The sequence below is a fragment of the Bidens hawaiensis genome, unplaced genomic scaffold, assembly GCF_021521415.1.
Source record: "Bidens hawaiensis isolate Kalapana, Puna unplaced genomic scaffold, B.hawaiensis_p1.1 tig00002236_1, whole genome shotgun sequence".
In the NCBI taxonomy this organism is placed as follows: Eukaryota; Viridiplantae; Streptophyta; class Magnoliopsida; order Asterales; family Asteraceae; genus Bidens; species Bidens hawaiensis.
This window is the reverse complement of record NW_027491119.1, coordinates 3,123,772-3,195,860: the sequence shown is the minus strand read 5'-3', so window position 1 is coordinate 3,195,860 and position 72,089 is coordinate 3,123,772. Positions and strand designations below refer to the sequence as shown.

At 33.7% G+C, this 72,089-nt stretch overlaps 4 protein-coding genes, 2 non-coding genes and 2 pseudogenes across 8 annotated transcripts; 6 read left to right on the top strand and 2 right to left on the bottom strand.

Annotated features, from left to right (window-relative positions):
* The first annotated feature begins 8,514 nt into the window (after positions 1-8,514).
* On the top strand, positions 8,515-10,196 carry LOC143613010 (gibberellin 20-oxidase-like protein; annotated as a pseudogene). Its single transcript, XR_013150040.1, has 2 exons — positions 8,515-8,895; positions 9,397-10,196. The product of XR_013150040.1 is annotated as a gibberellin 20-oxidase-like protein (transcript).
* Positions 10,197-13,622: 3,426 nt separating this feature from the next.
* LOC143613016 (beta-amylase 2, chloroplastic-like) lies at positions 13,623-19,193 on the top strand. Its single transcript, XM_077086851.1, has 9 exons — positions 13,623-13,868; positions 15,786-15,857; positions 15,953-16,156; positions 16,232-16,426; positions 16,517-16,681; positions 17,735-17,995; positions 18,080-18,298; positions 18,859-19,078; positions 19,148-19,193. Exons 1-9 carry the CDS (start codon positions 13,638-13,640, stop codon positions 19,168-19,170), a joined length of 1,590 nt encoding a protein of 529 aa, XP_076942966.1. The 5' UTR covers positions 13,623-13,637; the 3' UTR covers positions 19,171-19,193.
* Positions 19,194-25,975: 6,782 nt separating this feature from the next.
* On the top strand, positions 25,976-28,692 carry LOC143611391 (beta-amylase 2, chloroplastic-like). The gene is made up of 7 exons (XM_077085603.1): positions 25,976-26,059; positions 26,319-26,438; positions 27,051-27,089; positions 27,171-27,374; positions 27,465-27,659; positions 27,733-28,371; positions 28,456-28,692. Exons 1-7 carry the CDS (start codon positions 25,976-25,978, stop codon positions 28,690-28,692), a joined length of 1,518 nt encoding a protein of 505 aa, XP_076941718.1.
* A 6,803-nt stretch (positions 28,693-35,495) lies between these two features.
* On the top strand, positions 35,496-40,160 carry LOC143612994 (beta-amylase 7-like). Its single transcript, XM_077086836.1, has 11 exons — positions 35,496-35,528; positions 36,851-37,395; positions 37,575-37,862; positions 37,959-38,033; positions 38,139-38,342; positions 38,440-38,634; positions 38,729-38,893; positions 38,959-39,219; positions 39,301-39,519; positions 39,631-39,850; positions 39,930-40,160. Exons 2-11 carry the CDS (start codon positions 36,952-36,954, stop codon positions 39,956-39,958), a joined length of 2,100 nt encoding a protein of 699 aa, XP_076942951.1. The 5' UTR covers positions 35,496-35,528; positions 36,851-36,951; the 3' UTR covers positions 39,959-40,160.
* Positions 40,161-40,351: 191 nt separating this feature from the next.
* LOC143612513 (uncharacterized) lies at positions 40,352-42,429 on the bottom strand. The gene is made up of 5 exons (XM_077086483.1): positions 41,575-42,429; positions 41,378-41,436; positions 41,145-41,273; positions 40,921-41,056; positions 40,352-40,764 (listed from the first exon to the last, which is right to left on the bottom strand). The coding sequence occupies exons 1-5, from the start codon at positions 42,277-42,279 to the stop codon at positions 40,597-40,599; spliced, it is 1,197 nt and encodes a 398-aa protein (XP_076942598.1). The 5' UTR covers positions 42,280-42,429; the 3' UTR covers positions 40,352-40,596.
* A 2,593-nt stretch (positions 42,430-45,022) lies between these two features.
* Positions 45,023-45,094, top strand: TRNAC-GCA (transfer RNA cysteine (anticodon GCA)). Its single transcript has one exon. It is a non-coding gene; the product is annotated as a tRNA-Cys (tRNA).
* Positions 45,095-60,741: 15,647 nt separating this feature from the next.
* On the top strand, positions 60,742-60,813 carry TRNAC-GCA (transfer RNA cysteine (anticodon GCA)). Its single transcript has one exon. It is a non-coding gene; the product is annotated as a tRNA-Cys (tRNA).
* Positions 60,814-61,879: 1,066 nt separating this feature from the next.
* On the bottom strand, positions 61,880-65,667 carry LOC143611382 (acyl-CoA hydrolase 2-like; annotated as a pseudogene). Its single transcript, XR_013149760.1, has 16 exons — positions 65,649-65,667; positions 65,470-65,562; positions 65,296-65,363; positions 65,075-65,177; positions 64,472-64,509; positions 64,265-64,390; positions 64,013-64,178; positions 63,833-63,945; positions 63,690-63,752; positions 63,061-63,116; positions 62,879-62,983; positions 62,733-62,789; positions 62,498-62,599; positions 62,293-62,341; positions 62,142-62,210; positions 61,880-61,988 (listed from the first exon to the last, which is right to left on the bottom strand). The product of XR_013149760.1 is annotated as an acyl-CoA hydrolase 2-like (transcript).
* Positions 65,668-72,089: the final 6,422 nt, after the last annotated feature.

Below are 72,089 nucleotides of genomic sequence, written 5' to 3'. Positions count from 1 at the left end.
GGATTTTACTGGGCATGATTGATTGATTGATTATTTGTGTTTGATATGAATTTATGGAAGTTATTCAAACCATTATATAAAATGCTTTATTCAAATTATTATATGGTTTTTTGTTTTTGAATTTACACCATTATTTTTTTAGGGTGTTATATATACGAAGGCATGAAGCTCCTAGCAAATTTTATTTTTTCGAGAGAAATGCGGTTTTTGTTCCTGTGATTTGTTCAAGTTTGCCATTTTAGTTCAAAAGTTTAAAGCTTGCTATTTTTGTCCCTAAGATTTCATTTATGTTGCAATTTTCATCCATAAGGTTTGGCTTTCATTGTGATTTTCATCCCCATGGTTTGTTAAAATCTGCTATTTCAGTCTAAAATATGTTAACGAACGAAAAGGACGAAAATTGCAATAAAAATGAAACCTTAGGGGCGAAAATAGCAAATTTTAAACTTTTGGACTGAAATGACAAATTTGAACAAACCAAAAGGACAAAAACCGTAGTTCACTCTTTATTTTCAGTTATGTGACTCATAAGTTATGCGATGCATTGTAGGTGCTTAATGTGTGGCCTAACTTCTATTGTATAGTTGTCTTGTTATTGCGGTTAGAAGTGAGCGGAAAAAGCCAATTAACTGAAAGCCGACGTAACCAAACCGAATAACCATTTGACATAGGGTTTTTTTTTGGGTTAGAAAAAGTAACCCAATAACCGGCCATTTTAAAGTTCAGGCTGGCTGGGGTCGGATTATTTGGTTTTAAGGTTTAGATGTAAAATGAAAAATAAAATGATTTTTTTTTAACTAAATATCATCAAAATTCATCATGCTACTAAAAATCTATCCTCGAAATTCAAACATCATTTGATAATATGATGCAATAATGTTTACAAGTCCCAAAACTTAACATTCCAAATACCAAAGACTCTAAAGTCTAAACCATAACGGATCTGAAAAAAGACTATAAATGTAATGTTTCTTTTAGGGTTTCAGGTTTTTTGTTGGAAAAAAATGACCCGATAACTGACCTGTTAATCCGTTTTTCAAGCAAGAAAGTTTTTAATCTATCATCACATGCTCTAGGATCCTGTTTATGTCCATATAATGTATTATGCAATTTATAAGCATAATGAGGTTTCGTAGGATATTTAAAACCGGGAGGATGTGACATACAAACTTCATTAACCAATCTATTTAAAAAAAAGCATTTTGGACATCGGTTTGATAAAATTTAAAATATTTAGCGCAAGCACAAGCAAGTAACTCAAAAATGGATTCTAATCTAGCAACCGGAGCAAAAGTTTAATCATAACTAATGTGTTTTGCTGATCAAATCCTTGGGGTACTAACCTAGCTTTGCTTCTAGTTTCAAGACTATTTTCATTCATCTTGTTTCTGAAAACTTATTTGATGCCTAAAATGGCGTGACCACTAGGAGAAAACCAATTCGCATACTTGGTTTCTGGTAAATGGATTAAGCTCTTCTTTTATTTAGGGGTTTCATTAATATTTTTAGGTTCAAGGATGAATATAAAAGCCATAGAGGAGCTTGTGTGCCAAGCTAGTGATCTAGTTGTTCAGAGTAGAGGTGCACAAACCGGGTATTCTTAGGAACCGGAACCGGATATAGTCAACAAAAGTCAAAATCGGGTCCGGGTAGGAACCGGTTCCGGGTATAGTCGGGTATTTGACCGGTTCCGTCGGGTTTTTTTCGGGTTTCGGGTAGGGTACAGCCGGGTTTTGACCGGGTATTGGTGGAACCGGTTTCCGGTTTCAGTTTCAGAGGGAAACCCAAGACCCGGTCCATACCCGCGGGTAGGGTAGGATCGGGTCCGGTTCCGGGTAGGAACCGCCGGGTCGGGTCCGGACCCGGTTTTTTTGTGCACCTCTAGTTCGGAGGAGATGTTTATAAATGACTGGGCTTGGCTTTCAATGATTTGAATTGCTTATTATTCACAAATATCATCATCATCATACACTAAAGGGGTGACTTTAATATAGGCGGAGCTTCATCAAATACCAAATTAAGGGTTCATCCATGTACCATCCTAATTTTATTGAAAATTGGACTTTATTAATAAATGACCTATAAGAAAAGATTAAAGGCCCAAATGAGGAAATAAGAATGGAAAGCCCATTAGGGCAATATGGGCTTATGAATGGTATATATATATATGGGTTTTGGAAACCCTAAGCCTTTATAATCACCTCCCTTCTTAGAGATCTAGAGAGAGGGAAAAGAGAGAGAGAGAGAGAGAGAGAGAGATTGTAGAAGTTCAAGATAACAGCCATAGGTTGTGTAACATATAGGATACTCATTAACTTTTACGATGAAATGCAAAATTAGTGTAAGTTTTGTTTTTTTCTTCAAACACCCCTAAGTACATACTATAATACCCTTCCAATTTTTTTTGGATACCTCTTAATTTTTCTTCTAGATCCGCTGAGCACGACCATGAAACGTTTGCCAAGGTTGGTCTACCCAACCCATAAAATTTTGGCAACCTAGACTTCGTAAAACAATAAATTTTAAGAAATTAGAATATGATGATAAACACCGAGATTATGGTTTTTACCAACTGTGGACAAGTATATTATGTCCAGGGTTGCGAACGGTCCAAGACGTGCGAACAACTATATAACAACCACAAAAGCGAATCACCATTAACGAAGGAGGAAGAAGATGAACAAGGGAAATATGAGAAAAACTCTTATATAAAAAATAATAAAAGTAAATACGGATATACCCTCATGTGAGGTGTTTTCCTGTTAAAATGGTCGGCCATCCTACCAACATAACTATCAACACCGAGATTCGAATGTGAATGACCTAAAAATTTTCTATATCTCACTTTGCCGACATCACACATCTTCATTATCCACAATCACTCGATTTTCATCCGGTCCTCAGTTTCAAACTTGTAAGTTCATTTCGTTAACATGCCACCTACTTTGACCATCTTTTTATTCTCGTGTTGCTTGTGTTTTTTTTTAATTAAAATGCACTCGAACTTGCTGAACCAACTTTTGGTACGCATTTAGCTTCCTTTTGATAGTTGATACCGTGATATGTTATTGATGATTTGACTTTCTGTGCACATTGGCCTGTTGTTAGCATGAGATCAACTTTTTGTTAAAACATATAATTGAACTATGTGACAGATTGTTTGGAACTTTTGGCACTAGATTTATTGTTTTGGGTTTTTTTTTCTTCCAAACCATTTGTTTTTAGTTCTAGACATCTTGTAATTTATCATATTTATTTGACAACAAATTTATGGCGGGGACACCTCTCGATGAAGAAGTCGCCAACAATGTCTTGAGGACATGGTTTTTGTCAGCAATCTAAGGCTGTTTAGTAGATTGGAGGATATAAGTGAATATTTCTAACATGTATGAAAAGGTTGAAAAAATTGATTTCTGACTCGACCTGATCCCACATACACTCGATCAATCATAAACATGAGTCTAAAAGAAGAAGTCACTAGAATTTTGAAGGTATGTGACCACATAATATGTAACATGGTGGTTACGCTTCCTAGAGGATAAAAAATCATTTAGATGTATTTATGTATATGGTTTTTCGAATGGACCTGAAGCTCACAAAAAAAATCATTAGTTCCCCATTAAATATCGTATAAAGTCTTATACTTTGTATGCGCACCCTTTTGTAGTATAGAGTTCTTAAATAGGGAATGTAAACTTCAAAATGATGTAAAGATACGTTTTCGAAGATCTAAAGATAGGAAACAAGCAAAAGAGTAAAGTGCGCCTCGCCGTGGGAGAAAATATAAAGTTTACAACTGAAATCGAAAGAAATGAAGAGCCAAACAAGGAAATAGAAGTTTGAAAATAGAGTAGATGGACATATATTTTTTTTTGTACTGCATCTAGAAATATTTATCTTTCAATATAATAATCATGCCTTAATTTTTGTGGAGTGTAATGATTTCGTGGTTTCGACCTTGAATTTGAAATATATATCAAATAAATAAATTTTTAAATGAATAAACAGTAATAAAAAAATTATTGTTTTTCACAAACACGTTATATAGTGGTCAAGATGTCAATGTAATGACCGCTTATTTTATGGCTAACTTCTATTTTAGTGTGATAGATGTGAGCAGGAAAACCGATTAACCAAAAACCGACATAAGTAAACAGAAAAAAAGCATTTGACATTTATCAACTTGTGCATTTGATAAATATCGTAAATGGGCCATTTAACATTTAAAAGGGCAAAAGAGGATATATTTGTTAATGGCTCGTTGCATAAGTGATAATTATGGCTCATTATTTATGTAACAATTACTATTAATTTTATACAATGATGATTTATTCCATATTTTATATTTATACAATTATTTTATTAATATGTCATACCAATGAAATTGGTGGGCTTCCCACTCTTCATAAAACCTTCCAATATTCCATCTTTCATGATGAAGAAGATGAATGTATTCATCAAATTGGGTGGGATTAAATTTTGATCATATCATAAAGCTTATATAACTATAAAAATATTTCGTAAATGATTTGATTATTCTTCATTTGAAGCTTATGTCACGGTTTTGATATTACAACAAAATATTAAAATGACATAAATAAATAATCCCAATTTTTGTGTATTGGCCGATAATAATCCCAACTTTAAAAATCGCCACAAGCGGTCCCAACTTTCAACTATTTTTGTTTCAATGGACCTACGTTAAAAAACACTTAACGCCGTTAAGTTTTTTCCCAAGTTTCAAACCAATGTTTTAGGGCTTTTGATCGGAAGAACGATACGATTCGACTGATGTAAAACTTATCTCGAAACAGTGATCTAGATGACTTGATTTTTGTTAATTGAAAATTCAAATACCTGAATTGAAACATTGTTTCGTCGCTTGGATCACTGTTTCGAGATAAGTTTACATCGGTCGACTCGTATCGTTCTTCGATCAAAATACCTAAAACACCGGTTTGAACTTGGGAAAAAACTTAACGGGTTAAGTGTTTTTTAACGAAGGTCCATTGAGACAAAAATAATTGAAAGTTGGGACCGCTGGCAGTGATTTTTAATTGTTGGATTATTATCGCCCAATATACAAAAGGTAGGATTATTTATTTCAAATTTGCCTATTTTTTATTTTTAAGAAATAACAAACTGGATTTTAATAATACAAACTATGACCATTGATCGATAATAGCTCATAACGACAATGCGACCAATTGCCCTCCTAACTTTTAACTTGGCTATCAAGAGTAATCCCAACCAAATTACGAAATTATCTCGTGTCATTTATTTCGTTCACTTCTCACACTTTGTCTCTATTTAAGAACATGCCTAAATATTTCTTCTATTTCACACACTTTATGAATGTAAGAATGCAGTCGGTCATTTAGCATTAAGAGTGTTGGAGAAATTTGATATTCGTCTACATAATCATGTTGTTTTGTAACGGTTAACAAGCATTGGGTCCATATGTGTCCTATAGAGGGTGTTTTGAAAGTGATTACTTGATTATTGTGTTTTCGAGTTGCGCATGATCCACTATAATATTGTCTATTGTGTTTTCAAATTGCCGCTCTTAAGCATAGGGCTGTTTACGAGCCAAGCGAAAGCTTGCTCATTGCTTGGCTCGTTTACAACCGAATCGAACGGCTGAAATTTAAACCGAACAAAAAACGAAACGAGCCAAAATCGAATCGAATATTTTTCGATCGAGCATCGAGCGATTTCGAGTATTTTTTTATTTCTTTTTCACTTTGAAAATTTCAATAAGAAACAGATTTGAAGGCGGTAAATTATATATTTTGTAAAAAATTAGTAGTTTTTAGACAAACGTATCGGTACGGGGTCCTTTTTGGTACCACTTTGGTTTTTTCTTTTTCAAATATCCAATGAACTTGGTATCGATACTGGTACGAATAACAAAAAAGCTGCATCAGTCCCGGTACTGATATGGATAGCAAGTTGGCAAAATTGTACGGGTACCGCAGTATCAGTATTCAATAAACTATAATACTAAAATCATAATACCACGACTAAAACATAATGCCAAAACAAAAAAAAAACAATAAACCATAATATCAAATGGGTATCGAGTAGTTAAAGTGCCCACATCCAAACGGGTATCAAGTACCAAAATACTCGCTTAAAGATACGCACGGGTTGGACTTTTCAAGAAAACTCTATATATAATATATTCCAGACGAGCACCGAGTATCACTTATAGTTATAGACTTGTTTTATTTATAATTTGATATTTTAGTTGATTGTTACCATGCATGGCAACAAATGCATTCTAAATCCTTCATACTCAAAAGCATATATATATATGTATATATAAATAAGCTGTTTCATTTTTCTAACATAAAACTATCAAACCTTATGTTGCCAATTAAAATATATACATTTTCATATTGGTAATAAAACAGCATACAGAAAGAGGCTTATCTACAACTTTAAAAACTATTATCAACTAATCATATCATTTATTATTTTTATATGATTAATATCATTTAGCGGTTGTTTTGTCATTTAAACATAGAGAATGAGGTGTGATAGGTTAAACAAAATTTAAAATTAGATTTAAAGAAATGCAATAATTTATTTAAATTATAGAGTTAAAGATAAAAATTAATCCTATATATATGCTCTGAGCTAGCCGCGCACAAGCTTACAAAATAACCTATGAGTCAAGTTAAAGTTTTATACATATAGATGTTTAAACGAGCCGAACCAAAGCTCAAGATCACTTATGTTAAACAACATAAACTTGTAATTAAAACCAAAGCTCAAGATCACTTAAAGTTAAACAAGATAAAATTTGAAATTAATTAAGTTCAAATTAAGCTCAATTATACTCTATTACATAATTTATATATTTTTCACTCGCAACATATAGTCAATTAGACGCGTTGTAAATCTTGATAAAGCAAATCTTGGATTTTTTTTATTTTTTTTAAAGGAAAAAATTTTGATAAAGACAACTACGATATCAAAATGATTATTATTACTGTGCTTGAAAAAAGTATGCATCACACTATCACTAATTAATTGATCAATCAAGTTAGTTATTTTCTAGCGGCCTAAAATCGTTTGTCTAGAAAAATTAGATAATCATTTAGTTTTGTAATTATATTTAACATTTTAGTTTCAAATAGAATGATCGACATGGGGAAAACTAGACCTACACATAACGACATAATTCTATTCATGCCTTACACAATCATTAATTCTTGCTTATAACCTGAGCGTTTTACTTGTTTGGGCTTGTACTCACTCTTAAATTGGGCTCTTTGGTTGGACCCATTGGGCTTAGCTTAATATTGATCAATATACACACCACCCATAAGAAATAAATAGTATTTTTAACTGCGTTTCAACTCTCATTAGGCATACCAATCACCAATACCCGAGCTCGAGCCCTGTGATGGAATTTCAATTGCCTATTATTAGTTTGACGCTCCAAAGATTTACGAAATTTAAACCGTCCATTATTAGTTTGACGTTCCAGAGATTTGACCAGTACCTCCTCAAGAGGAAACACTAAGAGAAATCCCTTAATCACCGGACCAAAGGCATGATGGCAAGAAAAAGTAGTATTAGCGACAGTTTTTGACAAAACGGACACCATAGTTTGGTTACGACGAAATTAAAAACAGGATGCACCAGCCATAGGAATTCTGTTAGTCATATGATTCTTAAGAAAGTTACATCCTAATAATTTTATATGTGAAGTAAGAGTTTAATTAAACCTATCGAATGACTCACTCAGACGTGTATTGAACAAACGCTTCTGTCAAATCCGACAACACAAAACCTTTTTTATATGATAGAGCAAAGATTTCGATTGTAAACATACATTATTTCTCAAGTTATATTGTTAGGGGAAAGTGAATATGGTTCTGTGATACGCCTAACCTTACAAGGTAAACCCATCAAAACTACGTAGTTTTGATTAAAATAATCCCTACAAACTAAAATTGACAAAAACACGTCTCTTCTCTTATGCATCTTTGCAAACCCTAGGTTCATCAGTTCACGCTATAGACAATTAACGAGGACAAAGATTGGATTCCAACCATCACATCAGGTAAGGTGTACGGTTTCTGATTGGATAATGTTTTCTCATTTTGAAATTGAAGCGTTCGGTGTGTGAGTGTTTTAGTTTTTCTAGCTTTTGATGCAGTATAGCACAAAGCTATTAATCATGCTCATAAAATTGGATCCCGGGTCATTCCAAGACGAAGATTAATCATTCAGAGACGTGTAGGTATTTCATATAGCTCTCGAATAATCGATCATGTAAAATGATTATGATTGTATCGTATCTCCTATTTTTCTCCATTTATATAAAGTACACTATTATCTTAGTTATATGAAAACACAAATACAATTATTTAAAATTAATTTTAATCACCCATTTACCCAACTAACCAAACCAGGATCTAGTGCCTATATATAACTAACCCTACACCTATAACCTACAATCTACAAGACTAATCAATCTTTTCTTTGTCACTGTTTGTTTTTTTAAACAAAAACAATGGTTTCAAGTTCTGCTTTTGAAACAACCCTAAACCTCCCAAGTCTAAACCTTTCAAAGCCATTAGAACCTTCATCTTTGTCATCTCTTTCTGAAGCTTGTCATCAATGGGGTTTCTTCAATATTGTCAACCATGGAATCTCTAAGGATCTTTTTGAAAATATGAAAACTTTGTCTAGTCAACTCTTTGATCTTCCTAGTGAAGCAAAGCTTAAACTTGGTCCTTCTTCATCCATCAAAACTTACACTCCTCATTTCATTGCATCTCCTTATTTTGAAAGTTTTAGGGTTTCCGGACCAGATTTTCGTTCATCGGCACAAGATTCTGTTGATGTGGTGTTCGAAAATAATCGTCACGAATTCAGGTAAGGATTGATGTTGGTAATTTACTAATTTAAACTTTTGTTCTTGTGTTTTATTTGTCAATATTATTTTTTGAAATAGTTTAATAAGACCCCCCCTAATTAAACAAAAGCATGATAAGTTGGAGGGCATATAATCATTCTTACTAATAATTTAGTTCTACTATTGATAAATTAATACTTATGTATTATATTTGCAATTTGCAATTGATTTTTTAAAACGCTTAATATTAACAAAAAAAAATGTCACATTAACAATTTCATAAGCTTTAGTGATGGTTTATTCGCATGTGAAAAATCCTAGCTAGTTAACAACCTTGTTTCTATATGCACGGTTGTAACCTCGTTTACATAATGTTATTACCGTCGACTTGTCCAAATCGATCACAAAATTTGTTTAGGACAATATACTCAAATGTCAAACAAAAGTTCTAGTAAATTAATTAAAAGCCATGCATATGTCACTAACTTGAAGTGTTACAATATTTTTGGTTGTTTTTATAGTGAGATATTAGAAGAATATGGGAAGAAAGTGACGGAACTGGCAAAGAAGATTATGAAGATCGTGCTAATGATCCTCGGAGATGGATTTGATACACGATTCTACGATTTAGACTTCAAAAACTGTCACGGCCATTTAAGAATAAACAGATATTCGCCTCCAACCATTTTAGAGGATAAGAAAAGTACCATAGAAGGGCTAGGTATGCATACGGATATGAGTTGCATAACAATTGTGTACCAAGACGAAATAGGAGGTTTGCAAGTGAAATCAAAACAAGAGGGGAGGTGGATGGACATTAATCCGAGTGAAGGGACGTTGGTTGTAAATATTGGTGACTTGTTGCAAGCTTGGAGTAACGACAAGCTCGTCTCATCTGAACATAGAGTCGTGTTAAAAAAGCCAGTAAACCGGCTTTCAATTGCTTTCTTTTGGTGTTTTGAAGACGAGAAGGTGATTTTGGCTCCCGATGAAGTCGCGGGCAATGAGAACATGAGACTTTACGAGCCATTTGTTTGCTTGGATTACTTGAAATTCCGAGAGAGCAACGAAGAGGGAAAGTTTGAAAAAGTTGGATTTACAGTTAAAGATTTTTGTCATGCACAACACCAAGAATTGTCCACAAAAGTCCAAGTCATAACGCAATAAATCCAAACCTATCATCGTTGTGGTGATAAACCCGTGTGTGTATGAAGTTGTATGAAACTCGAATGTATGAATAAAGGCGTGCAAAAAATATAGCTAGGGTCAAGGATATATATAAGCATGATTTATTGTTGTATGTATATATGGTTACTAGTTTTTTTTTTCTTTTTTTTTTGGGGGGGGGGGGGGGGGGGTTGCAAACTTCAGCTGTACAAATATTCAGTATTATTTACTAGTTAAATTATGTATATGAATAAAATAAAGGTATCATGTAACACATGCAACATTTTTAATTTAATTGGTTGGAACCTATCTAATGTCTATATTTAATTACCCACATACTTATTTTTAATACATATGAAACAAAACTAAATTATCTTAATTTGCCAATGAAATTAATATTTGGCTAATTTGGTTAAGAATAGCTGGTAATACATAAGTGGTAAATATAACTATTAAGCTAAAATAAATTAAATTAAATTAAATAAAAACAAAACTGCTGTAAGCATTTTATCTGAATTTAAAATTTGCTAGCTAATTGTTTGGTGTCATGGAAAGTAATGCTTTGTTTTGGTGCTTACCATTCATGGCAAACAAATCCAATACAAAACAAATGCTTTACATGTAGATTGTGGAAATCCTTTTCATTTGTCTTCCATGATTATCGTTTTATAATATTATTAAATTTATATAGGATACAAAAAAAATTTAAATATATAGTTTTAAGTTTTTAGTTCGTTATTGGCTTCTAAATTTTGTACTTCTTACGTGTATATACGTAGATTATGTAAAAAAAATCCTGTTGATTTGCTCATGTTTTTTTTTCTTTTTTTTTTATTTTACTACTGACCTAGACATGCATCACTGATAGAAAAAAGAGTATCACGAACGGCTTCATAATTAATGCCGGACTATATCTGTCAATGATTATAGATGGATTACATCCCAAACCCTGTAAATGCTGATGTCTCTATTTCTTTTTTTGTTGGTTCAATAAAAGAAAAAAAACACCTACTCATGATCTTTTTTCTTGCTAATTCTAGTATTAAATAAATATTTAAATAAGTGTTTCGTGCTCAATAATACATTTGGTGTGCCACTTAGAAATAAATGGGTTGGTGTATGTAATATATCATGTGCAATAGTATTGTTTTTATTATATGTGTATAATAAAACTTAGCAAATAAATATAACTTTTTTTAGAAAATCTTTGACCAAAACTTGCCCATTTCTCAAGTTGGGCCTTTATGCATTACTTTAATCGAAGTGCTCGTAAACTTTCATTATTATTTGTGGAAGAATGGTGGTAAGAGTCGGAATTTGTTGTATACATATATCATATATGTCATCGTCATCGTCATCGTCGTCATCATCATCATCATCATCGTACTCAGTATATCCCACCAATAACAAAGCTATGGTAGGGTCTGAGGAGGGATATATCATATATGTCAAAAGTGCAATTATATGTAAAATATGAGTTTGATCCTCAAATTTAATCATAAAGAAAATATGATTTTTTTATCTATAACACTCCACGCTATGGGGCGCGGAAAAAGGGGCGCTCCACACCGCCAAGTGGCATGTTAGGTGGGGGCGCTTTTGGAATGACCGGCGCATAATGGGCCCCTTCTCTCTGCATCTCACACACACACACACACATGTATGTATGTATGTATAGGGGCGCCTAAGGGGTTTTAAACCATAGTGGGACGATATGGAGAAGGGCTTCGAAGTACCGTTTTCCACGTGACGTTGACGTGACACTGTGGAGGGGCTTCGATGCCCTCCATCATAGAGAACAGCCTAAAAGATGATCTGTTTCTACTACATTAAAAAGGTTATATATTCTTAGGAGGAAAATATGAATTTTATGCTATTGGGTTTGATTAGTCTTCACTTAAATTTCATTTTAATATAGATTAGAAAATATTTTTATAATGTTGCCAACTATTTAAATAGTACGTATTTATTAGGGTCATTTCTATTTTAATGGGGTGGTAAGGTGGTCTGGAGGTGTAATTAAAAAAAGTTTATGTATTAGGTCATGCAAAAGGGAAAAGTTAATAAGGTATATAACCTTTTTAATAAGGTATATACCACATACGCATGTTGAGTTGAAATATTTTTTTTACCCACATACGCATACATAATTAATTACACCAAGATTACATAAAAAGACTAGCATACGTAGTTACGTACTACAATTTAAGTTTTTATCATTTATTAAATTAACAATAACAGCATATTAATATAATAGCTAAAGTATGTTGCTTAATGCTTCTTTAGACTTCAGTAAAGGAAGTCCCCATTGAAAATGGAAAATATTGAAAATTGACGGCCTTCTATAATTGATCAATATTTGAATACTTTTAATTAGTTTATTAATTCCTTTTCAAAATAAAAAAATGTCATAATGTAAGCATGCCGATGATCCTTTCACATGGGTTTGCTTAATCAGCCTACTAAAATTATTAAACAAATTACATGATCTTGAAGCCCCCCTATTTTAATATAACAAACATGCCATTTTTAAATTTTATAACCATAGTGGTTGGCAAATAAACCAGTTAACTGACCCGACCTAAAAACTGAATCGGTTTGAAACCGATTATGTAGAAACCGATTCTGGTTATAGTAAGGTATTTGACCGGGTTTTTCGGGTTTTTTTTCAGGTTTCGGGTAGGGTATGGCCGGGTTTTGACCGGTTATTTCCGGTTCCGGGTACGACTTTAAGGAGAAATCCTATACCAGGTCTTACCCGCGGGTAAAATACGGGTAGGAACCGGTCCGGTATTTTGTGCACCTCTTTATTTAAACAACATATGAGCTTTTAATAGCATACCCTAGCCCAATAGTTGAATACCCTTTGTGTTATATGCCAATTCAATAGCAAATAATATTGAAAATTTAATGTTTGGCAGAGATCAGTTTGGGCTAAACATAACCAAAGCTAAAGTTGTGAGGAGTTTTGGGTCGGTGCTTGTTAGAGTTGGGATAGTGTTGCACTCATAGGTTGGAAATGAGCCGAGCTGCTCGAGAGCTACTCGAGATCGGTTTGTTAAAAAGCTCGGTCAAGTCAGGCTTAATCGAGCCTGAGCCCGAACTCAAGCCTAAAAGTAAGCTCGTTTAATAAACGAGCCCGACATGAGCTTTACTTATCGAGCTCGAACAGGATCGCGAGTCTATACGAGCCTGTCATTTATATTATTTTTAAAAAAATATATTTAATAATTATTAATTAATACATACATAATGTTATGAAAAAACAAATATAAATAACTAAACAATATATATTATTTTATACATAAAACTATAATAAAAAAATACATAAAAATAATTATAATTATATAAAAAAGATAATTGATACATATGAAACGAGATGAGTCCCCAAACAGAAAACGAAACTTACTCACAAGCCAAGCTCGTGAGTCCCCAAACTCGAGCTTTGAAATCACAGCTAAAAAGTCGAGCTCGTTTCCACCCCTAAATTCATCTTTACGTAAAACTTAAAATTCCGTTGATCTCAATATCTCGGATACATCTTCTTCTTCTTCCTTTAAATCCCCAAAACCTGAAACCATGACCTCATCCTCCCATGGCGATAACCACCGCGTACGCTATGCTAAAATGCTCCACAACCACCTCTTCAAACGCTATTCTCTTCCGGCACTCATTTTCACCTCCTTCCGCACTTCAATTCACTCCTCGTTCTCATCATTTGAAGCTCAATTTGACCTCTCGCACTCGAATTTCGTCCGCGTCAAGTGATCTCGCGGAATCCTCTGGTTTCAGTGATTCAATTTGTGCCTCTGATCATCACCGTCAGGTAACTAATCACGAATGTGATGTTTAATTATAATTATTATAGTGTTTTGTTGTAATTGTGATTAGTTTTAGTTTTAGAAGTCAATTTGTTTTAGATATATTATTTTATACATAAAATTATAATAAAAAATATATATAAAAATAATTCTAATTATATTAAAAAAATAATTGATACATGGTAAATGAGCCGAGCTTGAGCTTGAGCTTGAAAATTTATCCATGAGCCGAGCTCGAGCTTTAAAAATAGAGCTTGAAACGAACCGAACTCGAGCTCAATTTAACCTCTCACACTCGAATCTCGTCCACGTCAAGTGATCTCGCGGAATCATCTGGTTTCAATGATTCAGTTTGTGCCTCTGATCATCACCATCAGGTAACTAATCACTAATGTGATGTTTAATTATAATTATAGTGTTTTGTTGCAATTGTGATTAGTTTTAGTTTTAGGAGTCAATTTGTTTTAGGTTTTTGTGGCTTATGAAATTGTGATGTGAATTTATTATTTAGGTTTAGTTTGGGATCAACAACATGGAGAATAGACAATGTTAAATTTGAACAAAATTTGTGATGTTTTTTTTCTTACTTATTGTAGGGGTGTAAATGAGCAGCTGATCCCGAGCGCGAGTAGGATTACTCTTGGCTCGTGTTGACTTACGTGAGCTTGAGCTCGGCTCGTTTCGAGCTATTTTACTAAAGCTCGAGCTTGATTCGTTTCAGGTCTTTTTATTAATGCTTGAGCTCGGCTCATGAGTCGTATTTTCAAGCTCGAGCTTGACACCTGAACAATTATAAACGAATGATTTTTATTGTTATTATAATGCAATTTTAAGCTCAAGCTCGGCACCTGAACAAATTATAGACAAATGATAGGGGTGTAAACAAGTCGAACCCAAGCACGAGTAGGATTAAGCTCGGCTTGTGTTGACTTACGGGAGCTTGAGCTCGGCTTGTTTTGAGCTACTTTTCTAAAGCTCTAACTCGTCTCCTTTCGAGCATTTTTTTAAAGCTTGAGGTAGGCTCCTTAAAAAGTTATAAAGAAGTGATTTTTATCGTTAGTATGATGTAATTTGTAAAATAGTGTTTTCATTATTTCATCCAATCAAAATTAAGATTTTTTTTTTCAGATTTAACATGTTAAGAACAGAAACTGTGTTGTTTTTATTTATTTATTTTTGTGGAATAATGTTAAGGCACTTTTAGAAGTCAATTTGTTTTAGGCTTTTGTGGTCTAAGAAATTGTGATGTGAATTTATTTAGGTTAAATTTAGGATCAACAAAATGGTGAATAGATAAACCTAATATAGTTTCTGTTTCCTTAACAGTTTTTTGAACAAAATTATTTTTCGCATAAAAGTATTATTTTGCAACATAAAGTCCATCCACATATTAAATTTGAACAAATTTGTGATTTTTTACTTATTGTAGCAGTGTAAACGAGCCCAACCTGAGCTCAAGTAAGAATGAGTTCGGCTTGTACTTTTGACTTATGAGAACTTGAGCTTGGCTCGTTTCAAGCTATTTTTCTAAAGCTCGAGCTTGACTCGTTTCGGGCTCTTTTTTCCTAAAACTCAAGCTCGGCTCATGAGTCGATTTTGTAAGCTCGAGTTTGGCACCTGAACAAGTTCTAAAGAAATGATTTTTATTGTTATTGTAAAATAATGTTTTCATTATTTCATACGGTCAATAAATGTTAAGAGACTTTTATGATAAAACAGAAACCGCTTTGTTGTTTTTTTTTTTTGTGGAAAATAATGTTAAGGTACCTTTACGGGAACCGATAGAAGGTTTGCTGGTTTTTTATATGCAAAAAACTGTTAAGGGACTTTTACGAGAAAGAATATAAAGTATGTTGCTTTTGTATGGTATTTTGCCGATACATAATGATTATACTTTAACCTTAATAAATTCTGTTCTGTAGGTCACTGAAATTGTCTCAGAGGAACGGGATTTTACAGGCACACCACATGTTCCTGTTTATGTTATGCTACCAGTAAGTCTGTTAATGTATATTATTATTAGCACTACACTAAAAACACTTGTAACCTTTACATTGCATCTTGTTTTGTTAACATATTTGAAATTCAGTTGGGGATCATCAACATGGAGTGTGAACTGGTTGATCCTGATGATCTAAAGAATCAGTTAAGAACGCTGAAGTCAATTAATGTTGATGGTGTAATGGTTGACACCTGGTGGGGGATTGTTGAGGCCAACAATCCCCAACAGTATAATTGGAAAGGTTACAAGCAACTGTTTTCGATAGTGCGTGAATTAGATCTTAAGTTACAGGTTTGTTTTCCATAGTGTGTATAATTTTTTATTATTTTATAAATCGAAGGGACGGTAAGTATGATTTGTGTTTAGGTTGTAATGTCATTTCATGAGTGTGGAGGTAACATTGGTGATGATGTTTATATTCCACTGCCTAAATGGATAAAAGAAATCGGTGAAGAAAATCCAGATATTTATTTCACAGACCGAGATGGAAGGCGAAACCCTGAAAGTCTTACTTGGGGAATTGATAAAGAACGTGTTTTGAGAGGCCGTACTGCTGTTGAGGTATTAGATTTTTGCTGATAAAAGTTGTGACATTTAACAAAATAAACATTAAAAGTTGATAAAAAGTTGTTTTGTGCATAATATATGCAGGTATACTTTGAGTATATGAGAAGCTTCCGAGTTGAATTTGATGAATTCTTCCAGGATGGGAGCATTACCGAGATTGAAATTGGTTTAGGAGCGTGTGGAGAATTGCGGTACCCGTCTTACCCTGCAAAACACGGTTGGGAATATCCCGGTATTGGTGAATTCCAGGTACCTTTATATAAACAAATAAGTATATAACCACTAGACATCATGACATTACATGATTATGAATAGTAATTGAAGATGGAAAGTTTGACTTTTTTTCTTATGAATTGGTCGAGTTTAATCTCTTAACTGGTGAAACATGTGAAGTACAAAAAGTTAGCTTTAAAAGAAATGGGTGAAACATATGAAGTAGAAAAAAAAAGGTAGCTTTAAAGGAAATGGAAAGTCACCCAAAGTGTATTTTCAGGGCATAAACAGTTAAAAGCTACTCCATATTTGGACTTGAAAAATTAGATAAACTTCAAACTAAATATATTATTTAGTATTCAGACTAATTATGTATAAATATATTCAAGAAATAGACAAAAAGTGTTTCAGGTCAAAGCTAACAACTAGGGGTGTTCACGGTTTGGTTTTAAACCTCAAAACCGGTCATTGGTTTAGTTTTGCGGTCGTTTTTGGTCGGTCATTTCAAAATTTTCAAACAGTTTATAGCGAAAACCGGCTATATAAAACTGGACTAGACCGTAAGATTTGATAATATATTTTAGTTTTCTTTTATATATATTATATTGCATGTATTTAGTTATCTAGGTTTACCTGCACACACTTGAACACAGTCAATGAAATGTCTTACTTACACACACTTGAATATATTGAATTAGGTATAGCTGAAGTTCTTAACTGTTAATGAAATATCTTAGTTACACACACTTGAATATAATTAAGAATATATTTCTTGTTATCATGTACGGTCAGTCTTTCAAGGTGTATCTGTTTGCAGCAACTGTTAGAATATATTTCTTTTGTTATAGTTGCTATTTTTGCACCAATGAAATGCTAATGAATTATCTTAGTTTACAGAAACTCTTTAATACACTTTTACACTACTATAGTAGATATAGTATGTAATATGCACTATGTAAAATATTGACTGTTGAGACTTAAGTGCCAACTGTAACAGTTTGTTTTATGAATTCTAGACCATTTTTTATTTTATATTTTTTGTGCATTTTAATAAAGGTTTAATAAGCCCACACCGTGTTTACCTTGCAGTGCTATGATAAATACCTAAGAAAGTTTCTTCAGAAAGCTGCAGATGCAAGAGGACACTCGTTTTGGGGTAGACCGCCTGATAATGCAGGCACTTATAATTCTCACCCTCAAGATACCAAATTCTTTTGTGACGGTGGTGATTATGACAGCACGTATGGTAGATTTTTTCTAAATTGGTACTCTCAATATCTCATTGATCATGGTGACAAAGTACTAGCAATGGCTAATTTAGCCTTTGAAGACACTCCCATTGCTGTAAAGGTAAGTCAATTATTCATATATTCAACACTGATCACATTATATGTTATAACCAACATAAAGTTTTCATTTTTCATGGATGATCAGTTATCAGGTATTCATTGGTGGTACAAAACCACCAGCCATGCAGCTGAACTGACAGCTGGATTTTACAACCGGGCTAACCGTGATGGATATGCTCCAATTGCTTCAATGTTAAAGAAGCATGAAACTGCTTTAAACTTTACGTGTGTTGAATTGCGTACGATGGACCAGCAAGAGGGGTTTCCGGAAGCAATGGCTGACCCTGAAGGGTTAGTCTGGCAGGTAGGTAGTTATATATAATAGGTACTTATATAGGGTGTAAACGAGTCGAGCCCGAGCTCTTCTAGCTCAAGCTCAGCTCGTTTTGACTTATGAGAGCTCGAGCTCGGCTCGTTTCGAGCTCATTTTCTAAAGCTCGAGCTTGGCTCGGGCTCAGCCCGTTTATTATATATGTATTAATTTATATACATTTTTAATTATTTTTATATAATTTGAGACAGACCTTAAACAAGCCTAAGCTCAGCTTGAGCTCACGTAGTACCTTAAACTAGCCAATGCTCAGCTCGAGCTTGGCTGTGCAGTGTGAAATTACTGCATTAAAGTCCAAAATATGTAAAACATAAAAATACACAAGGCTCGAGGTTAGGCTCGATAACTAAATGAGCTTTATTTGAGGCTTGGGCTCGGCTTGAGCTCGAAAAAGCTTGGCTCGTTTCGAGCCTTTTATCGATCCGAGCTTGAGTAACTCGCGAGCAGCTCGGCTCATTTGCACCCCTACTTATATACAGACCGATGAAATTTGGGGTTAATCTTTATATAATTAGTTTTTAAACATATTTTAGGTGTTGAATGCTGCATGGGATGCTGATATACCAGTTGCCAGTGAAAATGCACTTCCGTGTTATGATAGACAAGGGTATAACAAGATATTAGAACATGCAAAACCGAGAAACGATCCAGATGGTAGGCATTTATCCGCTTTTACCTACCTTAGGCTCAATGACGCTCTCTTTGAAACACACAACTTCAAGGAATTTAAACTGTTTGTCAAGAGAATGCATGGTAAATCTCGCTTAAATTTGTAATATGTTGATAAGCCTTATGTAGTTATTAATTTGTTTTCTTAAACAGGTGAAGCTGTGGAGAATCTTTAGAACTGCATCCAAATTGACCGATACCTTTGGCTTTCTACTAGAACTTAAATTGATTTTCCCTTAAAATCATGTATTTGCGGTATTGTGGTAATGATTTTCTGTTTAATTCGCTTATTTTCCGGTGTAAACTGTATATGTAGCATCAGGTGCTTTGCAGTGATACTGATTTTCTATCCACCTCGCATACTTTTCGGGCAAAGAAGCTTAAAAAATTGTATAAAATTTAACTTTACATAGCATAAAGTTGTGAAGTGGTTCATTTGGTGATCTAAAATACCAATATACCATAAATTAAAATAAATACTTTACTGTGTTGTATGTGAAAATATTAGTATTAATAAATTTAGTAAACTTTGAGATTCAGCAGCTCACCCCAAAGCGAATTCCTTTCCGACTAGATCGTTGGCGCATGGACATTCACAATGTCGATAATTTCTATCAGCCCCGCCTAATTTCAAGACACCATAATGGTTAAGGATATACTCGATCGCTCACTGGATGCCACTTGAATTTCATTATAGATCGATCTTCAAATGAGCAAGCTTGCCTAAAGGTAGACATGCAAATTATAGCTAGTTATCCGAACCGAAACTGGTTATTAACCGATACAGTAGAAACCGGTTAGTAAATGATGGTTAGGAACCGGTTTGGACTTTTGAGACATGAACAAGTTGTAACCGATTGAAACCAACGGTTAGGAAAGGAACTGGATAATCGATAATCGGTTTCTTACATCCATTCCTTTTCTGCTTCTCTGATTATTATGGCCCTAAAAAGATCTGAAAATCAAAACATTATAATTTTTGCACATTAGAAATGACCATTCAGCCAATGACTTGAACTGCATATTTAACAGTAGCATGCTGCAATTATCAGTTAATTATCTATGGTTTTTGTGAATCAAAGTATAGGTAATGTATCACGAACACGGAATTTGATCTCAATCAAGATCGAATCTTTCTGTTTATAATGATTATCGACACTTTCACACAAACTACATAGTCCTAACCTTCTATTTATATTTAATAACATTCTAAGCATACCATGAGTCATGACTCAAACTCCTAATATCTACTAATGTAATATAACTACATAAACTTCCAAAACATCTTAACTAAATAGATAAACAATTTAACCTTCAAACTATTAATTAAATCCAATTTAATAAAACTCTTTCGAAGTATGCCTTCAACTTTTACTCTTTTTTGAAACCCGTTAGCTTTCTTGTTGATCTGTTCATATGGCAGCACACTCTTTGCTTCTTCCATATGCTCCCTTGTTTCGAAACTTATTTCCAAAATCGATGGATCGTTCTCATCAAACTCCATCGTGTGGTAGTTGGGATGCAAATAGTTCTCCACCGTCTCATATTGCTCTTGTTGGCTCCCATTAAGATCTCTGGTGCTGATTTGCATCGTAAACGTCCCATCACTGTATAGATGCTCTTCGTGAGCTTCCATTCCCATGTATCGGCAACACGTGACCTCTCCACCATATATATTATGTGAATTTGAAGCTAATATTTGGTTAGCTTCTTCTTCGCTTCCCATAAGCACTATACAACTTCGTGTATACATGACGTCTGGTCGATGAACAAAGCATGCATCTTCCACGGTTCCAAAGTGACTGAAATGCTCGGTTACTTGTTCCCAAGTCGTAAACAATTTCAAATTCGTCACCAACACACACCTATTTAGAACATTTATGTCATCTTCATCATGGAGAGGCTTATTTGCAGCCATTTTTTCACCTTCTTCAGCAATAGTAGAATAATAATAAGCTAAAGAACAATAAACAACAAAAGCATCATTAAAAGGTTGAGGAGAGCAGCATTTTTAATTCATAATAAAATGTAACACATATATTAAAATGTTTGTAGGTAACTTAAAACAAACTTATAATTAAAATATAAAGCATTTGTAAGTTCTTAACTAACATTTAAAGTAGCTACAATGAAATATAAAACCAAAAAACATATCATTTCATATATGAAAATGCAGATAAATGAATAACAAAAAACTCATTTGCATATTTACCCATTCTTAAATAACTTTTTTTACAAATTGACCCATTTCAATTTATTTTATTAAAAATAATTTCTATAATAACAATTTTACCCTTACATTTAATTAGGGTTACAAACAAGCCGAATAGCTCGCGAGCTACTCAAGATCGGCTCGTTAAAATGCTTGATCAAGCCGAAATTAATAAAACTCGAGCCCGAGCTCGAGCCTAAAAATAAGTTCGTTTAATAAACAAGCCCGAGTTTCACTTATCAAGCTCGAGCCGGCTCACGAGCCTAAACCAGCATGTCATTTATATAATTTTTTAAAATAGATGTTTAATAACTATTAATTAATATATATAATGTTATGAAAAATCAAATAAAAATAACTTAATATTAAGTATATTTTATACATAAAGTTATAATAGAAAAATAAGTACAATTATATAAAAAAATAATTGATAAATAGTAAACGAGCCGAGCTCGAGTTCTGTGTAAGTTGAACGAGCCAAGCTCGGCCTCAGCTCTGCGTAAGATAAACGAGCCAAGCTCAAGCCTCGAGCTAGGCTTGGCTCTTTTGCACCCTACATTCAAGAAAACTTTAAAAACGACCTATAATTAAGGAACCAAAATTACCCATGCTAATATATTTGATTAAAAATACTTTTACTAAACACAAATCAGTTTTATGCCAAAGACAAGAAACCATTTAAAAAAAAAATCACTTAATAATGATTATCAAGTGAACAAAAGCTAAAATAATAAAATAACTAAAAAGATTGAATATAAAAGTAACCTTTGAATTCTTATGGTCGCCGTATTGTTCGAACAAAACAAAACAAATGATTTTTTTTTTAGGGTTTTTTCACTGTTTTTAAAGGAGGAATTAAAAAAAAAGTAACAGATCCTGGCCATCCATTCCTTTTAATCTCATCCGTTTATTATTGAGAAACTTTTCAAAATATCTATTTTAAGTTTTTAACCTTCCACTTTATAAGATTGTCAATGGAAATTAAAAGTTTTGTAAAATGTCTACTATAAAAATCGTCGGTATGCTTGTTTAATGAATCCTAGTCGTAGTCGCCTGAATTGTAAGCCAATAAAAGCAAGTTATTTGTCAGCTATTCGTTTGGTCTGACTATTTTTAAGAAAAATATGACGGTTTTTAAAAAAAGGTCGAAAGCACGACTTTTGATGGCACACATTTAAGAGGCCCCCACTGTTGCCTCCCGTAGGAGCCTGGACTGAGTCTCAGTCCCAGTGTAGCTGACCATCCTCTCGAACCAGATGCTTATCATCGCCCTAACCACCTTGACTCATCCAAACCAGTGTGTTTCATAAATCAAACCAACAGAATCGACATAAACTGCAATCGTGGAATTGAACTGCACCAACTGCTATGTCACGAAACTAGCTAAAGTGTCACAAATGATTCTATTTTCTCTCTTTTATTTTGCGTTTCTCTCGACCCAAATATATACATTTATACCAACGAATCATTACATTTTTGTGGCTATGCCTCAAAAGCTAATGAACCCATTCTCGGACAACTTTTATTTTGCTTTTCACAATGTTCATAATTCCTCTTATCCTCGTTTAATTTCCCGACACCATAATGTAGTAAAGCATAAATTCGATCCCTAAACATAAATAGACTGTCACACCCCGACCAAAGGCGGTGGAACATGCCGAGGTGTAACGATTGTCCATAAGCACATGACACTAATTAAAGTGACAGTATTTAATAAACTCATTTCATTTCACAACATCGAAAATGTCACATAACAATTATCCATAAAATAACCATAAACAAGATATCACAAATATGGCAAATTGATATTGTTCATTTTTACTAATATCCTAAGGTCTTTGATGTCGTTTTCTTCACAATCATAAATCAACCAAGATGCAAACCTGCAACATTTCATAAAATAAAGTTTGTCAACACAAAGGTCGGTGAGCAATTCATAAGTTTAATCATATTAGTATATAATAAAGATAGCCACAAAACTTGCATACGAAACGATAAATAAAAGTGGTAATTTGGATAAATAGATATCGCTAAACACATTAGCGACACCTAGCTATAAGGGGATGCCAAATAGTCTAGGATTTTATAGTTATCGTTAATTGCATTACGTTAACGACACCTTGCTATAAGGGGATGCCAAATAGTCTAGGATTTTATAGTTCTACCAACCAAAAGCGATAAACACATAGGCATATAAGCATAGAACACCAAATCGAGCAATTATTTATGTAAAATATACAACTACGTTTGTGGTTTAAGATTCAAATATAAATCATTTTGTTGAATAAGTATGAAATGTCACCCCAAAATAAAAGATGGAAAATGGGGTATGAAGTACTCACCTTCAAGTAGTAAACTTGAAAGATGATAATTTGGAGATTTGTCGGAACGACGAGTTTAACGCACAATGCCTAAAAAGAAAAGAAGTCTTGAATTTAGAAAGGTTATCTTGAAGATCTTTAAACAAAATAAATGTTGAGAAATGTAAATAATTAAAGTTCAAGGTTTAAAATGTGACTATTTAAGAATTTATAATAATAACCCTTTAAAAATGTAAGTTTGCTCGAAACCGGGTTAAAGTATCTAACCTTAATATTTACTCAACCTATGTTAAGTAATAAGGTAGGTAAAATGCAAGAATGCAAATCCCTTTGGAATAAAGATACTAAAACTGGTTTTTTTTTATCGAGTGTTCGGGTTGTCGGTTCGGGTCTTGATAATTGGTCAAACCCAAAGTCAACTTTCCAAAATATTGAATGTTATGAGATAACTCAATAAAATTTAATAAGACTTAACCAAGTATGTAGTTCCATTGTTTTAGAACTAACAACGCACATTAAGCGAGTGTTCGGTTTTGTCGGTCCAAACTTTGTTATGAGATCAAGTTGGATCCAACATTTCCAAGTACTTAAGAAAATATTTAAAAATCAATTTGTAACTATTTTTAAAGAAATATACAAGTTTTGATGGCTAAAAAAAAACACACTTGTGTGTCTTAAGCGAGCAAGAATCGGTTTGGTTCGGTTTCCATCTCACAACAAGTTCATAGATGGTTTCCACATGTCCAAACACTAAAGAACTTGTATAATAATGTACAAATAGAAAAAAAATACCAAAAGTTAACAATAAAGTCTTTAAACAAAAGTTCGGTTTTCGGTTCGGATCGTGTTTCGGGTTAAGACCGAGGTAAGATTCTACAAACCCATAACCATAGAATTTGTAAACATGATTTTAAGATCTAACACTACGTATGTTTAAACAAACAAAAACTAGTAACAAAGTTCGGTTTACGGTTTAGAGCTATTTACGGTTAAACCGAAGCATAGACTCTTAAAAACCCATAACCATGGAACTTGTAAACATGACCAACAAACTAAAATAAGCAAGATTAATATGTATGAACAAGTTATATAGATGTATATATATCAAGGACACGAAGTCCTCCAAGAAGCCTTGCCTTATGGGGTCCGAAACCTCACCGACCGGAATCGGAGAAGTAACTACCAAAGGTAAACAAGGGGTGTATATTATATATATGTTGCACAACCATAAACAAGTATTAATAAGGCTACATAAACTAATTAAGATGAAAGACCAAAATCCTTCAAGAACACTTAAGAAGATAACCTTGAATCTTTGATGTTTGAGAGAGTTTTTTTTTTTTTTTGGAGTTGTAACAAGGGAAAATGAAGAGGAAAGGTGGTGTATATATAGGGTAATGTTGGTGGTCAAATATGGGTGTGAGACACAAGAGTTTTCATGCAAAATGGATTAAGACAAAAACACAAAACAAAAAAAAAATAATAAATAAATAAATAAAAATAAAAATAAAAATAGGATGTTTTCAAGACCCAACAAGTGTGAAACAATATTGTAACATAAATCCATCATTTTGATTATAACATAAGCTTCGGTTTACAAATCGGGTCGGTTTACATAATAAACAAATACAAAAACGAATACAAACAAGACCTGAAATTGACGAATGTCACATAGACGCCACTTGAGTTTCGATATAGATTGATTTCGGAATCTACTTAACAAGTAGACTTATATCTTTTCCTAATCATGGGTACATGCAGAGATGCAAATCCTAACTGGTTAAAAGGATCGAAGTCAGAAACTAAACCGGAACCAGTTATTAAGCGATATAAAGAAAGCAGTTAGCAACCGATTTGTAGCGTTAACCGAACATAGGTTAATACGATTAGTGCTAATAAGGTTAATTTCAATAGGTTATTATCAGTTAACTGATTAATAACCAAACCAGCCGGTTACATTAAAACCGTAACCGGTTTTGACTGTTTGACCAATAACCCGGTTATGGTTACTAACCATAACCAGTTATGGTTAGTAACTGATATTTTAAAAACCCAGTGTCCAAGATTTAAAAGGCCCAACACTTAAATCCTCATGACCAACCGATTAACCCGGCCCACCAGTTATAGACAACAGGCCCAATATGCATGCACTAAAGAAGATGAATCATATTATATTATTTTTAGAATCAATGTACGTTTTCTTCCCTTTGTTTGGTTTCTGCTGCGTTAGGGTTTAGACTTTAGCCATGGTTCGTGTACCACCTGCAACAATTCCCATCCATTTGAGGTATATTTATATATATGCACCTTACAATAATAATAATAATAATAGTGGTGGTGGTGTAGGAGTAGGAGTAGGAGTAGGAGTAGGAGTAGGAGTAGGAGTAGGAGTAGTAGTAGTTGTAGTATGTGTTTTATTGATATTGCACAAGTCAAGGGCGAAATATAATGGGGGCCGGGGTGGCCCCCTGTCACTGCCGTTTTTTCGTTTATAGAGTAAATTTAAGCGATTTTGTTCAAAAATTCCTAGAGGTACTGGGTTTGTGACTTCGGTCATCGCTGTGATGAAGCCCAAGCTTCGCCACTGGCACAAGTTATTACGTATTGTTAATATTTTTTTAATTTGTTTTGTGTGTGGTGATCAACCAAACAGAAATCCGAGATCCCTTTCTTTGTATAAGACCGGAGACTGTCCTTTGGTATGTAACATTAAACCAAACCTTTATTATCATCCTTAATGCTCTATTGTTTTGTTTTGCTTTGTTGTTGATTTAATTGTGTCTTTGTTTAGCTGGAGAGGTCAATTGCCAGGATGTGTTGTTGCCATGGAAACGGCCGGATGTATGAAGCATTACCATCCGCAAACACGCCTAATCAAAAGGAAAGGAAGCGCAACATCTCCTCTCGGGATGTAAGACAAACGCTCCCTCTTATTAAGAGCATGTTTGGGATTGAGTTTGAAAACAACTTATTGGCTTACTGGTTTTTTCAAAAAACAATAAGTTGAAAAATTGTTTTGAAATCACAAAAGTCTTTCTTATTTTAGCTTTTTGAAAGAGTTAAAAACTGTTTTCTAAAAGCCACAAAATCCTGGCTTTTTGAAAAAGCCAATAAGTCACTAAGCTGTTTTGAAACTCAATCCCGAACATGCTCTAAGAAATAAACTTATCAAACAAGGATTTCAGATTCTAGTTTTTTATTGGCATGCTTCAAACAGAAAGTAGCCTTGAAACAAATTAATTAAATGTTGTTTCCAGCCAAGATTTTTGATAAGTTTATTTTTTGTTTTGTTTAGCTATATGAGTGGTACGCCAAGATGATTCGAACATCACCCAGAAGAGATCTTTTCAAATACACTATAAGAAGGCATCATCAGCTAATAAGAAAAAGAAAAAAAAGGCAAGCTGAAAACCGCGAGATCTTGTCTCAGTATGTAAGAACACTCTTATCCTCGCGGTTTTAAGAAATTGTGATGCATAATATGGATGCAAAATGATCTTACCGTAAACCGAATGATCTGTAGGTAGGCACACCGCGTGTTCCTGTTTATGTTATGCTACCGGTGAGTCTATTAGTTTTATATACTCTTAACACACTTGTATATATTGCACCTTGTTTTCATTTATTAATATTTGAAATTCAGTTGGGGGCTGTCAACATGCAATGCCAGTTGTTTGATTTTATGGATGTCTTCGATCAATTAAAAGATCTGAAGTCGATTAATGTTGATGGTGTAATGGTTGTCGCCTGGTGGGGAATTGTCGAGGCTAACAATCCCCGAGAGTACAATTGGAGTGGTTACGAGATACTCCTTGGGCTCGTGCGTGAGTTTAATCTCAAGTTACAGGTTCGCTTTGTTTTCCTATAGTTCTTAATTGTTGTAGAAATAAATTCACCCTAGGAATGATACTAAATAATATGATTTGAATTATTTCAGGTTGTAATGGCATTTCATGAATGTGGAGGCAATGATGGTGATGATGTTTATATTCCATTGCCTAAATGGATAAAGGAAATCGGTGAAGAAAATCCGGATATATATTTTACAGACAGAGATGGAAGGCGAAACCCTGAAACGCTTACTTGGGGAATTGACGAAGAGCGTGTTTTGGGAGGCCGTACTGCTCTAGAGGTAGTAGAAACTAGAAACAAAAAACAAACAAAAAGTGTATGTTCCAAGAGTGACATTGATAAATGTTGTGCAGGTATACTTTGAGTTTATGAAAAGCTTTCGGGTTAAATTTAATAAATTCTTTAAGAATGGAACCATCAACAAGATTGAAGTTGGTTTAGGTGCTTGTGGAGAATTGCGTTATCCGTCTTACCCTGCAAAACATGGTTGGGAATATCCAGGTGTTGGTGAATTTCAGTGCTATGATAAATATTTAAAAAAGTGTCTTGAGGAAGCTGCCGAAGCAAGCGGGCACTCAAATTGGGGTAGCCCACCTGATAATGCGGGTTCTTATAATTCGCAACCTCAGGATACCGGCTTTTTTTGTGACGGTGGTGACTACCGTACCGAATATGGCAGATTCTTTCTGAATTGGTATTCTCAGGGTCTCATTGATCATGCTGACAGGGTACTAGCCATGGCTAAAATGGCCTTCTCTGAAGACACTCCCATTGCTGTAAAGTTATCAGGCATTCATTGGTGGTACAAAAGTGGCAGCCATGCAGCTGAATTGACGGCTGGATTTTACAATACGGTTGATCGTGATGGCTATGCTCCAATTGCTTCAATGTTAAAGAAGAATCAAACTGCTTTAAACTTTACATGTGTTGAACCGCGTACATTAGAGGGGTTTTCGAAAGCAATGTCTGACCCCGGAGGGTTAGTTTCTCAGGTAGTTAGTTAAAATACGTAGTTATTTTCAAACCGTTGAAATTTGGGATTATTTTTTATATAATAATTTTGAAATATATTTTAGGTGTTGAATGCTGCATGGAATGCTGGTATATCGATTACAAGCGAAAATGCACTTTCGTGTTTTGATAGACAAGGGTATAACAAGATATTAGAATACGCAAAACCAAAAAACGATCAAGATGGTAGACATTTATCGGCTTTTACCTACCATTGGCTCAATGAAGATCTCTTTGAAGAAGACAACTTCAAGGAATTTAAACTGTTTGTCAAGATAATGCATGGTAATCCTTTCTTCTAATCTGATATATGCATGCTACTTTGTTTAGTACACGTGCATATTCAAATAGGATTATTGGATTTTGATTAGTCAAACTTTTAGGTCGGAATTAATTATAATAACACAGGATATTTCTAGAGACATCAACTGTGAACTCATTTTTCTCCAGCATTCTCATATGTATTTCTCACGTCATCAAAAACCTAACAAGGCTACTCAATTTTCAGTTAGTATATACGGGATTGCGAGAGAGACTACGGAAAGTTCAAAGTTGTGTGTGTCTTTAAACATTTCCAGAGTTTGGATTAATCCCAGTCAATATAAGAAAGTTTGTATTATTAACATAAAATAACTATTCAAATACGCTTTAAGTTCAAATAAAATGTTTTTTTTATATTATCTTTTGATTTACAATACTTGTATGTATGTATGTATGTATATTAGGCCACATGTTCAACAATATGCTGTTTTTATGCATTAATGAACATAAACCCCTGATGTATATGTTGATGAGCCTTGTGTACTAATTAATTGTCCCCTTAAACAGGTGTGAAGCGGTTAAAGCAAAATCAAAACCGGATCCAGATCGACGTTTAAGCTGTTTTGCAACTTACCTTAGGCTTTCTACCAGAACTTGCCGGTTATGATACATTGATTTGACATGCCTATAAATTGAAATCTTTGAAAACTCTTGCGCATTATCATGTATTTGAGCCAATGATTTCCTATTAAACTCGCGTATTAATGCCGTATATTAGGTTCTTTGCACTTTTGCAGTGATACTGATTTTTTTCATTTATTTATTCTCTAGTTAGCGAGGCTATAACGTGATAGTTAAAGGGTGGGCAAGTTTAAACTCATTGTACGTGTCTACATATGACGTAGCAAGATCTACAGCACATAGCCTTATAGTTTGGTTCACAAGTGGGAGGTAATTTATACACTTAAATTGCTTTATACATCATCATTTCTATTGTTCATAACTTCATCACAAATTTATATCATTAACATACTGTTTGTCTTTTTTAAGGAATCAAATTAGTCACTGGCTTGTGCACATTAAATATAGTAGTAGGATGCATAAACTTACATCCTACCAACAATCAAGTATCCTGCCGTTTTCAATATATATATTTATATTTATGTTTATGTTATAATGAAGCTGACTTTTATTGTATAACTATCACGTGGTTATATAAAACTGCATGATAGGTGACTTGCTATCAAGCCTAACTAGAGCAAATGGTGAAATTTGTATTGTTGGTGAGCGCATTGGTCATGGTTCTCGATCTAGCACGGTGACGTACAGTGTACGACTCATATCTTAGAAGGCGTGCCATGTACCAACGGAGCCGATACCAAATGTAGCAACCTACTTATCGCATAATTTTACGAGTATTGATACGAACAAAAAGGGGCCAAAGTCCAAAGGGGCTTATTATAAAGAGTAAAATAAATAGGTTTATACAAACACTTTTGACTTTATTTAAAAAAGAAAAGTATCATTTACTTCTAAGCAGGTTAGAATATGTTGTTCCAAGTGTAAAATATGTTGTCAACGGCATTTTTTATAATATATTGTACAAATTTGTAGGGTCAAGTTAATTGATAAGAATGAAAAGCATGAGAAAGATTTGTGGCTACATAAAAATAAAAAATAATAAAAAATCATAATTCAAAATTTAATAAAGAAATGAAAAAAGTGAAAACACAAATTCTTTCCACCGTCTTTCTCGTTCTAAAAAAACAAAAATAATAAAAAATGTTGAGTGAAAAATATCATTGTGTCTTTTGTTTATCATTATGTTTTGTGTTTATTTTCGTCATTGATTGTATCTTTTTTCTTGATATTGTGTTATATTACTCAAAATTGTGTTATATTTTGTTCGGCATTGTGTTATATCACTCAACATTGTTTTTTCTTAGTTATAATTATGTCTTTTGTTCATTTTCATCATTGTGTATTTGATCTCAGTATTGTATTTTCTCGTCATCTTTTTTTTAAACGAGAATGATGGGGGAAACATTTTGGTTTTTTTAATTTTTTTCGTTTTTTATTTATATTTTGAATAACGATTTTTTTATTACTTTTAAGGAGTTTTTTATGTGGTCGCAATTCCTTCTCAAATTTTTTATTTTTGTCTCCCTTTCTATTTTAAGTTTACCTCAAATTTGTATTCTAAATAAGATTTTCTGAGTTAAGAGTGTGTGACAAGAAACTAGGTGTGTCCTATAATATATAAACTTACATAAGTTTGCCGCTTACACTACACCATCTAACTATATGATTATGCTATTATTATTATTATTAATTAAATTCATCTATAATTAACTTATCTCAATTTACGGATCGTATTAGTCGAACGATGCCATGATGCACATGCTTGATCAAGTTAAAATCAATAAATGCATAGAATAGATAAACTTACACGCTTTATTGTCATTATTATTATTAAACTTGTATCAAGACGAAATTTACTTTAATTATATACTTAGCAAGTGGATATATTAAAATTGCATAATGAAGCTATAGACAATGAGTTAATTATATCAATCCTAAAGTAAAGGCTAGAACCAAAAACACTGGTGAAACTTGTGTTTTGTGTGATGTTGGCGATCGCACTGGTCGTGGCTCCTGTAGCACGGGGACAGTGTGCTTCTCTTTCTATCTTACAAGGCGTATGTACCAGGGGACCCACTCGAAGCTGTTGTGACTATCTTAAATCAGTCACCAAATGTTTGGGTCCAAATGTCGGAGCTACACATGTGTGTGTGACGCTCTTGAATCACTCGAGCTCCCTATCACCTACCTCAGCTATTGTGGTACCGGTGTGGTTGTGGGTACAGATGACTATTGTTGAACATACACATTCGCTCTTTTACTTTTGTGCCTTTGGTTCGTGGTATTCTACCCTCAAGCGAGAATGTGTTTTATGTTTTTCATTTAGTTATAACTTATAATAACTTACGGTGTTTGATACGTTAAATAATGAATATGCTCCTAGAGTCCTAGATGGAGGTGAACGCGTTGTTTGTGTCACAATGTGTTGCATTTAATCTTGTTATTAAATAAAACAACTATTACACGTGTCAATAATTTGTTGCTTTGATTTGTTTAAGAAAATGATTATGTTTATACTATTACTAGGTTATAAACCCGTGTATTACACGGGTTTGAAAAATTAAATCTCATTCATTATCTTATTAATTATTATATGATTTGGTTCTTCAAGTTGCAATAATCATATACATAACACACATCAAAACTCTTGAAAAATCATAAGAGCCGAAATATGTAAACAAATTGCTTTTAAGTATATTGTTGTGTTAGTTTCAACATATCTTGCTATTGAACTAACAACTGCAAGAGTTTCTATCGGTAAAAAAAATTACCAAATGATTCAAATTGAGGGTTTAATGATATTAAATTATTAGCCATTCATAACCAATAAAAAATAAACTTGTGTGGCTTACTTCATGTCCTTTTTTTTCTAATTCATGCTTTAGGTTATAAAATTAGAAGCAAGGGCAACTGCATACAAGGAACTAAACAGTTATAGTGAGTTTTATATTTGTGTGTAAAAGTAAAAACAAAAAAGCGTAAAGAAAACATGTTTCGGACCAAAAGTTATATTTTTCCTAAAATAGCCAGTTTTGGCCTTAACTTGTACCGACCAAACCGGTTCTTATGCGTTGTGCCAATTGACATGACCCGTCCGTTTTGCTAGTTATAAGAGAATACAAGTAGCAAATTTGACCCATTTACTTAAAGGGTCGAATACAAGTTGAACTTGCCCGAAATATTCCAAGTCATACTAAAAGTGGGCTGTTTCAACTTGAACTTACTGTGACCCATTACGTAAATCAAAGTAAAAAAACTGTTGGAAATGTTTTATTTACAACAAATAAGTATCTCATTGAAAACCAAACCATTATTCCTCCCATATATCAAACAATTTTGAGCTTCTTCTATAAAAGATACAACACAAACAAATCATAATAATAAACAACCAACTTAAAAGAAACAAAATATTATTTTGAACACCCTTCTCATGATCTTACTTCTTACAATGATTTTGTATAAAATCAGTTTGCAACACCTATAATTACAACCATTTTCCTATCATTTATAATATTCAAGTAAACTTTATGGCTTTAACTTGCAACATATGAAATAAAACAAAATTAAGTGTTGTGCCTATAATTGACAACACAATGTCTTGCTTCATAAAAACAATTGGATATAAACATATCATCAAGGAAACAAAAACTCACCATGACACCATTCTATTTTAGGGATCAAAGCAACTCATTTTTTATATAAGCTTGGCCCTAAAACTCTAGTTGATGCAAGTTTGTGACAACGAATAAGCACAATGAATTTCACTATCAGTTAACATGTGACAAAAAAATGCACATAATTATTAGATCTGAAAGAAAGAGTACTGATATGCACCATCATCAATCTACTATTCTCCGTGAGTGCTAAATTATGTCACTTTAGCAAAAGTTATCAATACACTTAAAAAAGTTTATCATATAGAATTAATAGTAAAAAATAATCAAATGAGATGATCCTTTTCGTATTGCTCAGAGTAAAGACGAATCGTGACACCTTTTGAACCGGTCACTAATAAACTAAAAATACACAACACAAATTTACACACACTAAAATGAGTTTCAAAAGTTCTACATGCATTCTTTTAATTCTAATTATTTTTACGTTATTTACTACTTAAAAAATTATAGATATATCATTAATATGGAATGTTAAAAATATTTATTAGTAGTTTTAATTAGATAGTTATGACTTTTCAAAATTAAACATAATGATGCCACTTGGCAAAAAAATGAGACAATTAGGTGCCAGGTGGCACAGCAATGGTTTTTGTTTATTATAATAGTAGATGTAGGCTATCGAGGAGATTGCTGGATATAATTCATAGTGTGAGGCTGTGATACAAGAATTTGGTATACGCACAAAATATAAAATTATGTTTGCAATAGTATCAAATAAAAATTACTATCATAAAGCTGTGAGTTACAAAGTTACGTTTTGGTTATCTTTTCCGGTTAAAATTTTGACAAGATATATTAGAAAAAACAAATACAAAAGTTCAAAAACCTGATTTAGTTGGCCCTAGTACGATCACTTGGCTGTGGGCCGACGGCCATCACCATCTTCGGGCTGAGCCCTGGGACCCTTCATCTTGTCTCAACAATCTCATAGCTAAAGTAACAACTTAGTTAAAAGTTGAAACAAGGAGGAAATCAAACACCATAAACCAATTTCAACTAAGGTTTTAAACGCCTTTAACACTCTAGTAGAAATATAACTTTTTAAATATGGATATCTCATTAAACTTTGTTTCGTTTTAGACACAGTTTAGTTCATTTTAAACCTATCATAGGGTAGACTGCGAACTTAGCATATAATATATCTTACTACTAACTACTTGTAATTATTTGTGTCCAAAGTTAATTAAAAAAAAATAAACTCATTTTCCACTTTAAGGATATACTTTCTCTCACAATTTTTTTTTGCAACCATGAATGTGTATGGTCTTGTGTCGGACATGATTTATGTGTTTGTATGATTTAAACCCGTCAAACTGCGAACACCGCATGTCCATATGATTTAAACGTATCCATTTTTATACAAGGTGCTGGGTAATATGAAAAACATGAAATGATCAGGTGTTTACCATGTACAACAACGCTATTATCATTTTGGTGGAATGATCGGGGGTTCGAATCCTGAAAAGAGGATTTTTCCCCGACCTTTTACATAATTAGAAGTGGTGGTGTTAAATAAATAAAAGAAAAAAGAAGTAACATTTGGTAATGTTAAAAAAAAGTTAATGAATAGGGTTGAGCTCGGGATGGTACCGGTACCAGTCCAGAAAATCCCGATCCCGAAATTATGAATTTTTGGTACCGATACCGGGATTTCATTTGAGAAATACCGGTATCGTACCGATATTGAAAATTCAAACTTGATACCAGTTCAGTACCAATCGGTAGGGGTGTGCATGGGTCGGTTTGGAGCGGTTTTAGGTCAAACCCATGACCACAACCAATATGTCAGTTAATAGATAACTATAACCATAACCGATTTGTTATGATGGTTTCGGTTAATCGGTTTTAAAGGTTATAGCGAGTCGGTTATAGATCGTTTAACCGTGACCAAAACAATGTAATTAAGCCTAAAACTTTGGTACTAAATATTACCAAAAAAATTAAATAACATGATATAGTTCAACAAAATATATAATCCATAATATTAATAATATATATTCAAACAAATGATAAATGGATTAACTTCCTAGTAAAAGTAAATTACATAGTAAAAAAATGAGAGCATTATTAATTTATTCCCTTCTTTAATTTTCTTCAAATTATCAACAACGTTTTCTAATTATACTCTATAAAATTGAGAATCTTGCAAATAAGGTGATTTAGTTATGACGGCTTTGAAATTATTTTTAACTAAAACCGACCCGTATTTAACGATTTTAAAAATTTCATTAAACCGAGACACGTTATTAATTCACGTGAAATTGAGGTATTCTGGTGACACACAATTCTCGTGGGTCCATTCTTTCCGCACGCACAAATCGTGTGACTCACACGTATGGTTTCTTATCCTTCACACACACCCAATCCTCATCTCACCCGTGCCAATTTCCATCTTTCACACGAGCCAGTCAACCAACCTAATCTCGCCGGAAATTACAATTTCCACCGGCGTCATGTGTTTTCTCTCCGGCGGACGATAACTCCGGCGACCTCGTCTTTCACCTGATCTATCGAGGCGGAGCTCTAACGTCGTTCACCTAACTCCGGCGGATGTAACGGTGACGGATATTTTTTATTTTTTTTTAATTATTTGATGATTTTGAATGATATGAAATGTTGAATGTTGCGGAATTTAGGTTAGTTATGTCAGTTTGTGAATATTATGATTTTCTGTTGATGAATATGTGTTTTTCACCTGAATTTTATTTTTTATTTACTTTTTGGCATGAGAAAATGTGAATTAAAATATCTAATTCATTGATTATAAATAAAAGTATTTTTTTATTAAAATGTTTTAATGACTTGTTATAATAGAAAATGTTGAGTGTTGCTGAATTTAGCTTTTTGTTATGCTATATCATGATTTTTTGATGATGAATATGCGTTTTTTTGTTTGAATTTTACTGTTTATATGCTTTTTGACATGAGAAGATGTGCAGAATGAATGCGTAGAAATTAGAAAATAAAGTGTTTTGAGTTTTTTTTGCAGAGGTAATGATAATTAGGTGTGTTCTTAGATCATTTTGAATTAAATATTATACTTCATTGATTTTAGATAAAAATTGTAATAAATATAAAGTATTTTTTCAGTTAAAATAATTTGATAATCATTTGATGATTTGTTATAATAGAAAATGTTGAATATTGCTGAATTTTGATTTTTATTGTGCTAGTTGTTGAATATCATGATTTGTTGTTGATGAAAATGTATTTTTGATAATTTGTTATAATTTTTTTTTGTGTATACTTTTGCACTTGGGAAAATGTGCAAAAATTTCATATTCTTATGTGTAGAATATAGATTGTTGAGTTTTTGCAGTGCTAATGATAATTTGGTGCGTTCAATGGATGCAAAATAGGAAAAGTGGATTTTAATAATCCAAATTATGATCTGTTGGCCGATTATAAATTTATAATTCATACTTACAGTTTGACCATTGATAACCCTAAATTTTACTTTTTTTGCAAAGAGCAATCATGGTAGCATAATTATCATAGATTTTACACTCAATTTACATTTGTGTTATATTCGATTTGCTTGCATGTTTCTCCATTTCGTTCATGATCATGATTGTGAAAGAAATCGAGTGAAAATTAAGTATAAATTTATGATGATTATGCTACCGGGAATGCTATTGGCAACAGAAGTTAAAGCTATGATCATCATTGATCAAAGTGGAAGTATGGATTATAATCAATAGGTCATAGTTAGGATTATTAAAACCCAAATTTCCTGCAAAATATTGTGTATGAGAAAAGAATTATTAATACTCACATCTTGATTTATTTCTCAGTTAAAATACCTGATTCATGATTTTAGATAAAAATTGCAATAAATATAAAATGTTTTCCATTTACAATGAATAGTAATATGTGACAGAATCTACTGGAGATAGAAAGTATGTACGGTGCTGATCATGAAAGGATTCTTATGTCTCTAGCATTTTGAGGCCTTAATATAGCCTTTGCAGTCTGCAAGTTATGGAGACTGATGTGCAGAGATTCGGGACTAGCGAAGAAGACGATGAAGAAATGGGATTGGATGTGAAAGAGGAAGGCGAGAATGATGAAGATGATGACGAAAAAAGCTCAACACCAACAATGGTAGGTGTTGATGGTGGACTTGTTACATCAAACAGAACCAATAACAGGTTTCAGCATCAACATCAGCAGCAGTTTCAAGATCAGTTGACCCCACAAGGAGGTGGTCAAAGAAGGTGTAGACCAACAGAAGAAAAGGAGAGAACAAAGCTTCGTGAACGACAACGGAGAGCGATTACTGCAAAGATCTTGGCAGGCCTTAGAAGACATGGGAATTACAATCTTAGGGTTCGAGCCGATATTAATGATGTGATTGCAGCCCTGGCTCGGGAAGCTGGTTGGGTTGTTCTTCCTGATGGAACCACCTTTCCTTCAAGATCACAGGTATTATTATGTGTTTATGATCAAGATATTATTATCCACATGGAGCAGCATACAATAGCCATGCCTTGCTGGCTGTTACTATCAATATTAAATTCCTCTGCAAGAGCAATAATTGCACATATACCAAGTTTGTCATACATACATTAATATATGTACGTCATACATACATTAATGCACAGGGTGTGAGACCTGCTACCGGTGCATCAGCTACTGTGGTAACTTCATCTCCCTCGTTGCCACTTCAGCAGAATCAAGTGGCTTCTCTTAAAGGGATATCTTCCACCTGTCCAATTGGGATGAATGACGAGGCGTGCCAAATGAAGGGTCTCTATGTTCCTTCTTCTTCTTCTGGTTATGACACCTCAGCAAGTGCTCGATCACAATCGTCTCATATGCTAGGAGTTGAAGTTGATGGTCCGGATGATCCCATCATAGGCGTATCTGTAGATACTGTTGGTGGTAGGCAGGTTTGAGGATGATTTGTGTATTATTTTTCTGTTTTCAAATAATCTTTTTCATTTCATTGTGTAATATTATTTACATCACGTTCTTAACTTGTTTAGGTTGACATGCGGTCAAAGTTACAGGAACGATATTTTGCTGGCACTCCTTATGTTCCAGTTTATGTATTGCTTCCCGTAAGTACATACTTTTTATGTAGAGCTTAATTAATCTGACAGTATCTTTCTTGGATAAGAATATTTTTGAACTGCGTATGTGATGTATTACAAACCCGTCTGCAGTTGGGAGCAGTTAATATGAAGTGTGAGCTTGTTGATCCAGACAATCTTTTGAAGCAATTAAGGATCTTGAAGTCAACTAGCGTTGATGGTGTAATGATCGACTGTTGGTGGGGCATAGTGGAAGCACACGTTCCACAAGAATACAACTGGAAGGGGTATAAAAGACTATTCCAGATGGTACGCGAGCTTAAGCTCAAGTTGCAGGTATAAATTATGTCAAATGCTCGTGTCAACAACACCGATTATATTCAAAATCAAACCAATGATTATTACCTGAATATTATTATCTAAATTGGCTTAGGTAGTGATGTCTTTTCATGAATGTGGAGGAAATGTGGGCGATGATGTGTGCATACCTCTACCACATTGGGTGGCTGAGATCGGTCGAAGCAATCCCGACATATTTTTCACAGATAGATCTGGAAGACACAATCCGGAATGCCTCTCGTGGGGGATTGACAAGGAACGTGTTCTAAGAGGTCGCACTGCCTTAGAGGTATTATTTTTCAATCTAGTAAAATTGTTATTGTTATTAATTATTATTATTATTATTATTATTGACATGTTAATGCTGTCAAAACATGATGCAGGTTTACTTTGACTACATGAGAAGCTTCAGGGTTGAATTTGACGAGTACTTCGTAGACGAAACCATCTCAATGGTTGAAATTGGATTAGGTCCATGTGGCGAGCTTCGGTATCCATCTAATCCTGTAAAGCACGGTTGGAGATATCCAGGTGTCGGTGAATTCCAGGTAATCATTTATATAAACTATCTTGAATTATTGTTTAATATCCAACTAAAATGTTGTTCTTTCAGTGCTATGATCGGTATATGCTGAAGAGCCTAACAAAGGCGGCTGAAACAAGGGGCCACTCGTTTTGGGCTAAGGTACCAGAAAACGCAGGCTCCTATAATTTCCGGCCGCATGAAACCGGATTCTTTTGTAACAGAGGAGATTATGATAGCTACTATGGCAGGTTTTTCCTCAATTGGTATTCTCAAATTTTGACCAGCCATGCAGATCGGGTTCTTTCTCTTGCTAAATTTGCTTTTGAAGGAACATTCATTACTGCAAAGGTTAGTCGGCTTTTAACAAAACTGTTTGCTTGAATATTATTATGAAGACAAAACAAAATTAATTTTGTTATTCTTGAGCAGGTACCTGGTATTCATTGGTGGTACAAAACCGCAAGTCATGCTGCTGAGTTAACTGCCGGGTTCTACAACCCGTCTAACCGTGACGGGTATGCTCCGGTTATGGAAACGTTAAAGAAACACGGGGTTGCCTTAAACTTCACATTGGCTCAAATGGGCATCTCGGATCCACACATGGATTCTTCAGAAGCGTTTGAAGATCCTGATGGTTTAGCTTGGCAAGTAAGTATGTGAAACGGGCTGGGTCGGGTCGAGTCGGGTCAGGTGGGTTGACCAAAAAAGTCAACGTTTTGTTTTCGGGTTAGAAATGATTTTGAACTTTTTGGAAAGCAGGTGATGAATGTTGCTTGGGATTGTTGTATACCAATAACGAGTCAGAATTCTGTTCCATGCCTTGATAAAGTAAGTTATAACCATGTGCTTGAGAAGGCGAAGCCTCTGAATGATCCAGACGGAAGACATTATTCTGCTTTCACTTATCATAGACTCGGTCCACTTCTCATGGAACCTCACAACATTATGGAGTTCGAACGATTCGTCAAAAGAATGCACGGTAAATTCATTAATCATTTTTCACCTCATAATATTATGTTAACGATTTGACAGTATCGTTTGATGGTCTTAATTTGCAGGAGAGGCGGTTCTTGAAATCCATTCGTAGGTCAAGGCAACGTCTTTTTAAATACAAGATGTGCAGCATTATCTATACTAACAAGACCCCAGTGGGAAACCAAGGTTATATTTAGTGTTGTTACTGTAAATGTTAATACAAGTGTAGAAATCCCGATCCGTTCGAAGAACATAAAGTAAATTAGTTAGTGGGTTTAGAGGCTTATAATGATAATGACATTTGAGATCATTCATTGATATTTGATACACTCGAAATTTGCGGAAATGGAATGAGATTTTACCAACCCAAAGCAATAATATCTTGGTGTTGCGTGGTTGTACACCGCTGCTTTTTAGGTCCTACAGATATGTCGATTTGGGTTCAAGTCGTACGAAAACGATCATGTAAGATTGTATGATGTGATATATGTACTCAAATGAACTATGTTCGCAATTCACAAATGCCGATAATCCGTCGGGAAAATATTATAACAATTTATTATCTAACTACAAACCATGAATCAAAAGAATGGTGACTGATAATGCTCTCCTGTTTTGTTTTCAATACCAATTGGTCTTCAACACCATTTGACCAGACTCATCTGGCTCAAAAAGCCAACCTGCTAACTCATCCCAGTTTTCTCTCCTAGAGGACCCGGTTGACAATTTTTCAGTGTCTTTTGGAGCATTTTAGAAAGTTCCGTATTCACTGGGCGAGTAAGCTTCCGGGACGTCGAGTGCAGCCGCCCTCGCTAACGCTGCTTTGTGTTCCTGTGTGTGTTCAATGGCTATTGATGAACTTCTTTCCATTCTTTGTTGTGGTGGGATATCCATAACTCTATCTTTCTCCTTCAATGTCTGATCTATCACAACATTATACGTTTTAGGTTTTAGGTTCCGTTTATTTCACCATTTTTCAGCGATCAACAAAAAAAATAATAAAAATAAAAAATAAAAAAATAACCATAAGTTCAAAATTAAACAGAACCTTAAAACATTTAACGGAGGACTTACATCGAGTGCATTCGAAAACTCACGTTCCATGAGAGCAATCGAGTGATCACTAAGAACATGACAAGAGAGAACCATGTGCTCAAATCTCCCGTCTACCGGTACAGCTGTCTTCACAACAGGGGATATTCTACCGACCCTGCAAAAGGGCATATACTTGATTTTTAATATTTGTTGGTTTTACCTAAAGATGATTATAGTATAGTAAAAGATGACATGGCATATACCCGAATGGCTTCCTTACAATAACATGATAAAGGCGGCCCGGTGCATATAATCGCCTTGGATCTCGAAGCATTTGCTCTTGTAGCGTGCACGTTTCCTTTAAGCACGTGCCACATAGTATGCACGGGAAACTGCGAACCAAGAAGGCAATATTTGTTAAGAAACCATATAATTATATAAAATCAAATAAAACATCAAATGAAATAATAATATCACAATCTAACAAAGAGCATACCAAAAAAGTGACTTGAAGAGTACTTCCAACGCGACACTTGTTCGAGGCATGAAATCATCCTGGTTCATTGATATAGCCTTATTAAATAAAGTAAACCAGCCGACTAACGACCCTAAAATATAGACCCATGCTAACCCATTTTAGCATGTCAAAATATTGACCCATTTTGACTAAATATGATTTGACCGCAAATTTACCTGAAGAACGACAGAGTTGATGACGTCAGCATATCTCACAGCCAAATTTAACGACACGCACCGAGCCGGAGCAATTGCAAAACATTTTATCCTTTTTCTCTCAATATTCCCGATCCTATCCCGGTTTTTGACCACCAACATGGTCAACAAAGTGACCACCCCCGCCCCTAAAGAATGACCCGCAAAAGTCAAAGTATAATCCTCATGTCTTTCAACCAACTCTTTTAAAACCTCACATTCGTTTTCAAACACCCATTGAGCCGCCTTCAATAACCCGTTATGAACATACCCGCCATCAAACTTCGTCTGCCCCAATTTATCATCAAGCAAGAGCAAATAATCGCTTTCTTTCGCTAAATTAAGCCCACTAATTAACAAAAGTATTTCTTGATTTTCTTTATCAATGTAAATCATGTAAGGTGACACTTTCCCTTGATTTTCGTCATAATCTTTTTTCAAAACCACCATATCCGGATCAATCCCGTACCCTCCCGGCGGGGCCCAAAGCGGGTTGCGGATGTCGAACTCGTAAACCGCTAAAATATATCTACATATCCTCGGGACCGCTTCGAATTCACTTGCGGTTGCAAAACCCCAATTCTCACTTTCTCGACCCGCGGTGTAAAGGCATTTTTTCCACGCCCAACGCGCGCATCCCAAACAGTATACACATTCAAGAATTGGACAACCACAAACAAGTGACATAATATTATTATGTGCACTTTCTTATTAACAAATCAAAGCAAACCCGAAATCACCCAAGATCATGGTCTAATCTATGGAACCAAGATTACTACTATATAACCGGAATCTTGAATAAAAATTGGAACTTGATTGTTCAGCAAATACGGGCGGACCTACCCTTGTGGTACGGATTTTTTTTTAGTATTGTAGTGTAAAAATCCAGACCGACCCTGTGAGTATAGTCAACTGAGAAAATTTCCGACTCCTGTGAGAAAACTTTCTGGGTCCGCCACCGTTCACCAATCTAATAACAACTGTTTCTGCAAGAAATTTAATGGGAACTAATCAAGACCAAAAGGGGTTTAATCTATGGAACCATGATTACTACTATATAACCGGAATCTTTAATAAAAACTGGAACTTGGTTGTTTCACCAATCTAGTAATAACTGATTCTGCAATAACTCTAATGGGAACTAACTAAGAACAAAAGGGTTTAATCTATGGAACAAAGATTACTACTATATAACAAGAATCTTGAATAAAAATTGAAACTTGATTGTTTCACAAGTCTAATAACAACTGATTCTGCAAGAACTCTAATAAGAACTGATCAAGAACAAAAGGGGTTTAATCTATGGAACCAAGACTACTACTATATAACAAGAATCTTGAATAAAAATTGAAACTTGATTATTCCACCAAGAATCTTGAATAAAAATCAGAACTTGACTGTTTCACAAGTCTTATAACAATTGATTCTGCAAGAAATTTAATGCGAACTAACCAAGATCAAAAGGGTTTAATCTATGGAGCCAAGATTACTACTATATAACAAGAATCTTGAATAAAAATCAGAACTTGATTGTTTCACCAAGAATCTTGAATAAAAATTGGAACTTGACTGTTTCACAAGTCTTATAACAACTGATTCTGCAAGAACTCTAATGTAAACAACCAAGAACATCATCATCATCATCATCGTACTCAGTATATCCCACCAATAGCAAAGCTATGGTAGGGTCTGAGGAGGGTAAGATGTAGACAGCCTTACCTCTACCCTATAAGGATAGAGAGGCTGCTTTCGGTGAGACCCCCGGCTCGATAGTAGTTTTGCATCAAGCCCTGGACATAAGGCACATAGCACTCAATCATCGGGACACCGGCTGATCGGTGCATGTACCCTTGTCTTTCGGCTATCAACGCCACTACATGATGCCTGATTAACCGTCCGTCACTTTTAACGTTATTTTCACGAGATTAGTAAAATAACGTCAAAATTAGTGCAATTTCACTTTTGCCCACCCGAGGGTTCACACATATATACATCATAAGTGCGCACCACAAGCAGGGCTAGTAAACAACCAAGAACAAAAGGGTTTAATCTATGGAACCAAGATTACTACTACATAACAAGAATCTTGAATAAAAATTGAAACTTGATTGTTAAACCTAATGGGAACTAATAAACAACAAAAGGGTAAAAAAATAGTAATCAGTTGGATACTAAAATGAGAGTGGATTGAAGAAAGATCACCTGAAATTGCAGATTGAGATTGGAAAAAAAAAACCCTAGTTGAAATTGGGGGTAAACAGTTGTTGTGTTGACTGAAGCAGGTGGTGATTGCTTGCAGTAGCTTACTTAAAAAACATGGATTCAATGAAGAATCTAGTCTGGCAAATAGATTCCTCAAGTATATGCCACGACGACTTAGATTGAATTTGGGTCTAATGATTTTATTTAATTAAGTTAATCATGATATATTAATTAATATTAATAAAAGACTTATTAGTTATAATATATCCTGTAGAAATCGGTAGTCGCTAGTCAGACGGTGGACGTGACTAGTGATTAATTGGAGTTTAATCGACGCCTAGTCAAGATTTTTACAGCTATGATTATAACACATATGGCTTGTAACATGGTACAAAACAATTTTTTTCTTGTAAATTTGATCGGGAGATTTTTGACTCACGAAGGAAATGTACAACGTATGTTCATGGTTGACTGGTAAGACTCGATGTGTTTCCATGTCGGCTTTTTGAAACCAAACTGCGACAAGAAGCCGTCTCTCAAGATTTTACAGCTATGATTATTACATATATGGCTTGTAACATGTTACAAAACAACTTTTTTTCTTGTAAATTTGATCGGGAGATTTTTGACTCACAAAGTAAATGTACAAACGTTATTCAAGGTTGACTTGTAAGACTCGGCGTGTTTCCATGTCGGCTTTTCGAAACCAAACTGTAACAAGAAGTCGTTTTTCAACTTGCGGTTTTTCAACCCTGTAAGTTTGTTGTATCAACACCCGTTTCCCTTCCTATAATGCATTTATAAATATGTTATTTGATATTATTATATGAAACCTAAAGTATATATTTTAAAACTAAAAAAAGTATAAGCATTAAAACAGTTCTTATGGTTATCAATATAAAATATTACAATGGGTTTTAAAGCTTTATTGTTTGAATGCTAAATATGATGAGTATTTTTCTTTTGAGATTAAAAAGGGAATTTCAAGGGAAAAGGTTAAAAATTAAAATCAAGCAAATTGAAGAAAACAAGAGCATGAGGTGTATTTGTCATCCACTATTGAAGAAACCAAGTATATAGTTCTGCTCAATTGGAAATCAAGCAAGCAAAAATAGAATAGATTTTTAATTCTATATACATTTACTGAATATCGGATGCTACATTGAATTGATGCTTTTTTATTATTATATATATATATAGTAAAAGTGCCCTGAATGTATAATAACAAGGGTCCATAGCTCAGTGGTAGATCAATTGACTGCAGATCAATAGGTCACCGGTTCGAACCCGGTTGGGCCCTTTTTTACTGATAATTTATTTTTAAGTCTATTCGTGAAATAAAACTGTTCATCTTCCACAATAGATTTTTTTGCTTATAAAAACTCTAATACATATATACTATTCTTGAAATAGAACTTCCATCTCCAAAATACAATAAATATTTATTTTTGCTTAAAGCTAAAATACTCTAATGAGAATCCACGAGATCAAACTATACTAATATAAAACGTACCGTGTCGATTAAATGATCATCGTACTCTAGTTCCACTGCTTGTATTTTGGAAGTCGATGGGTCTTTTATCATAACACAAAAAGAGAATGGCATGTGTTAATTCCAGTTCTTTCATTTTCTTTAATCAAATTTGTTTGGATCAATATCATGAATTGTGTTTTTTATTATATATTATTTTATTAAATTTGTTTGGATGAATTGTGTTTAGACCTCCCCTTTTGTTACGGTAAACTTTAGTTAAAAACTCGCATGTCCAAGAGGTATATATCAAGTCACATATTCAGATTATTAGTTTACAAACTCGACTTCATGACTAAAAGGCAACATATAAGAGTAGCAATTACGGGGGTTGTTCTACATTTTTGTTTTTTAACATTTATTTTTTGAATTTTAATTTTCTTTATTGAAAGAAAATTAATAATATACTTAGGGTTTGATGATAAAAGGGTTTCACAAATAAATGAAATGTTATAACTCGTTTAAAAGTTATCTGGTGATGATACCCATGAGTATGACCCGCTTATTTTTTTTATTGTAAAATTGTTTCATAATTATAAATAATATTTTTATTTTAAAAAAATAGGATATTTATTTTTAGTATATCTCTTTTTTTATAAGATTTTCATATCAAAAATTTGTCAAGATTAATCTTCCTATGTATTAAAGCAAAACAATGTATTCATATGTTCACTTTCTAGACCATCCACCTATGTTGCCACCTAATACAATTTTTATTTATATAATTGTCACATATACATTAATTAATGTTTTTTATAATCATAATCAATTACCACAATTAATTATTTATTGATCATTTTGTGCTCACTTCTTAGTATGACCATTTATAAAATTATTAACAAAGCTGTAAATGTAACTTTAAATGTTGCATTAAATGAAATTTTTAGATATTTATTAATTATAAAATTTTATTTATCATTATTTATATCTTATAAATCCATAAGGTATGCTATTACGTATATTATTAAATTTTAATTTTTGTTGTCTCTTTTTAACCACTCGTGTATTACACGGACTATATTCTAGTTTTTAATATAATGAGATGTTTAACCCTTTTAATGGCTATCTGGGTTTAATGAGACCCATAACCTTGAATTCGTGTCAAATGTATGAGAAACCAACATTTACAAATAAACATTTCGTGGCTTGAATATATATTTAAGATAAAATTTAACAATTAATGCCAAAATTTTTAAGAAAAGAAAGTTTGGAAAACTCGAATATATAATCTTATTATTTATTTTTCTTTTATTTTCTTCGTCGATTAACATACATACGTTAGGGTTTGTTTCTCCTTCGCGCCATGGCTCGTAACAGTTGACAAGAACAAGAGGTACTTAATATATGCAACGTGCATGTTTGTGTTTTATTGATCGATTTCGCACCGAGTGTGATTATATTTGCTGCTTTTCGTTGGCGAACAGGAAACCGGCATCCACTCATCGGCCTCGCAACCCGAATATGAAGATCTCATCTCAGGATGTAAGTTCATCATCATTAATATGCTTAATTGCTACTCATGCATGTATATGCTTGCTTGTTAGATATTGCGAGTTTAAGCATTTAATTCAGATGCTTTTGTGATGATCAAGTTAATTATATGCTTTTGCCTGTGGGTATATATTATATATTATGTGACAATCCTCGATTTCGGGTTAAATTGTATTTATTTTGTATTTGTTTTTATGTTGTAAACCGACCCGATTTATATCCCAAACATTTCAAATATATAAAATATTGGATTTTATGTTATTAAAACATTCCCGCTTGTATAATTTGAAAAACCCCTTTTACGGATTCGAAAACGGACTTAAAACGCTCAAGATACATCAAAAACGAACTTCCGGACGCAAACCGACGTGCTGACCAGCAGCAGCTCATTTTTTTATTTTTTATTTTTTTGTTGTTTTGTGACTTGTCTTAACCCCTCTTGCATGCAAACCTTGATATCACACCCCATGCTTGACCCTTTCAACCCACTCTATATATACACTCCTATCCCCTTCATTAATCCTTGCTCATTCATCTCTTTCTCTTCCAATTCTCAAGCATTCAAAGGTGTTCTTCATATTTTTTTTGACAGTTTGACTTTCCAAAGTCAAACTGACCATAGTCTTACATTATAATCAACTTGTTAACACTTATTTATACTTGAAGATTGTTATACAACATATATATAATAGCACCCTTTGTACCTTCGGTGGGCATTTCTCCGGTCTCGGTCGGTTAAGTGTCCGGCCCATAAGACAAAGCTACATGGAGGACTCGTAGTAGTCCTTGATATATATATTTTCCGCATCTAACTATCAAACTAGTTATACTTGTTTAACTTCTGCTCATCTTAGTTTTATTTTACATTTTGAGTTCCATGGTTATGGGTTTGTAGAGACTAGCCTCGGTTATTCCGTAAATAGCTCCAAACCGGAAGCCGAACTCTTGTTTACTAGTTTGTTTAAATAGTTGTATAAACATGTTTTATGTAAGATTTGAGTTTCTAAAATCATTTTAATTAGTTCCATGGTTATGGGTTTGTAGAATCTAACCTCGGTCTTATCCCGAAACAAGATCCGAACCGAAAACCGAATTTTCGTTTAAAGACTTTGTTGTTGACTTTTTGTATGTAAAACTTTGGTATTATTATTTATAAATTATTTTACAAGTTCTATGATGTTTGGACATGTGGTAACCATTCTTGGCCTTATTCCAAGATAAAAAAAAATGAACCGAACCGAACTAAACCAAGTTTACTCGCTTAAGACACACAAGTGTGTTTTTAACCATTAAAGCTTATATATTTATTTAAAAATACTTTATAAACTGATTTTAATTATTTTCACAAAGTACCCGGAATGTTGAATCCAATTTGATCTTATAACAAAGTTTGGACCGACTAAACCGAACACTCGATTAACGGACATTGTTAGTTCTAAAACAATAGAACTACATACTTGGTTAAGTCTCTTTAAGATTTATTGAGTTATCTCATACATTTATTATTTTGGGAAAGTTGACTTTGGGTTTGGTCAAGTCACCAAGACCCGAACCGACCACCCGAACACTCGTTAAAACCCGTTTTAGTATCTATATTATAAAGGGACTTGTTTTCTTGCATTTTTACCCACCTTATTACTTAACATAGGTTGAGTAAAATTAAGGGCTAGATACTTTAACCCGGTTTCGAGCAAACTTACATTTTTAAAGGACTATTATTATAATTTCTTAAATATTTACATTTTAAACCTTAAACTTTAAATTGTTTATATTTCTTATCATTTATTTTCATTTAAAGACTTCCAAGACAACTTTTATAATACAAGACTTCTTCTCCTTTAGGCTTCGTTCGTTAAACTCATCGTTCCAGTTAATCTCCAAATCATCAAATCTTTCAAGTTTATTACTTGAATGTGAGTACTTTCATCCCCCGTTTTCACTCTTTTATATTTTGGGGGTGACATTGCAAACTTATTCAAATCCAAATGATTTATACTTGAGTCTTAAACCACAAACTTTATTGTATACTTCACTTAAATAAATGCTCGATTTGGTGATTATATGCTTATATGCTTAAGTGCTAATGTGTTTACCGCTTTTGGATGGTTGATTCATAAATCCGAGTATATCTGGCATCCCCTTATAGAAAGGTGTCGTTAATGTATTCTTATTAACGATTTCATACAAAATCCGAGTATATTGGCATCCCCTTATAGAAAGGTGTCGTTAATGTATTCTTATTAACGATTTCATTTATCTAAATTGTTGCTATTATTTATTGTTTTGTATACAAGTTGTGGAATTTCATATTATATATCTATTGTTCAAAAACTATGAAATTGCTCACCAACCTTTGTGTTGACAAAATCTATTTATGCAATGTTACAGGTTTGACTTTAGGTTAACTCGAGGACTTGAAGAAAAAAAAAACGTTATCGAGACTATTAGGATATTAGCAAAACGAACAATATATTATTTACTATGATTTGAATTTGGTTATTGTATGAACAAGTTATGTGACTTTTTGTGTTTTTATGAATTTAAATGAGTTGATTAAATATTGTCACTTAATAGTGTCGTGTGCGATGAACAATCGGTTGCGCCCCGACGTTTCCGTCATGGTCGGGGTGTGACATATTCGATCAACATGGAAACAGATGGATGGATGGATGTTGTTCGGTTCACGAGTCAAGCCAGGGTGGTTTCGAGCTCGAGGTCGAAATTAAACGAGGCAACTCAGCTAGGCTTGAGCTCGATTTTGAAGTTAAGCAAACTTAAGATCGAGCCAACGAGTAGGGTTCAAGTGGTGGTCAGTTAAAAATTTATTTATTAAAACCGGTTCAATAAATATGTCAAATAATAATTAATCAAATTAATTAATATAAGCGCAGCGGAATTAAAAACGAGTAATCAACACTTTAACGAACCATGCAGGATCCGGTTACAAAACCATACAAGCACATTAATAATTTGCAATATATTAATAACTACCAATGAGATAAAATAATACCTCGGTTAATGATTAATCAGTTGAGACACCGAGGTTCAACGAATGTTGCTAGTTGACGAACCGAACATGAATGGTTGTTGCTGCCGTGTAGACGGTGGGCGCCGCGATGACCCGAGCCGAGCTCGGGTCGATTTTGGCTTGGTTATAAAAATGAGCTAGCTCAGCTCAGGTTGTTTCAAATAAAGTTTATTTAGATAGTTTTTATTCGAGCTTTTTATCGACCAAGCCATTAGCCTGAGTTTCAAGCTGCGAACTTTTTGAACAGCCATTGGTTCTCTACTTCTCTTGCAAATGAAATTTTAGTCCCGACCATCTTATTAATTAATAAAATTTGGATTTTGAACATTAGTTGTTATATATTCATTTGCGAAATTCTTTTTCAGCTATCGGACAAGTTTGCCAAGATGCCGTCCCAAAGCGAGGCTACGCCAATTTTAGGGAACAGTAAGAAGTCGGTTACGAAGCAGAGGAGGAAGAAGAAGAAGATTCCAAAGATCACATCCAGGGAGGGTGTAAGAACATCTATATATCTATATATATATACATATACATATATAATATATATTATTTTGTTTTAGTCATATCCTTCTAAATGAATATATATATATATATATATATATATATATATATTACAGGTGGACAAGTTTGCTTTGCATTCTCATGCTGATGGAGGAGTAGCCAAAGGTAATTTCCAGTCTTCAGTTTGCTAAAATTTTCAAATAATAATAATAATAATAATAATAATTTGCTGAAAGATGGATGATTATTAACTTTTCTGATTTAAAATCTGTCAGTATATATATAGTGTTTCCACCCGCAATTCCAAAGTTGATACACGCTTTCATCAAGGATGTAATTAACATCAAGAAGGATCCTAACTGGGAGTCTGACGACAAGGCTGACTATGCTATGTCCCACGCTGAGGGTTGTATCCGCGCGCTTTCGAACCGAACCTTTCACAAAAGTATGCCAGTAGGCTGGAAATAGTATGTTACTTTTTCTCTTAAAACAAACTAGTTTTCCCGTACTGTATGTATGTATGCATGTATTATTTAATGACTAATCAGCTTTTTTATTTTTCGTTTTTGCAGCGAACGAGAGCATGCCAAATCCCTTATTGCTGGCTACGACACTGTTTTCGCCGAGGATGGTCTTTACTGGATCGTTTAGTTTCTAATGACATGCCATAACAATGCACAGTTTTAGAATGTTGACAAACTATGTTTTTTGGTCAATGCATATTATTGTGCCGTGATATGCACGTGCTGTCGTATATCAGAGATCTTATTATGAAACGCCGTAGGCATGTGTTGGGATAAGATCGCAGCCTACTACATAGTTTGGTTTCCTTAAGAAGTGACTAACATCCATGACCGTACTATCAAGTTGCTTGTGGATGTATTTTGTTTCGTTTTTCTTTTATATAATAACAAGCTACGGTTTAGTAGTTTAAGAACTACATATATACGGGTAGGCGAAACTAGGATCACTATAGATGTTAAACATTTTCACTGGTGTCTTTAGCTACTTGAGTTGAGACATTTTCGCGTATATGTAATCGATCCAGTTTGGTACTTTGTTGGGATCATGGACAACTGCTTGTTGACTGATTTTGACAAAACCAAGTTTAACATAAATAGATAAACAAGCTTCGATGCTCACCAATTAGCATTCAAATTCCAGTTCTTGACATGTAAAACCGATCGAGAAGCTGGTGGATTTCCTCAAGATCTTCATAATCAAGCTTCAAGACAAGATTTTTTTCAACGGTCGAACTTCTAGAGCCACATTTAGGGCTGTTCACGAGTCGAGCCAGGGTGGTTTCGAGCTCGGGCTCCAAATTAAAGGAGGCAACTCGGCTAGGCTCTAGCTCGATTTGAAGTTAAATGAGCTTAAGAGCGAGCCAACGAGCCGAGCCTAGGTTGATTTTGGCTCGGTTACCAAAATGAGCCAAATCAGCTCAGGATGTTTTAAATTAAGTTTTTTTTAGCTAGTTTTATTCGAGCTTTTTTCGTGCGAGCCACGAGTCCGAGCTTCGAGCCTTGAGCTTTTTGAACAGCCCTAGCCACATTCAGGAATATAAATTGTTATGCCATGCCTTAATCAGCTTAATATATCATTTGTGTCAAATCACTCGGCTTTTATGTTCTTGATCTCGTAAAAGAATCTAAAATCACGAAACGAATCTATATAGCAATCCCGTACCTATAAATCAAAATCATTCACGGTTAGATTAAGTCAAAACCCATAAACAACACAAAAATTTGTTAACTTAAACCAAATTCGCAGATGGAAATTTTGGCTTAATGTTAGAAATAGACTAAGTTATCGATTTGGACAAAAATGGCAAAAATCTAAAATTAACTTCAAGAGTCCAGATGTAAAAATAAAAGGTTTTCGAACTAAAATTGCGTAAATAGCCAACTTTTAGGGACGGAAATAACAGTTTACATTTGTTGGAATTAATTACCGAAAAGTCCTTAATTATATGTGGCTTGTGGTACAAGGAAGGAATCTTGAAGTGCAAGTAAGGTTAATTAAGGATTAGAGATAATTATCAAGTTTGGATCAATTATCTGAATTTATTATTTTATTAGCAATCCTATTTGTGGTCTAACGCGTATATGTTAGATTATAAATACCGAGTTAGGGTATGGGTTGTAATTCAAGTTTTTGAGTTAGTTTTCTTGAATAATAAAATATTGAAGAGTTAGTCCAAACTATCGTTCGTTAATATCAATTCATCTGCGTGAACATTGCGTTATATAATTTAGCAAATTGTCAAAGTCCCGGCGTCAATATATATTTTAACAAAACTTGAAGGGCTTATATATAAGTATCAAATAAAGCAAACATATATAAACTCTAATCGACACACCCTTCTTACATAATAAGCTTTTTAAGTGCGTCCTCCTGTCTTTGTTAGGTTTCTAATCTCGCCATGGCTCGCAAGGTTCTCAAGTACTTAAGGTAACTACATGTGCGCGTTTGTGTTTTATTAATCGATTGATTTTGCTGGCAGTATATAGATATATACACTAATGGTGGTTTTTTTTTTTGATCAGTAACTACCGAAGGGGCATTCTGCCATCATCCAATTCCGAATCCATATCCAACCATGAGGACTACTCATCATCATCATCTGATGAGGATGTTGTTGTAAGAACATTATCATAATCATCAATGAATGTTTTTATTAATTATAGATTGATCATCATAAAAGAAAACACTTTGTTTTGCATTATAGTGCCGTCTCCGAGAATCCTTAGCATGTTTTGGGAAAAACTTTTTGGGTCTTAAGTAATTAAGTTTTTAAATGAGCTTACGTGGTTATGATTTGGGTTGTGAAAAAAAGTTGTTTATCAAATTTATATGGTCTTTATTGCTTCTATAATATATGATTGTTTATTGGATTACATCGAAACAGAAGGCAAGCGGGCAACAAGCTGCGCCTCTACCCCTTTATTGCAAGTTGTTTATTGAGTTGAATAATTGGATTTAAACATTAAAAATACATATTTTTTTCAAAGAAATTTATAAAAAATTAAAAAATTTTGGGCCTATCGGGGTGTCAGGCTGGTGTCCGTCGACCAACATGCCCTCCTTGAGAGCCGGCCTTGTTTTGCAATTAATTAAGTATTAAACAAATTAAATATAAGATGATCAACTTCAAGTAAAGAAACTTAAATAAGTAGCTATGATGCATTGTTTTATTCAAGTTTCTAATTTTCATGATCAAGACATATATATGTGTGTATTTGCCCAATAGTTACCGGACAAGTTTGCTAAGACAAGCGCTCATCATTCCCGTGCCAAGGTGAATAATAATGATACCGAAGGTAATTTCGTTCTTTTGGCTAGTAAATAAATAATGCTTGCTGCAATTCCAAAAATATGATTATTAACTGATCTTGTAACTTCAAATGCGTATGTGTCTAGTGATTCACCCTGTACTTCCACTTATTCTGTATGACCGAATCAAGGAAGCAGTCGGCATCATGGACCGACCTGGCTGGCCCAATGGAGGCCTGGATGAACATCATTTGTCATCCTGCGAGACTAGGATTGGCGTGGCTATTCGCTACTTCCGCCATGATTTGCCCCTGGCTGGAAATAGTATGTTTCTTTTGTTAAAAGAAATCTTATTATGTCTTTAATAATTAATCAACTTCAAATTTTGTTTTGCAGCGAAAGGGACAATGCCAGGTCCCTTATTGCCGGCTATGACAGGGTTTTCAACGACGACCACTGTACATTCATCATTTAGTTTCGTATGTAAGAATGCACGTTTTAGACACATCGAAAAGATGAACCACTTATTCAAAATTAAGACATTTGTACTCTGGACAAAACTGTGTGATCTTATGTTGCAAAGATGCGTGTGTAACTCTATGAAAAACATTTGGATATAGCATCATGACTACCACACTCCAATTTGGTGTGAATAGCTGTGACTAGAGGTGGACAAATAAACTGGTTAACCGAACCGACGGAAACTGAACCGATTTGAAACCAGTTATGTGCAAACCGGTTTGGAACCGATTGAAACTGTAGGTTCGGAACCGGTTTGTAATTTTCTCCACCAAAATAGGTTCCAAACGGGTTACTGAACCGAAACTGGGCAAAAACCGGTCAAAACACGAACTGAAACCGATTGTAACTTGGTCAAGAAACCGGTTTCAACCCGAACTGAACTGGTTTTGACTTCTGTTGACCAAACCGAATCGGTTTGTGCACCTCTAGTTGTGACTATGAAATCTAACTTCTAACTATCTGTTAAAGCAACAGAAGTTGTCCACATGACATTTAACTCCATAATGCCAAATAGATGTCATGTCACTATTTCCTATTATATTATGACTCCATGACCCGTTTTCCTATTATAACCCATGACCCGTAAGGCTTTATAAAATTTTAAAAAATGTATTATTGTGTGATATGGGTTTTGAACCCAATACCTCATGTTTCTAACCAAATGTGCTTACCAACTACACTTAAATGGTAATTGTGTTTGAACTACTATAGCCATAGTCGGAACCATAATTATTGTTATGTCGTACCTTAATCAGCTTAAACATTTGGGGTAAGTTGTAACGCTTAGGGAACATTTACACACATGTAAAAACCAAATTTGGATAAACTCGATGACGACGGCTTCTGCTAATAAAACCAAATTTGCAGACAAACTCAAGAACCAAAAAATTGAAACCTCAACGGTCCATATTGTTGAAGTCCAAGGACGAAAAAATTGAACTAACGTTGCGTAAGTGATAAAACCTCAAGGACGAAAATAACACTTTACATGTGTATTTTATAGTTTAACATATTGTTGAAGTCCAAGCCCGGCGCACGCACACCGGCAGCTAGGGGTGTGCATGGGTCAGTCTGGGGCGGCTTTAAGCCAAACCCATAACCATAACCGATATGTCGGTTATTGGATAACCATAACTATAACCGACCCGTTATTGCGGTTTTCTAGGTTATAGCGAGTCGGTTATGGGTCGGTTAACCATAACCAAAACAATGTAATTGGACCTAAAAGTTTGGTACCAATTATTACAAAAAACGGCATGACATAATCTAACAAAGTATATAATCCATAATATTAATACCAAATATTCAAAAAAAGAATGACATTATATAATCCAACAATGAAATTCAACTTAATTTGATAACAAACGTTGAACCAAAAACATAAAAATGTATAATCCAACAACCAACATGTTTGGTGGAAGTTAATCCCAAACATATTGTTGGTTAAATACATGGGTCGGTTCGGTTATGGCAGTTTTGGACTTATCTTTTACTAACCCAACCCGTATTTGGTGTTTTTAAAAATTCATTAAACCGACCCACTGGTTATGTCGGTTATCGGTTAAAATCGGTTCGATTACGTTGGTTATGGTTCGGTTTAACGGTTATCACCGGCAGCATATATTTAAACAAAACTCAAAGGGCTTAAAGTCAAATAAAGCAAACATATATATATATATATATATATATATATATATATATATATATATATATATATATATATATATATTAACTCTACGTACGGGAGTTCTTAAGGTTTTAATTTCTACAAGATCGTAAATTCCAACACGTCTGCCTTTTGCATTAGTATATCTAATTTCGCCATGGCTCGTAAGGTTCTCAAGTACCTAAGGTATATATGTTCCTACTGTATTATGTATATATACATCGATTAATCAATTGATTTGGCAATATATATATATATATACTAATGGTGGTTTGTTTTTTGTTGTTAATCAGCAACTACCGAAGGAGCATTCTGCCGTCATCCGTTTCCGAACCCGATCATGAGGACTTCTCATCGTCTTCATCATCATCTGATAAGGATGTTGCTGTAAGAACACTTTTATTATCGTTTCGATTTATGCTAGGGTTATATTAAGTAATAGAAGATATGTGTTTTTAATAATTATAAAACACTTTGTTTGTTTAGCAATTAGACCATTCGTAGTCAAACCTTGGGTGTTTTACGCCACATGACATCCTGTCAGCTTTGTGAGTTTTGCAAAAAAAAAAAAAAAAAGAAAATAGTGTAGTCAAAACTCTGTGGCAATCTGCACTATTATTATTTTTTAAATCTTTAATATAAATATAAACTCTTATTATTTTTAAATCTTTAATATAAATATAAACTCTGATTGGCCAAAACTAGGGGTGCAAAGGAGCCGAGCCCGAGCTCGTGCTCGGCTCGTTTCGAGCTATATTTTCAAAGCTCGAGCTCGGCTCGAGAGTAGATTTTCAGGCTCAGGCTCAGCTCGTTCCCTATTTATCATTATTTTTTTATATTTTTCATATATTTTTTTCTATTATAGTTTTATTATGTATAAAATAATATATATTATTTAGTTATTTTTATATATTTTTTCATAACATTATATATATTAATTAATAATTATTAAATATATATTCTTAAAAATCATATAAATGACAGGCTCGTTTAGGCTCGAGCTCGATAAATGAAGCTCAAGCTCGGGCTTGTTTATTAAACAAGCTTACTTTTAGGCTCGGGCTTGATTAAGCTTGGCTCGATCAAGTTTTTTAACAAGCCGATCTCGAGTAGCTCGTTTGCACCTCTAGCCAAAACCCTCACCCTCCAACATTGTGCACACAACGTTAACCTCCAAAACTCACCCCAAAACGCTTAGGGGGCGGTGTTCCCAGCGTTTTGGGCTAAAACACCCGCCACAACGCAATGACTACGCACGGTCTTAGTTATTAATTAAACATATTAAATACAAGATGATCAACTTCAAGTAAAGAAACAAACTTGAATAAGATGTACTATTTAAGTTTTTAATTTTGATGATCAAGATACATAAATATATGTGTATTTGCCTTTGATTAACTAAAATCAATCAAGTGTGCTTTGGAGTTTAATTGTTATATATGTGTCATATGCAGAGCATGGTTTTGTTTATTTAGTCTTTTGTATTTACTTAGGTCTTGTTCGTTTTAAGGATTTGAAAGGAATTCTAAGGAATGGGATTTTAAATCCCATGAATTGATATGTTCGTTTCATTAAATGAAAGAATGGGAATGGAAACTAAATCCCATCAAATCCCACATTTCATGGGATTTCAAAATCTCACCTATTTTAAAGGATTGTTATGAAAAATAAAAAGGGGCAATTTCATAGAATAGTAACCAACTTTCAAAAGTGTTCCAATTAGGTCACTTAATTTTAAAAAGTGTTCCAATTAGGTCACTCAACTTTCGTGTTTGATTAAATTAAAAGTTTTAACATGTTTTTTTAGCCAATTTCTTTTCTGTTTCACATAGGAAATCTTTTTATCTTTTTTTTTGAAGTTGACGTTGAGTGGAAACGTGAATTTTATTTTTTATTTTTAAATTTTAATATAATTAACGTTTTTTTAAAATTTTTAAATTTAACTACATATATTGCAAATTCCGACACCCACATCTTATCATCCATTTCTTTCTTGACGTACACAAAAATCGGTGAGACTTGATTTGAAGATTTAGTGACCCGATTTGAGGAAAATATGCATCTGTGACCTAATTGGAACACTTTTGAAAATTGGTTACTATTCTATGAGATTTTCCCAAATAAAAACCCCTTCAAAAAAATTCAAAAAAATTAATAAAAAAATCATAACTCAACATATAAATCAAAAACGAAAAATGTAAAAAAACTAAAACGTTTCCTTCGTTGTCCTCGTTCTTCAAAGAAAAAAAAACCCAAGAATGAAGAAGATTCCAATTCCAATACATATTAACCAACCAAACACATGAAAAAGATTCTCAAACATTCCATTCCATTCCAATCCAATTCCAAATCCTTTAAAATAAGCCCGTGAAACGAACGGGCCCTTAGTAATTAATCGTTGTAACCAACAAGAAGCGTGTAAGAACACTATATACATTTTCATTATTTTCTCATTCATTCAAGTATTAATTTCTGATTTACAAGGCTTAATCAAATTAATTACAGGACAAGTTTGCTAAGACAAGCGCTCTTCGTTCTCGTGCCCAGGTGAATAAGAATAAGAATAAGAATATTGAAGGTAAGTTCCAAATATATGATTATTAACTGATCTTATTATAACTTCAAATGTATATATGTGTGTAGTGACTCACCCTGTAATACCACTTACTATCCATGATTGGATTAAGGAAGCAATTGACATCATGGACCGGCCTGGCTGGACCGATGAAGGCGACGATGGATTTGATTTGAAAGTAGTTGAGGGTAGGATTGCTCTGGCCTGTCGCTACTTCCGCCATAAATTGCCCGCTGGCTGGAAATAGATTTCAACTTTATGTTAAAAGAAATCTTTCCTTGTTACATTTTACATAGTTTTCATGCATCTTATTATTTCTTTAACAATTAATCACCTTCAAATTTTGTTTTGCAGCGAACGGGCCAATGCCATATCCCTTATTGCCGGCTATGACAGGGTTTTTAAGGAGGATTGTTATTCGTATATCGTTTAGTTTCGTATAATAATGCACAATTTAGAATTTCTACATATTATGGTTTTGCATTAATGCATAGCCATAATATGCACATATAAGGTTACTAATTTACTTAACACTAATTTATGAAACTTTTTGTTTGTCAAACTAAATCACATGAACTATATAGAACTTAGGATATTTATTAGTGTTAATAAGTATTAATGTGTGACAATTATATTAAGTGGTGTTTTTGTAATTATTTATTATGGGTTTTAAGCCACGGTTACGGCTTAGGTTGTTAATGTAGTGGTGTTAATTGTCAATAGCGTGCTTCTTTTTAAGCGTTGTCTATTGCCTTCGCTTCGCTATACCGTCATGTATATAGGACAGTGATCATGAACAAGAATAATTCAGTCCTTTGTGTATCTTGATGTCTTTTCATGTAATAAGACACATATAGGCTCAAAATCGCCAATTGCCCAATTGAATTGGCAATTAGTTTGGTCCAACATATATACGCGTGCCAAATGTGATACGTGTTAGTTTGATTTTCAAGATTCCACAAAAATGTTGCTTTACGAAGCAAGACTGATCATCGCCAATTTGTTTGGCGGTCGAGTTTTAATTTCAAGATTCCCAAAACCCGGTTGTCTATGGTTTGGCATGAGAATGGAATATTAATGTGTTGAATGTCTAGTGACTATGTTTATGTCATAATGCATTTCATACCATAATATACACATGCTACTATTGTATGGTATATCATAAATTTTACATATAGCATGAAAAACGTGTTGTGTTCGGTGAGATTTAACATTTCATGCTATAATATACGCATGCTACTATTGTATGGGTCGGGTCGGTCCTTTAATACTTTAATTTGGTATTAAACATCTTAGTTAAGTGTAATCTTTGATGTGATATTACTTGTTAAGAAATCAGGATGGATGGATTCCATTGTTTGTCAATTCTTGATACATAATCTTCCATTCTTTTCAGTTAAGGCGACGCAGCAGACGTATTGCTGGAAATATTTTGTTTAATTCGATCTTTCTATCTTTTCAGCATGCCCGGGATTGATCTTCTTTCACGAATGCCCCGCTCTCTAAATCAAAAGGTTTGATGAGAAGTGAATCTTTATAGAACCTTCAAACATGAGTCATATATAACAATATGAGTTATGTTCAAATAAGAAGTTTGGTTTTACTAAGAAGGCTAGGAAGGAGGGTATTTTAGTCTAACACTTAAATATCAAAATCACTTAATTTAATTTCAAAAACCCACTTACATTAATTTCAAAAACCCACTTACATAAAATCCAATTATATATTTACTCTCTACAACCACCACCACCACCCCACCGCCCACTGCCACCACAACCGTCACCCACTGCCACCACCTCGCCGGAAAAGTCCGGAAAAACACAATGGAAAAAAACACAATGAAAAAAACACAATTGTATGACACAATGTAAAAAATATAATGGAAAAAACACAATGAAAAATACTATTGTATAACACAATTTTGTAAAACACAATTTGTAAAAAACCCACTAATTTTTTTTTAATTTTTATATTACAATATGGTACTCATATTAAAGATAAAAAAACACTCGTTATTATGGTGAATTTGTTTTTCAATAAAAACGTAGTAAAAAAAGTTATGGACGTTTTAAAACGATTGAGGAATTTGGCATGTGCCTTGCATGTGGAGAGAGAAAATCAACAAATGTGTTATTCCTTTTATGCCCTTTACCTTGTGTTCACACTTGATTTCCTCCTAAATTAATCTCAACCCTCCATATTCAAAATCAGTTGACAAGATTACTTCTTATCTTTACTACAAAAACTATACTTCCTATTATAACTTAACCCATAACAATATAATAATAACCTAAGGCTTAAAATGATACTGTTTTTAAGTATATAATAATAAACTAATTAAGTGACAAGTAGAAAAAAAGGGGTCCATAGCTCATTGGTAGAGCAATTGACTGCAGATCAATAGGTCACCGGTTCAAACCCGGTTGGGCCTTGACATTTTTAATATACGCTTTAATCTTATTTTGGAGTTTATTACTACTATACATAATACACTTGGCGAAATAAAACGTTTCATCTCCAGAAAAACTGAGTTTTTTTAATGTGTAAATTGTCGAACTACAAGAAAACGACTACATTAAATATTTCTGTTAACGGAAAACTGTTTCGATAAAATGAATATTTGGAATGTGGATTGTTACTACATAAGCGCTATTATTCATTACTGGTATGCTGCTTTTATCAAATTTGTATGAATAAATTTTATCAAGTCTCGTGTCTGGATTATTTATGTGCAAACTCGAAATCATGACTAAAAGGCAACAATGCCATGTGGTTTGACTTAAAAGTAGACAATGGGTTAAGGCAAGCCACTCTTATAAATGCGTGAAACTTAATGTGGGTACAATTATGTTAGCACCACCCACAATCATTATTCATTACTTGTCTCCACCACCACCTCTTCTGACGTCGTCACAACCTACATCACCATCTTTGTAGCCACCTCCACGCATTGCGTCTAGACTCCATAATAAAAGGATATAGCATGTGGGCCGATTTTTATACTTTTTTTTTTCGATAGTGAAACGTGAAAGGCTAGACTTGGCATAACAGAATTCATTGTTACGGTAATAAATAGCGTAGGGACTATAGTGTAATTCTTGAATAGTGTGAACAAGGATTATCCTACTAATCGATCTGTCTTGCTCATTTTGGTCGTCGTTTTCATACACCTTGACTATTACAAAAGACCCCTGATCATACTATTCAAGAATGACTTATACCGTAACATAGAAGTTTTCGATTGTGTCTTTAAGTTCGGTGCTTGATGCTCCTCTATCTATACAGTTCCTATCAAAGTTGGGTATTTCGTTCCTTTTTTGTTTTGTTATCGATTTGGGTTCATCAGATCAACCTGTTTAACCTATAGGTAAAACAGGCTCTTCTGAGCTCATTAATATTTGTTTTTTTTATATAATAAATTTTTCATGACAATTGGTTTCTACTTTCTACCAAAGTGTCTAAATTATATGTATAAACTATAGTTGATGTAATAAAAACTAGACAGACTTTCAATATGCACCATTAAGAGCCCGAAAATGTAAGTTTACAGCTTCGATGGTGTTCTTGCTTTCCTTATCAACCCCTCTTGAGTTATAGATGCCACAAGCTGGATACCAAACATAGATACATTAATAATGTTACTATTTGAAAGTCAACTGATTTATCTATGGCTTTTGAGGTCAAAATGACAATTTTGTTAACTTTAAAATCAATGTGTTTTATAGTGTTTCCGGAAAAAGATGTACGCATAGCGACATACCTCTCCTTTTCTGTTAAACATTTGTCCGATAACTAGTCCACGAGCATTGTATGCAGTAGGACTCCATATCTGTAAAACAATGATTAATATTTTAAATCAAATAGCAAATGTAAGAAACAATCAATAAACCTGAGTTCTTAATGGCACTTACCGAAAACAACAACCACTCGTCAGCTCTAATACGTCAGTGACACCACATCCTTGAGACGGGATCAATATTATTAATTGTGAAAAATTAATAACAAGTTAATAGGCCAAATACTTTATATTTAAAAGGTTGCATGATTATTGTAATGATATAGAATTTTAATCATATCTTAAATATTTTAATTATTTATGTAAACTTGTATACTTACGAGTGATTTAAGCTAGCAGAAGAAATCTTCAAGCCTTTACGGCGATGAGGAATTAAACTAACATTTACTGCTATATGATCTGAAGTGTATGCTGCAATGCATCTGCAACACATTATCATAAATAACACTGAAATTAAACTTACATTACTAAAATACAATTTAACTTTTAAGATAAAATGGCATAAAATTTGAGTTTTTTGCATACTGAATGTATTAAACATGATTCAAAACTCACCTATGCAAAGCCTCATCATCAGAAAGTTTTCCTTTCGCTTTAAACCAATACCTCAAACTGTAAATAATAATAATAATAATAATAATAATAATAACTATACAAGTGTTTTAAGTAGATGCTTCATGCTTCCATGAACAATGATTGACCTCGCAGGACGTTTATCGTAGTTGGCTGCGTTATAAGGCTCACAAAGCCTTATCTCAACAGGCGAAGGAATATTATTTTTTGTGACAACTTCGTTATGATATGTCCTATACATGTAACAATATATACAGCTGTTACAAAAGATATGGCCAATAATGTAATGTTAAGAAAATATGGAGTCTACCTGGGAAGGCGAGGATTAGTAAGACGGGCCTCGTGCTTATCCTCCATTGATATAAGCTGCAAACATAGAGTTAACCGGAATATAAAAGGTGTCAATTTAGCAAAGTAGATAATGTTACTGCCTCTAGAAGATAATTAAGTGCATGGTGCTGTTCGGTGTGGTTTTCGGCTAAAACCAAACCGAAAACCAAAACTTCAGTTTTTGGAGTTTTTGAAACCGTTCGGTTTCGGTTCAGTTTCAGTTTTTTTGGTTTTTGTCATTTGAGCTTGAAAATTTTAGGCCAAAAAAAAGTTGGCAAAAAATAATGAATTTAGATATAAATAATTTTTTTAATTGTAAAATAATAGACTATTATGCATTTGACCAAAAATATTTGAGTTGCATATTTATTAAATTCTTATAAATTACTTAATATAAAATATAAAAAAAAATATTAGGAATTTAGTTCGGTTTTTTCGGTTTTTAATGCATGCAAAACCAAAACCGAACCATTAGTTTGGTTTTTACAAAATCATAAAACCAAACCGTCGGATTTTGTTTCCGTTCGGTTTTTTTCGGTTTCGGATCGGTTTCTTCGGTTTCTTGCACACCCATAATTTTACTAGGACAACATTATAAAGTTCTTGTACTGATTCGGGATCAGGGACAGCGCGCATTGACGGCAACTGGTGATCAAACCCTACTACTTCTTTCTGTAAAATAACAAAGAAGAAAAAATTGAATCAAAACCTCTGAAACCATCAACACATAAAAAATAAACAGCAAAAAGTACCTGAAATGATGCAGTCATTGTGAAGACCACGCTTCCGTTCTGTATCGCATCTACCCTTCGTGTAGCAAAACCATTTCCATCGCGTACGCGATGAACATGATATATAATTGGAACTACAAAATTGTTTTTCGATAAAAAAGAGTTTCCCATAATCGAAACACGGTGAATAGTATAACTTACTTTCAAGATCACCAACAAGAAGAAAGTAAGCATGTAAACTATGAACAATCTTAAGCGAGTCAACGGTTTTCGATGCTGCAGCTAATGCTTGTCCAATGAACTGTCCTCCAAACAGTTTCCCATTATGTGGAGCATCAGGTAATGTGACTCCTTTAAATATGTCAACCTTTATAAAAATCAGAACACATATAATTTATTTTTATTTACAAACATATATATATACACACACACACAGCAATAAGCTAAACATACTTCTATAGAGTCAAGATGCAATATTCTTTCGACAAGTGCACACGCTTCAAGTGTTTGTTCCGCACTCCAGATGGATTGTGACTGCAGCAAACTGCAATGCTCATGTGGCAACAGTAAGCAGGTCAGCTGTGACAACATAAGGAGTATCAGAAGCCTCGAGATAATACTTTCCATAAGAATTTGTTAAAACAAGAATTACCAAAGTACCTTAGTCAGTGCAGCGACGTCTGCTCGCTGCACTGAGCCTGCAATACAAGGAATCAGTTTAGTAATGTTTACAATGGCTTGGAATATTATCATGAAATATGTGGCTTACATCTAAGGGTGGCAAATGTGACCCATTGGGTTGAATAGGTTGTAATAAAATGTATATAATGGGTCAGAATGAGTCAAACTAAAAAAGAAAAGCGGGTTGACATTTCTTGAGTTTTTTTTTTAATGGAACGAGAAAAACAAAGGAAACTTTTTAGCTTTTTTACTATTTTAGTTTTTTATTTATATTTCGAGTTATGATTTTTTAATTATTTTTTCTGAATTTTTTAATGAGGGGTTTCCGAAATTCAACCCATTTTGACCATTTCAAAAACCTCTCATTAAAAAATTCGAAAAAAATAATTAAAAAATCATAACTCGAAATATAAATCAAAAACTAAAAAAGTAAAAAAACTAAACAGTTTCCTCCATTTTGCTAGTTCCATAAAAAAAATGTCAACCTGTTTTGACCAATTTCAATCCTTTTCTTTTTTTAGTTTGACCCATTCTGACCCATTATATACATTTTATTACAACTCATTCAACCCAATGGGTCACATTTGCCACCCCTACTTTCACCATTGCCAAAGTAGTCATAACGCTTAAGTTGGAACTCTGAATGGTTAAGCTTGTCTGCATGAAAATAGCCGGAGACCTCCGCCTGCAGGATTTAGTTAAACTTAATCATACTAGTATAAAAATATATTTCAAAATCAAATATACATCAAAAAATTGTAAAATATGAAATCACATGTTATGTTACACAACATCAAAGTTACCTCGCCTTCGCATATGAAGTATATTCCATTCCCAAACTCTCCTTCGTGAAAAGCATACTCTTGAAGATCTTCAAAAGTAAGCATTAGTTGCTAAATATTAACTTATGCCAATATAATTCAAATTTATCAAAATAAAAAATAAAAAATAAAAAAATGATACCACTTGTGTGTTACCATAATGTTTAACAGTGACAACTTGTGCGATTCTTCGAAGAGACGAGCTCGGGAGCCTCTGAAGCAAAGGCACGCGGCCTAAAAACTCGATCACTACTCATCATATATATACAAATTTGTAAATAACATTGAAACAGTAGGAAACTAGATATAGTTTGTTAATTACATAGGTTGATCACCTGCTTGAGTGGTATACATGTTGAACTAATCACATACCTTTGCAATAATATGTTAGTTTAGATACATAGTTGTAAGTTGTAACATAGGAATGTGCGAAAGGAGATATGTCCAATGCATTTAAACAAAATATTTAATGCATTTAAACACTATATAGTTGAAGGAAAGTTAAAACTTAAAATGAAAATGATGTTAGAACTCGTATATAACTAAGGTGTTGTTTGTTTTTCCAGAGTTAAAATGTCTGCAGATCATATTTGCAGACATCTGTAGAAAAATAGGTGGACCAAACCTCTACAGTCTGCAAGAAGAAGACTATTTGTTTTGTAACGTCTGTCTATAGATTGTTAAAATAAACTGGTGGTGGTTTACAAACTGTGGTGGTTTACAAACTGTGGTAGTGGGTGGTGGAGCTGCTGGATGGTGATAGTAGTGGTGATGGCGGACGGTGGTGATGAATGGTGGCGGTAGTGGTGGTTGGTGTGGTAAAAGGCAGTGGTGGACAGTGGTGGTGGTGGTGGACGATGGTGGTGGCGCACGGTGGGTGGTTGACGACGGTGGTGGTGTGTTGGACGGTGGTGGTGGCGGACGGTGGGTGGTGGTGACGGACGGTAGTGGTGGGTGGTGGACGATGGTAATGGCAGACGGTGGGTGGTGGGGGGGTGGACGGTAAAGGTGGCAAACGATGGGTGGTGGTGGTGCTGGACGGTGGTGATGACGGATGGCGGGTGGGTGGTGGTGGCGAACGATGGGTGGTGGTGGTGGACAGTGAGTGTTGGTAGTGTGTGGTGTTGGTAGAGTTAGTGTGTGAGGTTTATATTTATTTTATAAAGGGGTGAGGGTTTTCTTTGTCGGAGAAGACGCCGACGGTGGCTGTTGGAGAGCTTGGTGGTGGCCGCCGGAAAGCTTGGTGGTGGCTATGGAGGAAGAAGAAGAAGAAGGGGGAGAGAGAATATAAATATATATTAATTGTTTTTTATTGTTTTTGTTTATTATTAAAATATTTTTTTTAATTTAATAGGTAAAATGACCAATTTACCCTCATGTGCAAGGCACATGACTTGACTTAACGAAAAAACTAACTGGGTTAGGGCTAAAGGACAAACGCTGTTGAATTTATAAACGTAAAAGATAAAACAGATCAAGTTGGAAGATACAAGACCACGAGTGAAATTTGAAGTAAAGATAAAAGACAATTTCTGTAATTCTGTCTACTCAATAATAAGAGAGAAAGGAAAGAAAATGGAGGGTTTTTTTCTCTCCCTCTCTTTTCTTTCTTCTCATAATTTATTTCCGTTAAATTCTTTTTAAATCCCGAGTCTTAATACTTAACAATAAAAGAGAAAGAAAGAAAATGAAGGGTTTTTTTTTTCCTTTCTCCCTCACTTTTCTTTCTTCTCATAAGTAATTTTCTTTAAATTCTTTTTAAATTGAGAAGAAACCAATCATCTTCATTTTACTCTTTATGTATCTTCTTTTATTAATTGAAACTCGGGAATACAAGCATCTCAATCTTTCCATCTATTTCCTTGCCATTTCTCCATTGAGTGAAACTCGGGAACACAATAGTGAAAAATGAGAGGGCTTACTTTCTTTTCAAATTGAAAATAAATGGAAGGAAAGAAAAGAAAAGTAAAGGGAGAAATGAAAGGAAGTGAAAATGAAAAGAAAAGGTCCTTTTCTTAAGGAGAGAAAGGAAAAGAAATGAATAGAAAGATATAAGTGAGTGTTTTTCTAAATATTTTTTAGAAAGAAACAAATGGAAAGTTAAAATCTTGTGCTCCTAATTTTCATTTAAGAGGAGAAAGAAAAGGAATGAGAGGAGAAATGTGAGGTTTTACTGGGTAAAAAGTTTCCTTCCAACATGAAAATAATTGAAAGGAAATGAAAGGAAAAAGAAAGTTACATTTTCCATTAATAGTAGCATGTCAAATGAAAATGTAACAATTGTTATTACTTTTTAATGTTTTAGTTTCTAGAGTAAACTGAGATTTTTGTTCCCGTGGTTTGTTTAAATCTACGGTTTTAGTTAAATAGGTTTAAATTTGTGATTTTCGTCCATATGTTTTCATTTCACTTGCAATTAAACCCGAATTAATTAACCTCGTTAAGTCTACTCATTAAACCCATATGTGTGATCCACACATGAGGGGTAGTTTTGTCTTTTTTCTCCCCAAATAAACCCCAATCCAAATTCGCAAGCCCCTCACGTGAGGGTTGGGCTGTATTTGGGGGGAAAGAAAAAAAGGACAAAACTGTCCCTCACGTGAAGGGCACGCTGATAGGTTTAACAACAATTAATAGAGCAATATCAGAACCATGCAAATAATGGATTTGTATTTGATTATAATAATGAAATATCAATATTTTAGTACGCATAATGCCCCCAAAACATAATAGAGAAAAAGGGGATGTGATTACTCAGGTAGATGGTAACGAGAAAACGGGTAAAGTGAAGAAGTTAGTTTGTTCCTAATTTTAAGAATACAACTAAAATAGATATCTAAATGAAATAAACGAACAAGACATGACATGGTGGGCGTATAACGGACGAGCCATGTGGCTGATGTGAAGGACGCGCTTAATTGACAAAAGAAAAGTTGATGACAGACGAAAGAAAAATTACATATTCCAAGCATACGAGTATTAATGGTAATCAAAACCGACACATTTGAACTTAAATTTGCGAATATTTGAAAGTAATATAATTTGATTTCGGCTTGCAAATGTTACTAGCTAGTATTAAATGTACAATATTTCAATGTTTCCAACTTTTACAAATGACGCATTAAATTTTAGGCATGATTTTGTCATTATTTTAGCCTTAAATAAAGATTGATATCGATAAATGTTAAAAAAATCCCAATTCTTTTATTTGTAGCAGAAGTTACAAAAGTCAATAAAATCAAATGAGAGCTTGCGACTTAAACTTTTGTGTGTAAAGAAATAAGTATAAGTGTGCATCATCATCACCAAACAACGAAAAACCTATAACTGGTGACGGAATTTGACAAAGAAAAGAGAGTGTTCGTCCTGACCAACCTAATAGCAAAATATTATGGGTAACAAGTGTTTATATTATTGATATATCATATAATAAGATACAAAAGAATATATATAGGAGAGAAAAACTTCATATTTTTGGCTCACTTTTCCTCCCTTTTGTAGTCCCTCATTTTTTTTAAGTTTGTAGCACGTGTAACAATTTTAAGGGCCCACTTTTACTAGTTGTATAGGACTTCTGAACCTCAAAGAAGACGCCGCATTTGCGTGCACGCCCTTGGTTATAATGAATATAAAGGACTTTGAACGTTTGTTGGATTGCATATAACATATATACGTTTTCTATAAAAGCATTTGGAACCAGTATCTTCAATAATCGAGATCGATGTCAACTGTTTATATTGATTTTCACAATGCATACGTATTATCAATTAATATCTGAATACTAGCCCATGATTTAAAATTCCTTTTTCCAAACTTTATTTGTTACTGAAACAAAACTTAAAAATATTGCATTTAGCATTTTACCTTTTTCTCTTATATTTTTTAAAGTTGTTTTTATTTCGCCTAATATAAGTAAAGCTATTTATAACTCTAACGAGAGTTTAAGCGAAATGCGTATCGTTATAGACTTAAAATGTAGGTAATTGCATAGTAATTGTGATGAAAAACAACCGGCCAGAATTACTACGATTTATAATTATATTAGTCTGTCATAGTCTCCGGTATAATTAGGATATTTATAGATGGCTAACACGTAACCATTCCACTTCTACGCATACCAAAACATTATATGAAACTATTTGATGTATATATAATCGTCCTCAGTGAAAACCGTTTCATAGCCGGCGATAAGGGATTTGGCATTCTCTCGTTCACTGCGAAATTCATTAAATAATAAGAAAGATTGATGTGATGCAGATGGACTTTATTTAAAAAGAGAAAGAAACATACTATATCCACCCAGGTGGCAAAACATACCTGAAGAACCGACAATCCACGCCAATTTTATGCTCAGCTAATTCGAGATGAGTTAGATCATCTCCGTCATTGGGCCACTCAGGACGATTCATGATTTCAACCGCTTCTTTAACCGACTCATATAAAGCAAGCGGAGTTCGGGGTGGAAACTCTATTAAATTAAAAAAAAAGTTAGTTAATCATTCCATCTTGCAGCAAGCATTAAAGAACATATGTCAACATTACCTTGAGGGCGAGAAGCGATTTTCTCAGCCAACTTTTCCTGTAAACAAATTACAATTATAACATATGCTTTAACTTTAAAGAGAATGATTAAAACAGAATATATGATGAAAATAAATATTATATAATGATAATGTTGTTCTTACAAGCCTTTTCTTATTAGCTAATGCTGCCTTCTTCTCAATATCGAATATCCGTGTAAGTATCTTGCCCTGTAAACAGAATACAATCATAACATTCATTCCTAAATATATGCAGCCTAGAGAACAATATTATTGATAACAGTGTTCTTATTAACCTTCTTCTTTGTCTTCCTCGGAATTCGAAATCCGGGTCATGTAAGATGCATCCTGCCAAACATGTCCACTAGCTGCTCAATATAGTTGTAACAATTACATTGTCAGTAAGAAGTCTATTTGGAAGAACATAAAACAGAACAAAAGTAGTGATTTGATGCCACATTATGCAGTTTAGATGCCGGTAGGGGTGTTTATTGGATCGGATAACAGATTATTTGGTTTGGATTTGAAATTTTAGTACCCTATCCAAAATCTGATCTTATCCGAATTAGGAATATTCCTATCCGAATTCAATTCAGATCGGATTCGGATAATATCCAAATAATCCAAAATTATCCAAATAATCAGGAAATAAACCTAAAAAAAATTTCCAAATTCTTTGTTCCTAATTCCGGTTTGGAACCGATCGAAACCGTAGGTTTGGAACCAGTTTGTAATAATCTACCAAAACTGGTTCCAAACCGGTTAACCGGACCGAAACCAGCCAAAACAGGTCGAAACCCGAACCGAAACCAATCATAAACCGGTTTTGACTTTTGTTGACCAAACCGAACCGGTTTTGAGTTTTAAACCGGTTTGTGCACCTCTAGTCTTGAACACAAATTCAAAGTCCAGACTTCAAATAATAGTCTAATAGTAACAAATATAGCAAACCGGAAAATATCACTAAAAACATATTATTTATACGGATTAAACAGATATCCAAATAATTCGAACAATTATTCGGATATTCGGATCGATCCGATTAAGAACTCATTTTAATGTCCCAATTATGAGATCTCACATATTATTTGATGACAAAAATATGAAGATGATGACTTACATCCTGGCTCTTCTCCTTCTTCTTACTGTTGAAGCACATAAAACGAATCACAGTTAGCTACTGCCAAATCAATCAATCAATTTAATGGTTTAATTTTTTTTTTATTATTATTATTATTTTTTTTATGTAATATTTTAGTATAATCTTTAAAGACCTTTTGGATTACATCGAAACAGAAGGCAAGCGGGCAACAAGCTGCGCCGCTACCCCTTTTTGAATCGCAAAACCCAATCTATTAAACACATAAAAAGAAACGCGTTTGTTAAGTACCAGTTGATACGAGTCATCCCCAAACCCTAACGATCTTGTGTTTGTACGAAAACGAATAAGAGGAGTTTTGTGTTCTTGAGTTTTTATAAGAAAAAAAAAAGAAAGGAAGAATAGAAAAAACAAAATGCGAATTTAACGTGAAAAGTTTATTTTTTTGTATATAGGAATGTCATGTTTTGTAATTTTTGTCAATTAAATCTAAATTATTAATACTGTTAAATTTAATCGTTAAATCAGGAATAGACATGTTTTTTCACTTTTTCTTTATTATATGAGTAAATGTCAAAATCGTTCCTGAGGTTTGGTCACATTTGTGAATTTCGTCCAAAAGTATTTTTTTTTTTCGCAATTTGACCCTTGATGTTTTTCAACCATTGCCAATTTCGTCCAAATTATTAACTCGATCTAAATTCAATGTCAACTCGGAGGTGTTATTGTCCTTTTACATGTTTGTTAACATTATTATTATTATTATTATTTTAATAATAATAAGGGCAATTGAAACATTGTTTCGTCCCACATATGAGAAAGATTAGGGTTTTAGTTATATTATATTTTGACGACCCTAATCATCATTAAGGAGTTACCAGACCATTTTCAGAGCGAACAACATTATGGTGAAGGTATTTGATATCATAAACTAGGGATTATCATTTTTACCGTGTACCAGTACCAAACTGGTACCGACCAAACATCATCTGGGTATCAGTTTTCATTTTTATGATTTAATGGTTTCGTTACGAGGCATTTTCATTTTTTTCGGTATTCTTGCACCAGTGGTACCGAATCGGTGTTGTACCGCCATAACCAATACGATATTCGGTTTGTGTTTTACTCATTTTTTT

Bases quoted from the DNA above. Each gene is read 5' to 3' on its own strand.
- LOC143611391 (XM_077085603.1), top strand. From the start codon at position 25,976: ATGGGGGCCGGGGTGGCCCCCTGTCACTGCCGTTTTTTCGTTTATAGA. The intron at 26,439-27,050 runs GTAAGACAAACG...AATGATCTGTAG, and splicing joins GCAACATCTCCTCTCGGGAT to GTAGGCACACCGCGTGTTCC. The intron at 27,660-27,732 runs GTAGTAGAAACT...AATGTTGTGCAG, and splicing joins GAGGCCGTACTGCTCTAGAG to GTATACTTTGAGTTTATGAA.
- LOC143612994 (XM_077086836.1), top strand. From the start codon at position 36,952: ATGGAGACTGATGTGCAGAGATTCGGGACTAGCGAAGAAGACGATGAA. The intron at 38,034-38,138 runs GTAAGTACATAC...ACCCGTCTGCAG, and splicing joins CAGTTTATGTATTGCTTCCC to TTGGGAGCAGTTAATATGAA. The intron at 38,635-38,728 runs GTATTATTTTTC...AACATGATGCAG, and splicing joins GAGGTCGCACTGCCTTAGAG to GTTTACTTTGACTACATGAG.
- LOC143613016 (XM_077086851.1), top strand. From the start codon at position 13,638: ATGGCGATAACCACCGCGTACGCTATGCTAAAATGCTCCACAACCACC. The intron at 16,427-16,516 runs GTATTAGATTTT...TAATATATGCAG, and splicing joins GAGGCCGTACTGCTGTTGAG to GTATACTTTGAGTATATGAG. The intron at 16,682-17,734 runs GTACCTTTATAT...TTTACCTTGCAG, and splicing joins CCGGTATTGGTGAATTCCAG to TGCTATGATAAATACCTAAG.
- LOC143612513 (XM_077086483.1), bottom strand. From the start codon at position 42,279: ATGTCACTTGTTTGTGGTTGTCCAATTCTTGAATGTGTATACTGTTTG. The intron at 41,437-41,574 runs GTAAATTTGCGG...TCAATGAACCAG, and splicing joins TCAACTCTGTCGTTCTTCAG to GATGATTTCATGCCTCGAAC. The intron at 41,274-41,377 runs GTATGCTCTTTG...CTTGGTTCGCAG, and splicing joins CTCTTCAAGTCACTTTTTTG to TTTCCCGTGCATACTATGTG.